The sequence below is a fragment of the Amblyomma mixtum genome, chromosome 8 (genome assembly GCF_055824585.1).
Source record: "Amblyomma mixtum isolate Tamu chromosome 8, ASM5582458v1, whole genome shotgun sequence".
Classification (NCBI taxonomy): domain Eukaryota; kingdom Metazoa; phylum Arthropoda; class Arachnida; order Ixodida; family Ixodidae; genus Amblyomma; species Amblyomma mixtum.
In genome coordinates, this window is record NC_143019.1 from 92,799,494 (window position 1) to 92,871,173 (window position 71,680).

Consider the following 71,680-nt stretch of genomic DNA (forward strand, 5'->3'; position numbering starts at 1 on the left):
CTGGAGCAGTTTGCTGGACTCAACTCACTAAAGCCCGCAATTTAAGGAAGAGTTATACAAATTGTGACGCTGCTGGTATCAAGCTGTTAAGAAGCACGAACTGGAGAGTTTCTAGCCTTAGCACACGTGTGCACCACATCTGCCTGGGCTTTTGGTCGTTTCACCTCGAGCGGGCCTTTATGTGTGTGCGAACAAACATGGCGACGACCGGCAGTCACTGAGGTGGGTGTGTGGTAATGACGCATAGACTTAACAGTATCCTATCGATAGTTGTCACTATCAATGGTAAAACAAACCTGCCTAGTAGTTTCGATAATAAGATCACGCAACACACAGGTTTTAATCACTGCAGCACAAACGCGTTTTCGTTTGTGGCCGGAGCACACGATATGCAGGTGGCGATACTACACGGTTCTCTGTTCACGTAGTGAACGCGTCACTGTAAAAAGGCAGCGCGCATGTCACCAGCCAGGTAGGGAAATTAGATCGCTGCTGCCACGCACGGAAGTACGTCGTAACCACGTGACAACATTTTTAAACAAAATGGCGCATAAAATCGGCGTAAACCTCAATGATATTCAGCTACAGCTTAAATACTCACCTATAATAATACAGTTGTTAGGTTTTGTTTTTATATTTAGTTGAAATGTTTTTAAAGCGCATGAGTTGAGGCGAGGCGGCGCCCATGGCTTGAGTGGAGTAAAGTCACTGGAACTCTTTAGAGCGGAGTTTGCACCCTTGAACAGTAGAAAATGAATTTTGTGCAGACCGTTGGCTCGAAGGCACTTAGTTCGCCCGTACGGAGATACTCGATGCCTAGCCAGCGTACGACAGCGTACCCTTTGTCGTGCTTCATGTTTTTACCTCCTTGTCGGACATGGGGCCTCCGGAGCTTCTGCTGGCCAAAATTCTACGTCTCTGTGAGGAAAGCACGGTCGTCGCGCACTTCGGGTCCTCGATCGGCCCCATCGCAGTGAAGAAAGGTCGGCGCCAAGGGTGTCTGTTGTTGCCACTCGTATATTCTATACGGCGACCTTCGAGCTAGAGCTGCTTTGGTCGCAGATTGGTTTCCGCCTCAGCTGGCATGGACGACGACCGCCGCGGACGATCTAGTACTGCCTTTGGAATACCCCCCAAGGATTAAGGATTTGCGATTTCTCCTAAACAACTGCCCGAATGTGGTTACTCGTCCGAACCCACGGCTCAGTTCCAAGAAGACTGTGGTTTTCTGTTTGGCAGGAACCAACACGGTGGATTAAGAATTAACCTTCGAAAATAAGACCTTCGCCCAGGGTTTATAGTTCCCATGACCGGGAGTCGAGATTATCGATGAAAATCCGTTACGGCCTTCACAAGCCAACCGACAGCCTGTCATTACCTTCCATGGCGCCGATTTGATCAGCCAGTGGAGAGTATGCTATGCTGAATGTGTGGGCAAGTAGACAAAACTGCGTAACACTTGGCTCTCTGCTGCCAAGGCCTTTCTAGTCCACCACGGAAGACAGATTCTACAGGCGTTTGGGTCTCCATTTCCCACCCAGCTAGAGGATCTGGGTCGTGATCACAGCAGCAAACCTAATGCAGGTGTCGGTACTGATTACCCGGTTCTCTGTTCACATAGCCAACGTGTCACTGAACACGGCAGACGAGCAAGGTCACTGAGTGGCTCGGTGGCTCAGCGGTTATGGCGCTCAGTTGCTGACCCGAAAGACGCGGGTTCGGTCCCGGCCACGGCGGTCACATTTCGATGGAGGCGAAATTCTAGAGGCCTGTGCACTGTGCGGTGTCAGTGCACGTTAAAGGGGCCCTGCGACGTGTATAAAGCAGGTCTTTATTCTTTGTATGCAGAGTAAGGGGTATTGTGTCTCCTGAACGCCAAAAGAGATCGCCGAAATCGTAGTATTTAATCTTTTAATCTTCTCCAGAAATGCTCGTTTCGAGCCGATGGTGTCGCAGCGCAGCGGCCATTTTCGGCAGCGGAAATGAGGTGCAATCAAGATTGGGCGCTGCCTCTCTGATTGGTTCTGCGTCCAGCTTGAATACTGTTCCTTTATACTCACGATATGGATCCACAATATTATGTCTCTGAGGACTGAAAGCTTTTTGCATGCCACAAAAACTAGAAAAAAGCTGTGACAGCGAACGAAAACTAATGTGAAGAACGCAAGGAAAGGAACTTTACGTTCCGCTTCAAACCTTCGTGGGGGCGATCGCTGTTCAAACTACACCCAGGAGGCCACGAAAAAAAAGCCAGTCGACAAACCTTGCCCAAAAATATGAAGAGAAAGGCCGGACCGGAGGCGAGTTTAGTGGGGAGGGAGACAGCCGTCAGCCTTGCAATCCTACCAGCAAAGAAACATCGGGGAGCTTCCCTTGCCCCGTCTACGGCGCCGCGTACTTGCGTGTACACGGAGGGGCGGGGGGGGGGGGGGGGCGCCGACAGAATGCGCGGCCGTGGACAATTGCATGCAAGCTTCCTCTGCGTGTGGGCTAGGCGCGGTTCTCGTTGGTGGCGCCCAATCTATGTACCGGGTGAGTGAAATGGGCGAGTGAAACGCGTTTCCATCTTATATTTTCATTTCGAGTTTTCAGAGTGCAATAATTTTCGTTTGCAAGCTCCGATTTCAATAATGCTTTTTGCACTGGCCTCAGGAACGCATGATAAATCGATTTAATGATATCAACTGGTGCGGAGGAAAACATGGGTTGAAATTTCTGGAGGCCTTCACTACGGCGTCCCTCAGCCTGAGTCACTAAAGCCCCATAAATCACAACTCATCTCATAAGTTCCTTGCTGCACTATGGAATGTGGAAACCTCAACAAATCTAGATCCTCACCTTCGGCAAGGAAACTCAGATTTGAACTTTTTGTGTTCATAGAAGGCAGCACTTTCGCACCATCAAGAGATAAATTCTACTACACCCAAAAGGGTATATCCACGAAACTGTTCGCTTTGGAAACCGGCTCGCTTCTCTGGGACAATATACCTCGCGGCAAATAGACGGAATGCTAAAATTAGCGTTCTGATGGAATGGAAAAAGGAACCTTTCACTATCTTAGAAGACGAATGGAGTCTAGCCTCGAAATGACACGGCGGATGTTGGCGAACGACAACCAGAGCATAGGAATGGCGAGAATACATGTACGCCTGGCTTTACGGTTTTATTTTTCCTACCGCTCTGTCCTTCCTGTGAGCATCGGCAGTGAGACATTCACATTGCAACCCTACAACTCCCGCACCACCTTTCGCACAGAGGCGCACCCTCGACGCGGGGAACAATGCTGTGTGGTTGGCTTTTTCACGAGACCACGTATTCGATGTGTCGTAAACAGCTTCTGCTTCCTTCCTGGCCGAGAGATATCCGCGCCACATAATCATACAGATATGGAAGTTCTTGTCGCCTGTACAGAAGTACATTTGTCAAGACGCAGGCACAATAGGTCACCTTCCATTTTATTACTCGTTTAGTGAACACCTGTTGTCTCCTAAGCTCCGTAATTTGACCAGGTTTTGTCTATTTTCAGCTGCGGCCGGCGGCCCTGACTAATCCTGCGGCCAGCGTTGCCTGGTTCCTGCGACCAGCGCTGCTGGTTCCTGCGGCAGGTCGGCGGTTTTTCGGCCGTTTCTGCAGCTTGTGATTGTCCACCCATTGCCCTGCTGTAGTTGTCCGCGGCGCCTGCCCTCACCGAGAAAACACCCGGTTTGTCCGGCCTGCGGCGCTGGGAAACTCAGGTGGCCCGTTTCAGCGACCTCCCGCGCGGGGTCGCGATCCTCGCCGGCTTCCTTTTCTGGGGCGCTGGCCTTTTTTGGCCGCGTTTTTCGCGAAGATCGATCTCTGGGCCTCGCGCTGAGGCTTAGCCCTAGCAAGGCGTGAGGCCTGCCCCCTTCTGGGGGTCTCCGCTGTTCGCAATTCTCTACCGGGTTTTTTTTTTTTAGAAAGAGGACGCTCCATGTATCCATGGAACTGTAGGAACAGGCCTGGGGTGCGGCCTGATCTCGGTGACTAGAACCGACAGCGCACTTGCTCACCAGAGCAGGATTTGGCCACCCTGGCGTAGTAAGCTTGGCCGCAACCTTGCATGAACAACCCAATTAAACCTCGGCCCTCAGTTCTCAGCGGCTGTGGAGCAACTGACCAGGGCGGCAATCAGACCTGCGACGCAGCGGAGGGTGCTAAGAATCATTGGCTCCAGACAGGCCGCCATTGGAAACTGAACCTAGCAACGTTTAAAGCAAGAACCTTATGCAGTGAGGCCAGTTTAGCAGTGCTGTTGGAGGAATCAGCGGTTATTAAATGGGATGTCATGGGGCTTGGTGAGGTTAGGAGGACGGATGAGGTGTATACAATACTAAAGGGCGGGCACGTACTGTGTTATTGTGGATTAGCACGCAGACGAGAACTAGGCGTGGGATTCCTCATCAATCAGGTTATGGCTGGCAACATAGAGGACTTTTAAAGCATTTCGATAGAATTTCGATAATAAATGAAGAATTTCGATAAAGAATTTCGAGAATAAAGAATTTCGATAGAGGCGAAACTCTATAGAGGCCCGTGTACTGTGCGATGTCAGTGCACCAGGTGGTCAAAATATTTAAAGCCCTTCACTACGGCGTCCCTCATAGCCTGAGTCGCTGTGACGTCAACGCCCCCCATAGACTATAAACCATTTTCTCCAGACACCTTATAGGAAGGCTGCGCACGTTTTGAACAAGTGTGCTGTCGATACATTGTACTATCAGCTGGAACACACGCCGTCAGCTAAAAGAACGAAGAGGAACGATGTATAACAATAGGTAAACAGGAGAAACCAGCATGTGTGGAAAGTTCAAGGTCCATCAATCGCTCACAAGGTAAAAAAGCTGCATTAGAGTACGCCACTCTGCAAAATAAGAATTTTGCTCACTTCCTTGTTGTGAATTGCAGCAGCCAAAGCAGACCCTTTCATATTTTACACCCACCGGTAAATTTTTTTGAGGAAAGGAAATGGTATAGTATCTGATATCTCCTCGGTAGACACCTGAACTGCACCTAAGAGAAGGTGGGAGTGAAAGAAGAGGTGAAGGGAGCAAGGTGGAAGTGAAGTCTCCCGAATAATATCAACTACCAGGGGATCTTGAACATACACTGACGACAACGCACAGCATACAGGCGCCTTTTGCGTTGTTCCGCCTCCATCAAAACGTGGCTGCTGCGGTTGAGCCCCAATGCCCTATTTTGACATCACACCTAAAGATCCACACTTGTACCATGAAGTTCAAATTTTTACTATGTGGTTAAGGGGCCTTAGACGTTGTACGAACACTAGTGAAAAAATCTGACCAAAATGTTAAAAATTCAGGATCGAAAGGATTAAGAACTTACAGTAAGACTAATGAATTTTCTGGTTCCTTCAAGTTCGGTCTTAAAGGCAGCCTACTGTATATGGGCTGGAAACGTTGGAGGCAGTCGTTTCCGAGCAGATTAAGCGAAATCTGTAGATTTCAGCACTGTAGTTTATGTAGTACCGTATTTACTCGCATAATGATCGCACCCCGAATTTTGTTGGGAAAATTAAATTTTTTTTATGTCCCGCGTAATGATCGCACCCCGAACTTGCCGCTGCAATTTGTCGACGATGATCGTACTTGCTGTCTGACAGATGGCACGTGCAGACGACTATCTTGCTCTGTCAGCATGGCAGCGGTAGCCGCCTGTTGGCTGACCTGCGGTCACACTGGCAGTCTAAATGCGGTTATGCTCAATCGCGGATACCAAACTTATCTGCGGTAATCTCGAATCACGGTTGGCCGTTGTCGCGAGGCTCCCACTATTCCATGGGTTGCGGTGCAAGAAGTGACGCAGTGATCCGGCTGAACTTTATTGTTCTCGTAAATAATAAGCCCTGGGATACGGGAACGTCAGAAATGAATCCTCCTTGAGGATCGCTGGCCTGTACCGAGTTGCTGGTAGGAGTAATAACTGCGATACAAGCTAGTTTTACGTTTGCAGTAGCGTAGCAACTGCCGCCGTTGCACCGTGAGTGACTCGATCTGCTTGCGATCGTTTATACTTCTTTTGATACGAAACAATTAGGTTGTCAGTAAGGCAGCACTATAAGCAGAACATTCATTATAGCGTTGGACAGTTCAAAAGCGCCGTCCACTGTGGCTTCGATACGAAACAAGTTAGGCCTAGCGACGACTAGGGAGTACAGAGCGCCGTCGTCCGCCGCGCTCGCGGGCGGCATCACTGCGGTAAGCTCGCGGAATCTGGTGCTGCGATCGTTTCGAATTTGTCGCCTACTTTAACGATGCGGTAGGGACCGGACATTTTTCGGCGTAACGGTGGTAAAATGCGTAGCTTGGGCGCTGCGGAACGTTGCTGTTATACAAAGGCTGCACAAAAGTGCCGTCGCGCAGCACACACTGCCTATTTTGATGCGTCAATTGCTCTTGGAACATGATTTAGTGCGAAGAAAGTACGTTCTTGAAGCGGGCCAGATCGCAGAGCTCGGTTGGCGATAACCGCGTTTAGCAGCGTAACCGCGGGTAGCGCGCCCGAGTGATAAGGGTAGTCTGACCTGCAACTTGTTTGCTTTTTCGGGGCTCAAAAATTTTTTGTTAAAAATTTAACCCCGCGTAATGATCGCACCCCTAAATTTGCGGCAACTTTTTAAAAAAAAAGTGCGATCATTATGAGAGTAAATACGGTAATAACCCAGTGGTCTAGGCTAGACAGTCTTTTCTGCACTAATGAATATTTCTACTGACATAAGTACAGCTTGTAGGATATATAATGCAGTGCACTGCAGAAGCACCTTTCTTGCTGGCGAACTCGTGCAGCACACGTGTGCCACCTGCAGGCATCGAAGCCCCTGGTGAAAGAGCAACGGAGCAGAGCCATATATAGCTTGTTCTGAAAGCACATTTATTGGGGCCCACCGGTGGAGCGGGGCGTGTCTTTTTTGCTGCAGTGAAAGGAGTGGAGAGAGAGAGAAAGAGAAGGCACAGCCCAGCTGCTGCCTCCTGGTGGCAGAGTTCAGCGCACAGTCTGGACTATGTCGTCGATCTTGAGGATGCTGCGCACAGTCTCGGCTGCCAGCGTGATGGCACTCGTCGAGACCAGCAGCGGCTGCACCACGTTCTCCTCCAGGATGTTGGTCACCGAGCCCTGCATTGACACACACTCCCCCTGTCAGTCCCGACTCGGCTGGTTCAACACCGAAGCAAACCTCTGCTGTTATTACTCTTAGTCCTGAGTGCGGAAGAGTCATTGTGACAATTTAGTATCTAAAGTAGGCTACTTAAAGGGACCATGAAACGATTTAGAAGGGTATACTCTAGAGCAACGGTTCTGTAGAGGTGGTCTTTGCGGGGATTCGAGTCAAATGTAAAAGCTCGGCGTGCACCCTATAATTTATTAATATTTTTAGAAATATCTAGCAATAGCTCGCTACCTAAAGTTACATATCGCCGCGTCCCCCACCCCGACAATGTTAGTGGGCAATCTGGGCAAGCCCAAGAATATGCCGATTGAAACCATCTCAGGATCCTTTTAAGTCCGCTGATAGTTCTAATACTACACGTATAGTAGGACACAACTTAAAAAAAAATAACAGTTGGTAGCAATACACCAGTACACGAAACCGGTTTTTTATGTTTGAAGAGTCAGAAGGGTCCAAAGGCAAAATTGCAATACGACTAGCAACACACTCATGTACAGGTATCCAAAATGAAGTTGTCTTCAGGGTAGCCCCGGCTAAAGTTGATGACAGTGACAATCCCATGTGAGATTAACCTGTACACTGAATTGCACCATTGTGGCACGCTAGTTTTATGCACACATGGTTGCAGCACAAGATATAGTTCCTGCTGCAAGTGCGACCTTGAACCAACCCCAGCACACAAGCGTCAGAAAGCTTGCAGAGCAGATCACCGTGGAGACTCAGAAGTGTCCTAAGGCAAAATGGCAAGGGGTCATCACGTGCATGTGGCGGGCATGGCAGTCACGTGCACGAGCAGCAGGCTATTAACTACCTCAAGGCCACCGTTTCAAAAAATAAAACCGTATTTCTGGCGCTTCGGGAGCAGTTTCTGGCTCCTCAAAGAAGGCCGTCACCCCACACAACTACTTCACCACCCGGCAAGTGCTCAACAGCCCTCGTTTACCTTGCGCACGTTGATGCCGGCGTCGCGTTCGCCCTGAGCGTGCCGGTTGCGAAGCTCAGTGACGGTGGCGATGGGGTGCAGGCCTGCATTCTCGGCCAGCGTGTAGGGCACCACCTCGAAGGCCTCAGCGAATGCCCGCACACAGTGGGCCTCCAGACCCCGCAGGGTACGTGCCCGCTCTCCGAGCCGCAGCGACACCTCCATCTCGGGCGCCCCACCACCTGCGATCAGCGCCCTGCAGAGAGCAGACACTAATTAGCTGTGGCCACTGCCCAAGGATGTGACCACCTCTGATGGTTTGGTTTGGTTTATGGGGTTTAACGTCCCAAAGCAACTCAGGCTATGAGAGACGCCGTAGTTGAGGGCTCCGGAAATTTAGACCACCTGGGGTTGTTTGACGTGCACTGACATCGCACAGTACACGGGCCTCTAGAACTTCTCCTCCATCGAAAATTCAACCGCCGCGGCCGGGATTGAACCTGTTGTCTTTCGGGTAAGCAGACGAGCACCATAACCACTGAGCCACCGTGGCAGTGTGACCACCACCGCTGAGCGATGCTCATTACTCTGTAATACTGCAAGTGATGCATTTGTTACAAAAGTTAATTTTGTGCCACTTTAAAGCCTGGCTGGGTGTTTACTGATGTTAGCTGCAGAAGATGCTTGCCTCAAACTATGTCCAGAACAATCACTTCGCTCGGGCATCGCACACACCATGCTGTCCATGACCACAGCCTCAATAGCTTCGAGGATTAAAATAAATAGGCCTGAAAACATGCCTGCTGGTTTGTAGGAAAAGCAGTTTCATTACTGAATTTTACTGCTTAAGTTAGTTTTACAGCAACAGCTAGCTTTAGGCTTACAGGGCTTCAGCGATCCAAAGCGACTGAGGCTGAGGGACGCCGTAGTGAAGGGCTCAGGTGTACATGTTTTCATTTGGCGGAATATTGTCATTCGTGTACACCGCGACTTCACCCACGACTGTTTACAGTGCATGGCTATTACAAAGCTGCCAACCAAGGACCATAAGAAATGGGAAAGAATCAACGAGGTTTTCCTGCATTTAGCTACTCTGCCACACACCCTAGGGTGCCAGATGTCCTTCAAACTGTCTTCCACTTGTGCAGCCCTCACCAAACAAGAAAAAAAGCTGTTGCCACCACACTTGCCTGCGCTTGATGAGGCAGCGCACGACGCAGAGGGCGTCGTGCAGGGACCGCTCGGCCTCCTCCAGCACCAGCTTGTTGGAGCCGCGCACCAGGATGGAGACGGTGCGGCCGGGGTTGGCCACCCCCGTCACCCGCACAAACTTGGTGCTGCCCGTGGTGACCTCCTCGACCAGCTCGGCCGACCCGAGGGCGTCCGCCGTGAAGTGGTCCAGGGAGGCGATGGGCCGGCAGCCCAGGCTGCGGCATACAAACTCAATGTCCTCCCGCTCGATGTCCTTGACCACCAGCACCTTCATCTTGGCCAGGAAGTGCAGGGCCAGGTCGCTCAGGGCGTCCCGCAGGATCGACTTCTGCACCAGCAGCACGTTGCAGCCGGTCTTCTTGATCTGCTTGATGATGTTGAGGATGTAGGCCCGCTCCTCCCGCAGCACCCGGTCCATGGCCGCATAGTCACTCACTATCACCTGGTGGTCCATCTGCAGGGGCAGGCAAGGACAAAAGGCCTCTCCCATATCCATCCAATCAGCCCCGTCAGCTGCCGCCCCCTTACCCCTGCAAACCTCCGAATCTCATGCGCCCCCACCTGACCCTGTGCCACCCAGTGACACACTTAAAAAAGGGTACTGCTCTAAAAAAGACACGGACGGGAAAGGACATGGACAGGAGCACTTTCTCGTTAGTGTCTTTTTTAGCGCAATTCCCTTCTTTAAGTATGTACGACCAACTCACCCAACAACGTGCTCTCTTAGAGTGATACACTTATACCCCTGTCAAGCGCACATGTTAAGTGCACTTACGGGGAGTGCGCTTCGGCATCCCGAGTGACACTTTGGGCTACGCGGTGCTAAACGGGAAAGCAAAGTGCACTCGTAGCAAAAAAAAAAATGGCGTCAGAAAATGAGCGGAATTCCTGAAGAGGTCAACGGAAAAGAAAAAGGACTCATAATAACTGTCTGCTTAACGTGACAGCGCAAATAAAACGAGGTTCAACAGTTTATAACGATGGAAAAAAATATAAATAGCAGAATAGCCAAGACCAGCCAAGGCTATCCATAATTGCGGCAACAAACAAGATGGCGGCAGGCGGTGATGTTGCATCTGATCTCGTTCCTTTGTTTTGTTGCTTCGGTTGTAGCTATAATGAACTAATTTTTTAATAAAACAGTGTTATAGGATGTAAAATAAAGTTGTAAGTACTATTTATGCACTACACATATTGTCGCATCGAAGTCGCTGCTACGCACTCAGCCCTCAAAGTGCGTTCTGTGAACGCACTCCGACGTGAGTGCGCACTTTGGCGAGTGCACTAATGTTGCGCAGTTTAGCTGTGCCAGAGTGCACTTTTAGAAAGTGACACTCTTCGTAAGTGCACATTATTTTGCGCGCTTGACAGGGGTATTACTCTCTCTTAAAATCCATCTTACCCATCATCATCACCCACCGTACCCATCATGCCCACCATCGTCACCCACTATACCCATCATCATCCATCTTACCCATCATCATTAGACATCAACGATATGCGGGCCACGCATCGCCGCTTATTGCCCGCGGTGCACATAGCACGATTAGTGATCACAGCGTCGGCGATGTACGGGCAGCACTTTGTCCTCAAAGGTGCTGCCGTGGCTCTATAATGTTCTATAGTGTTCTATAGTGTTCATATCATCCGTAGTGGCACAGGAGAAAGCTGTGGACAATGTACTGCGGCCAGAAAATTTCACAAATTCGTGTCACAGCAAAATTCGTATCAACCATGTTCATATCACCAAGGTATACCTATATGCCTTGCCCATGCCCATTTCATTTGATTTCTACTAGTATGTCATTAACTCGTGTCTGTTCCCTAAACCACTTCTTGCTCTCTTGCAGTCTCTTGACGTTATAACTATGATTTCCTTCACACAGCTCACTGTGCTGATCTCAATTGATGCTCAAGCCTTTTCATTAGCCTCAAAGTTTCCCGCCACATTGGTGAGTCAATTAGTACGTAACTGCAACTCATCTGGAACACCGAAAAGCACAGTCAAGCGAAGCTAAGACACCAGTTTATCAGTGTTCATAATACCGATCTATGCCACCTTTCCTTGAAGCACTTTAGTTTGTCACTAATCATACTGTAGTTGCTCATAGCAGGCTGTTTCCCTGGACAGCCAGTCATAAATGATCAATTTGGACATCTATTTGTGACACTCTTTACAAGATATCCGTATTTCCTCAGCAGCTTTTGAAAACCTTTGGTGATCCCTAAGGGTAAGAAGATTTGGAACCACTAATCCAAAAGCTTGGCGGCCTTCTTAACTACATTTTTACAGAAGAAAATGCGACGGTATTTAGGTTGCCTAATGCGGTGTCTACAGTGAGTGTCTAATGTTCTTTTGATTTTCCAATCGAAACTCCGGTTGCAACAGATTCCGTTGCCCTCATGTGGCATGCACGAGTCGTCGCCTTCTAGAATGTTCCAACACCTTCCATTGGGTTGCCATATTTGATTATACAAACCGAACCCATTTATCTACCTTAATCTACCCACACTAATCTTCTTTAATACATTTCCAGAGGTAGGCCTACACCCAAAATCATGGGGTTCTCAGATTTTCTGCTAGGTTCCCACCTGCCACGGTGAGCAGGTTGTGATGACGTCACTAGGTCATGTGACCTCTCCCAACCAATCAGGGACTTTCGTGACAGAGAAGACGGAAATTTTTGGCAAGACTGCAACCTACATGCTATCAGATTAATAATGCACCGACTAGAAAAAGCTACTTCAACACTGCAGGTGCACCATTCAGCAAACCACAGTTGCAGGTGGGAAGGCACGGGCTGCATTCACCAACGTGCTGTGCTTCAACGGTCCGCAATGCTATTTGGACAGTCCCGGCACCAGGAGAGGAGGAGCCCCACTCACGTCCGTCTTTGGTGGGGAGATGCAGAACTGGATGAGCCCAATCTTGGCCTTCTCCACCCGGTGGGGGCCCCCGCTGCCGGCCACCTTCTGGGTGAACACCAGGCCATTCACCAGCTCCGTGTCCTCCACCGTGCCCCTGAAGAACCCAACACACACACACATATGTGTATACACATCATCACCAGCCTGACTATGCCCACTGCAGGGCAAAGGCCTCTCCAATAAACCCTGCCCTTTGCCAGTTGCGGCCACCGTATCCCCCCAAACTTCCTAATCTCATCCACCCACCTGACTTTCTGCCGTCCCCTGCTACGCTTGCCTTTTCTTGGAATCCACTCCGTTACCCTTAAAGGACTGGCAGTTATCTTGCCCTCACATTACATGCTCTGCCAAAGCCCACTTCTTCCTCTTGATTTCAACTAGGATGTCATTAACCCGCGTGTGTTCCCTCACCCACTCCACCTGCTTGGGACATGTATACACGTCCTAAGCGGGTCCCAGTTGGGAGAAAGGCAGAGGGGCAGGCAAACTACACCTTAGGACACATCTGAGTCTCCACGGTGATCTCTTCTGCAAGTGTTCTGATGTGTGGATGGATTGGCAGGGAGATGGCATGTATCAGCCCCCTCTCTTCGAAAACATCACTCTTTGACTCAGGGCAACGCTGTTTGGCACTAGCACATCTTGTAGCTGGAATAAATATGCGTGTAGTTTAAACTTGTTAGGGCAGTGGGGCATCGGTGACCCACTTCTGACGTTGAATTCTAATGTTACTTGCTGGTTTCATCCCTGAAACTGTCAAACACCCAGTCGTATGTTTCGCTGTACATCTGTGTGTTGCATGAGCCCAGCCTCATGCAACACACAGATGTACAGCGAAACATACGACTGGGTGTTTGACAGTTTCAGGGATGAAACCAGCAAGTAACATTAGAATTCAACGTCAGAAGTGGGTCACCGATGCCCCACTGCCCTAACAAGTTTAAACTACACGCATATTTATTCCAGCTACAAGATGTGCTAGTGCCAAACAGCGTTGCCCTGAGTCAAAGAGTGATGTTTTCGAAGAGAGGGGGCTGATACATGCCATCTCCCTGCCAATCCATCCACACATCAGAACACTTGCAGAAGAGATCACCGTGGAGACTCAGATGTGTCCTAAGGTGTAGTTTGCAAGAATTCATCATGCGTGAGGAAAAGGGTAGCAAAGAGCACACAAGTGCAGAGAGCAGCGGTGCTCCTCTACACACAAAACTTGCAAGTTACAGCGTTAAAATTTGCTGCAAGAACCTCTACATGGTGTCGAGCGGCTGCATTGAAACCGGGACCTCTGTATACTGCCACTAACAGCGGAGGTATGCTGAACCAAACCTGTGCCTAAAAAGCTTAGTTGGATTTAAATCAACAGTGAAGCTCTGCCCACCTTTGTGACCACCACTAGCTGCTCTTACACAATAATAAAATACTGCCGCCGGAGCTTTTCTTGCGAGCAAAGCAAAAAGCTAATCACGATACAAAAGTAATTACAAGCAAAAAATTTTGACACCTCTATCTTGCCAGATGTATCAAAATTCTTGCGCATATAATTTTGAACTCTAACGCTTACAATGTTGACTTTGTTTACTGCAGTGATGACCGGTGAGTGCAGCGATTCAACGCACCGCAGGGGGCAATGGACCCCGCTGTTGGGAAAGTTTTACCGAATTACAGAGCTTTTCAAGCTGCTTCAAGAGATGGAGAGGCCTTCACGTTTCCTAAACTCCGTTTCTGGCCCACTTGGCAGCAAACAATTTGTCCCACACTACTGCTTTTCCGTCAAACATGGGGAGCCCAAAGGACCCCCCAGCATTCATGCACAGGCGAGGCTCCCCCGACTGACCCCAGCATGCGGATGACCTTGATGTCGCGCAGGTCCACGTTGGTGTCCTTGGCCGGATCGACCACCCGCAGCACGGCGTCCACCGCGATGGGTGCCAGCTGGGACGAGTGCTGGGACACCACCTTGGAGTTGAGGGCGGTGGTGGCACTCTTGAGGAGTGACTCCCGGTCAGCCAGGTCCAGCGGGTGGGACATGTCCGTCAGTACCTCCACCGCCATGCACGCCGCCAACTGGAACGACTCCGAGATGGTCGTCGGGTGGATGCCTGCAGGAACGAGGCAGGCTCACACAATGCGCCCAGCAATGATTGCATCCACGGTGTCCTCAAAGGTTGAAAAGCTTCTCGGACACTGGGCTTGCCACACATCATAACGCTTGCAATGCAGATCAGCAAAGGTCAGATGTGTCCTAAGGCTAGTTGCCAAGCTTCATCACGCATGTGGCAAGCACCATCACTGTCTCCCAGATAAAGTGCACAGTTCTGGATGCAGGAATGGGTAAACTTGGTTGGTTGGTTTATGGGGTTTAACGTCCCAAAGCGACTCAAGCTATGAGAGACGCCGTAGTGGAGGGCTCCGGAAATTTCGACCACCTGGGGTTCCTTAACGTGCACTGACATCGCGCAGTACACGGGCCTCTAGAATTTCTCCTCCAAAGAAATTCAACCGCCGCGACCGGGATCAAACCCGCGGCTGTCGGGTCAGCAGCCGAGCACCATAACCAGTGATCCACCGCGGCGGCGAATGGGTACACTTCCTACAAGATCACTTGAGGGCACTGACCATGAAAAAGAACTGCCAAAAGTTTTCAAAAAGAGTCTGTAAACACGTAAGGAGTGTTCAAATACCTGCGACAGGAAAACGGCACATTTTTGTGAACGAAAAGACGAGTGAATGAAACTGCCCCACTCAATGAATTACCTAACTCAACAGCAGACTCCCCTTCTCCTAGACTGCAGGCCTGGCTGGCATGAACAATTTGCTCAGCTCAAAACTACTCGTGAATCCCGAAACTAGACATTCAAAACAGAAGCTTCCAATACACCCTGGGCACAGCAGAACGCAGCTACGTTCCCCATGATTATGTTGTGGTAGTCTAAGCTCAGCACAATTCCCGCAGCCTGCCAAACAATGCACACTCCCTTTAGGTTCACGAGCGAGCTCACACTCAAGTTCCTCCTGCAAGTTGTGCGAACATTATCATCAGCCTGACTATGCCCGCTGCAGGGCAAAGGCCTCTCCCATGTCTCTCCAATTAACCCTGCCCTTTGCCAGTTGCGGCCACCGTATTCCCGCAAATTTCTTAATCTCATCCGCCCCCTGCTACACTTGCCTTCTCTTGGAATCCACTCCGTTACCCTTAAGGACCAGCGGTTATCTCTCCTTCGCATTACATGCCCTGCCCAAGCCCACTTCTTCCTCTTGATTTCAACTAGAATATCATTAACGCGCGTTTGTTCCCTCACCCACTCCGCCCGATTCCGATCTCTTAATGTTACACCTATAATTTTTCTTTCCATAGCTCACTGCGTTGTTCTTAACTTAAGCTGAACCCTTTTCGTTAGCCTCCACGTTTCTGCCCCATAGGTTACTGCCGGTAAGATACAGCTGCTGCATACTTTTCTCTTGAGGGATATTGGTAAACTGCCATTCATGATCAGAGATAACCTGCCACATGCACTCCACCCCATTCTTATTCTTCTAGTTATTTCCATCTTATGATCCGGATCAGCGGTCACTACCTGCCCTAAGTAGACATATTCCCTTACCACTTCCAGCCCCTCCCCATCAATTGTCAACTGCTGTTCCCTTGACTGTTGAACATCACTTTGGTTTTCTGCATGTTAATTTTTAGCCCCACCGTATCCATAAATACTGCAAGGAGCGGTGGTTCTGATGCAGAAGCGGAGGAAAAAAAAAAACACGTGGCCGCGTGTGAGGCAGCCAGTGCGACTGACCCTTGAGGAGCAGCTTGGAAGCGGCGTCCAGCAGGCTGCCAGCGATCACCACCACCGTGGTGGTGCCATCACCGGCCTCCACATCCTGTGCCTTGGAGAGCTCCACCAGCTGCACGTGACAAGACGGGGAACCACTCGCGCAAACGGGTCGGATACATGACACATGTGCACCCTCTTACTACTCAGGAAAACAAGCAAGAAGCAAGAGCTGCCCGTCAAAGGGGCCCTGTAGTAGACTTGGACAAGGCAGCCTCATTTCTGGCTGACGACAAGTTCAGCCTGTAGTGCTTTTTTTTCTGGCACTCAAAGACCCAGTTTCAGTCGAGTAGGGCTCACCCAGAGCATTGTTTTGCTTAGCCAACAGGTGGCAGCACAGGTACTAAATGACCAATTTGGTGCCATTAAACAACAACAAAAAAAAATGTGCTCAGCCAGTAGTTAAAGGGGGAGTACCAAGCCCAGCTAGATTGAGAAACTGATGTCCTAAATTTGCGGAAGCACGTCACCCTTGCTCCGAACAGATCTGGGAACGGCCAAAAAATTACACAAGTGCTGGCAGGAATTTGGTCAGGTTTAGGGCAGAGCTCATTCTGCTGGTTAACATCCACTCAGAAAGGTCCCGATTCGATGTTCAACCTCACACTCGCTGCTGTTTCAAGACGACGCTCGCCTGAATTTATTGAGAATAATAATACTGCTAGGCTTGTGGGCCCGCTGGCCGCATGGCGCCAAGCGGCGCCCGCAAGAGGGCCGGCTGGCCGTCAGTTGTGTTGCACCTCAGCCTACCCAGCGGACCAGGGAGAGGCCTCGCAGGGAAATAAGAAGTGCCTGCACATCTCACCTCTTTTTACGCCACTCTCTTCTTTGCATTATGCAGCATATGTAAGAAAAACACTGGCAGCATTTGGATTCCCGCAGGACAACACAATGGAGGCCCCCCATAAGAAATAGCGGTCGTACAGTGAAGCATGAGAAGAAAGGAAACTAGACCCGACACAAGGCAACCCGTCATGACCAAGCACCGTATTTACTTCAATGTAAATATGGTGCCTGGCACATATCTTGCTTCAAATGGTGGTTATGCCAAGGCTAGCAGACAACCAGGCCTGCACTACACCACTTGTTTCGGACTCTGCCACTGCCAAGCTGCACTGCTGGAACTGGCAATGCACACTCATGGCACACCTCAGCGGAACTGTACAGAATTGCCGCAGCATGTGCAGACAAATTAAACAGACCTACGGCACACATAAATGAATAAGCGATCTCAATACCTGCACCCACATTACTAGTAAGCAGGTGGCTGTTATTGGTTGATTGCGAGAGTTTGATCACCGAATGAACACTGCGGCCTATTGCTCCAGTGCCGCGTGTCTGCTACAACGTTGTCAGCGCTAACGCATGCCGCCTACATCTCTCTCTCACCACCCCAGAGAGAGAGAGAGAGAAACAACTTTATTGCCATAGAAGGGTGGGATTTAAGGCAGGTGGGGTTGGTGTGGCTCCAGGTGGGGGCGACTTCCTGGGCCCGCGAAATGAGTGGCAGTTGGATGCTCTTGTCTGGCCTTCTGAGGAGTTGGTGGCAGTGGTGGAAAGATTTATTTGGAAGTCACAGGAGGTATGTTTGGATCAGCCCGTAAGGGACCGATCCTTATCAATACTAGATGGAGGTACCTATAGTTTGGGACTCCAGTGGCGGTGGCCGCTGCCCGGGCGCGCCCGACTAAGGCCCAAACTCTGAGAGCTTTCTTTCCTTCGAAGTCTTCCTAACCTTACGTGTGGCCGCCTTTCCGCGAATGTTCAATGGAGGAAGCCAGCTTACTCTGAAAGCTATCCTCGCCTCTCCTCAAGTAAGGAACGCATGCCGCGTGTCTGGGTTTGAAGGTTCCTTCACATCGGCCAATAGGACGCCGAGTAGGAAATTGCATTCTCGCGGCGACAAACATGGCGGCGCTCTTCGAAGCTGGGCCCCTCAATTCGGTGTGTCTATTCCTCGCTGGCCATAAATAGGGCATTGGTCTTTCGCTTCGTCTCATCTTGCCTCTAAGGAAAGTGTGAGTGATAAATTTGCCTTATTTTTTATTTACATTGGCGATTCCGCCCCTTTTAGGCTTGATACGACCATCGGTTTGCTGACAGAAATGGTTTCCGTCCTAACAAACAGATGGCGCCTCTAGGCTGAGCTAGCCGGAAGGAGGAGGAGGAAGGATATTTATTTCCGCCGAATATGGCGCGGCAACCACCTCCGGGTCCGCACGAAGTCGTCCGGGGAGGCAGTCTGTCACACCGCGGCCGGAGGACATCCGATCCCGTCTAGGAGAAGAGGTCTTAAGCCTCGGCCGCCAGGCGGACGGCGAATCGGAGCTTCTCAGCGTGGTCTCCCATTCAGCGCTAGTTTTAATCGGGTTGCGCCCTGGGGCACGAACGCATCTCCAAATTATGTGATCTAATATTGCCACGTGGCCGCAAAATTTACAAATTTCGGTTTCTGCACCGTCCCTCTTCCGCCCTCTGGCACCCGTCCAACTCCTCCACAGGGGCGAGAAGAAATTTCGAGCTTGGAGTCTTCTCCAGTCGTACGACTCTTTTTTACTCAGAGATCTATCCGGTGGCGTATATATCCTATGGTCTTTCTTCAGATTTTCGGTTACATCCCTAACCGTACCAATACTTCCTTTGCCTTTAGATGATGTTGTGGAGGCGTCTGCAGCACCCCGAGGTAGCGAGGAGCGGGCGAGCATGTGGGCAGCCTCGTTGCCGGCGAGACCGGCGTGTGCTGGGCTCCAGATTATAGTCACGCTTTCGGCGAGAGACGACTCGTTCAGAATTTTGGCAGCACGATTGCTGACTCTAACCTTGCTAAAATTCCTAACCGCCGCTTTGCTATCGCTGACGACGTAAAACTCGCCGCCAGATCACGGCTGGTCTCGACGTGCGCGCTCTCTCTCTCAGAGCGAGCGAGAGCGTCGAGACCAAGGAGGATATATATATCCTCCTTGGTCGAGACCGGCCTGTACCCAGATGCAAAGGGAATAGCCACGTCAAACATTAATCGTCATGTCATTGCGTCGCTGTTTGCATCAGCTGAATTAAGAGTGGAAATTTGAGAAATGTTGTAACGTCCCGAAAAATACCTGCGTTTAACGTACGGAAGCATGAACACGCTTATGGTACATAGAGAGCGCAGATTTATGCTATTTTATAGCCATATCTCTTACGCCACGAGCGGCGACGCGGTGGCCGGGGGGTGTGAATGAGGCAACATTTCGGCGGCGGCGGATTTAGCTCACTCTCGCCGCCGAATGCCCAAGTGTGGCCGAGCCGCACTGGTGCGGAATCTGAACGCAAATTCTTCCTCTGAGTGCACTTCCACTGGGTTCACCGCGTGGCGAAGCGACCTAGCTGTTGGAGGATACGGGTACACTTCATAGAATGCGTATTCCCAAGCACGGTTGAAAAATTGCGTGTAGTAGCCCTGTAGCGGTCAGTCCACGCTGCCATTTTTTTCGCGCCTGCTCAACTGCGCTCACGCCGGGCTCGCGCCCTTGCGCCGCCTCCCGCCGCCCGCTTGAGTGTGCGGAGTCACTTGTGGCAGCAGTGAGGTGAAGCGCTCCTCCAGGGCCAAGATCGACGTAAGGACGCATGAAGGCAGCTGGCAGCTGCCTTAACTCTGAGGAGGCACCAAGGACGACTTACTAAGGGCTCCTCTGTAAGGAAGCTTTCAGATTGACATGAGGGCACCTCACTGCAGGGAAGGCTTCCTTACTGAGGTAAGGAAGCTTTCAGAGTTTGGGGGTAAGGCTCGTTGGTCCTGTAAGTCGTGGCAGCCGAGCAGGGTCGCCTGCCAGTCCTCCCGGGTTGGGTTGGGGATGGGGGAACGGCCAGGTTGGAGGGGCAGGCCCGTGCCATGTGATAGGTGTCCGAAGACACCGCACTACAGTGCGGGCAACTGCCGCTCAAGGAGGGGTCAAAATGTTTTAGTGCTGCTGGGCACAGCAATGTATTGGTGAGAAGGCGGAGAAGGAGCCGCTACTTATGGTCTGGAGTGTAGCCGCGAAGGATGCGTGCAGCGCGGTGGCAGATAAAACCTGCCGAATAATTTTGGATCGCTCTTTTGGAGTCGCTTAGGACTGTGCACGTAAGTGGGTCAGCGATGGCCAGCGCGATGGCGGTTTCTTCTGCCGCTGTGGGAGTGTGTGCTCCTACTGTGGCGGTGGTGACAAGAGTGGATTGTGGCGTGGTTGCATAAGCCACGTACGTGTTTGCACTTAGCCGTGCAGCGTCCACGTATATTGCGAATTCGTCAGCAAGGTATGTGGCATCTAGTGATAGAGCTTTCAGCTGACGTCGCGTATCATGGCTGCCAACCAGCATGTTTTGGGAGATTGGTTTTATGACTAGGCGGCTATGGACCCCTATCGGAATGGGTGTCGTGGGGTGGACGTCGCCTATGGAGTTGACGTTGAGACGGTCAAGTATGAGCCGCCCGTGTTTAGTGCGGGAGAGGCGGTGGATTTAGGCGGTCTTGTCTGCCTCTATGAGTTCTCTGAGCGTGTTGTTGGTGCCGAGTTGGAGGAGATGCTGTGTGCTGGCGTACTGGGGTAGTCCAGTGTCGCTTTGTACTCTGAACGTGTAATGCTATTCACAGCTTCCTCGTCCTTCCGGTGGAGGTGATAGTAGGGCTAGGAGTAGACTCTCCTGCTAATAAGGAAAGCTTGTGTGAGCCGACAGAGGTCATCATCCTTCATAACTCTTCGGCGGGTGCCGATGCGGCAGATGAGGCCGTTGATCTGAATGTCTATGGTGCGGAGGCGCTGAATGGCCTCCGAGTTTTGCGTGTTGTTCTGTATTACCATACCCAGAACGCGGATGTTGCGGATCGGAGGTATGGGATGTGTGTCGACTGAAGCACTATAGGTTCTTGCGAGTCGGGGACCGGCAGATGAACTTGTCTGTCCCTGATAACTAGTAGTTCAGACTTCGTAGACGAGCACGTGAGCCCGTTCGCCTGTACAAAGGAGCGTACTTTGTCGATTGCTGCTTGGAGGGAGTTTTCGATTTCCCCGTCAGAGCCGGAGTTAGTCCAGAGGGTAATGTCATCGGAATATAGTAGTGTTTAATGTGAGGTATGTCTTCCAGGAGTGGAGGGAGGCCTGAAAACACGATTCAGGCGTCCACTGACCGAGGCAGTCAGTTATGCGCGCTTCCTTTCCTTCAAATCGTCGTAGTTTAGTCTAAAACGTTCTAAATGCCAACGCCAATGAACGCAATGAACGCCGACGACATATATGGCTTCAGTGCCGCGTTTCTGCCGCAACGTTGTCAATGCCAGCGCAGGCAGCGCACATCTGCCACTACCACCACGTAGCTTATTAAAGCAGGACTGAGGTGTCCGTTTTCCCAGGGGGCCAGTTATGCGCCTTTCCTGTGTTTTCAGGCAACGCAAATTTGTCAGGGAGGCTCTGGGGTGTCTGCTACAGCCTGCGTCTTCGCTTCGGCGGATGCGGTTGTTGCGACGCGCGTCTGGTTTGTAGCGAGAGCTACATTACCCGTAGTCTCGATGTTTTGCTGTGAGCCTTCGGCGTCACTTGTGCGCATGCACAAGGAGCCGAGTGACGTTATAGTCGCGCAGCCGGTGCGCCTCGCGCCGCTCGCCTCCGACCGAGAGGAGCCTCTGCGTGACAGCACAGCTGCCGGCGCTGTGCGCCGACGCCGCTCGCCTCTGACCGAGAGAGACCGCGCATGCGCGACACGCAGCTGATGCGCCGTGCTCTACTGCTCATGCGCGGCAAGGGGAGGAGGAGGCTCGCTTTTCTTACCACCGGGCGGTCTTTCAGGCAATTAATAAAGTTGAATAACGCGTGCCGTCTTCACCACTTGTCTCGTCTTTAATGTCTAACACATAGCCATGACGATAAGCAGAACAACTAGACGTAACCAGGGATATACCGTACCTCTCGCTACGTACATCCTGGCGTGGCTGAGCTAAGCCCCTGCCTATTTTTTTCCTCTATCCTCCCATATCTTTCAACTCTCCTCTATCTGCGCGCGGCAGTGGTTGTGGCTCAGCTCAAGCCAGTAGGCAGGCGCATTCAATTTCCTTTTCATTCATTTCAGTCGCAACCACCTCTGTTTTCAAACGCGATCGCAGCTTTAGACGTGACGTAGGTGTCCACTATTCGAGGGGGCTAGTTATGCGCTTTTCTTTTGCTTTCGAAGCGAGGTAGTTGTTCGCTGCATCTCCTGTACTGCATGCTGGTAAGGCAAATAAGCTTAATGTTATTCTATGTACACTGTCGGCAGCACAATACTTGAACAGAGTCCAGCGGAAGTTCACAAATCAAGTGAAACAGTGGTTTTGCAGTATCCGGTCTTTTTGACAAGGAAATGATTCGAATTGCCCTCTTCTGTAAGCGGCTAATAAATTTTATGTTTTATATGTACAGCCCCATGGTACTATGCAGCAGCTTAGATAACTATGCACAAATAAGAAAGAAAATACGTAGAACCGTTCCATCAAAACATTCACGGGCTTTTATTAACATGTGGCGACCGCAAGCGCGCTTGGAACATGTCTTACTAAGATGCGATTGCCAGTACATATCAGAATCAAACACGACCACTAAGTATTTCACGAGGCTACACGCTGTAAGTGTGCAGTCTTGTGACGCTACTCGCTGTAAAAGTACAGACGGTTGAATGGTCGTGTAACACACTTGGTTTCGTCTGGACGTGGCTTACGTAATAACATTAAGAGAACAAAGACCCTAAATATAGCTCCGCCCAACAAGCACATACACATAGGAACCTGAAGGGTTTGGTAACTTTCGCAGAAAGCTGTGATGCTGGGCTAAAATACTTGCAATAGCACAAATGTAGTGAAGAAATTTTCAGTGCTTGCTATTATTGATGGTGATCATAGTTTGTAAAGAAAGAACGTGCTCAGCGATTTGGTACTGTGTGACCTGAAAATGTTCGTGAACGAAAATAGGTAATGTGCGCGAAAGTTCAGCATATCGTATCGGTCACTCTTCTTTAAGAAGCAGAGTGAGTCATGCGAAGGACGCCCTTCTACGCATCGTTTCGCGTCATGATGCTACAATTGACAAATGGGTTCATTGGGCTGCCGGGCGCGCAGCCGAAGGCGGCGGAGAACTCTTCGACGTGTCGAAAGGTGTCGTCGCACTCGTCGCCGTCGGCCGCAGGGAACACGCTCTCGCTGCCCAGGCAGGTTGAGTAGCAGGCCGCGATGAAGAACAGGGAGGCGCTGCCGTAGCCCTCTTGCCCTCCGAGAAGTTCGTCGTAGCCCTCCGAGGCGGCGCTGCGTTGTCTGTACGCTTGCAGCGACACCTCGAGGGCTAGCGTGTGCTCGAGCTGACGGAGAATGTCGAAGAGATTGCCGTAACCACTGCTCACGTTCGCGGCGCACTCCAGCGCCCTCCTGAAGGAGCCCATGGCTCCCGGCGAACTGATGTAGCTGCGATTTAAGCGTAGTAGACCATCAGCCAGCTTTTCTTTTTTTGCGTGTGTGCGAGTGCACTGCACACGTTTGCTCATCTTTTGGAATCTGGGCTTGACTCGCCAGCCTTGATCTGTTTTACTGGCTGTTGAACAATTCGAAAAGGTTGGCGCTGAGGGAAAAAAAATGGCTGAGGCTTAACTTGGTTAAGCCTGGAGAATGCGAAGCAGTATCCTGTCGCGTAATTTGGAGGCGCACAACCACAGCGACGGCGCGAGGTGGGCCCCCGTTTCTCTACTGTCGTGACGTCATCGTGTCACGTGGTATGACGTCATGTATCACGTGATTTGGAGGCGCATAACCACGATGAAGGGCTGAAGTGGTAGCTAAAGTAGTATGCTTCGCATAAAAAAAGTACGATTGGCGTTCTTACACCTTTTGTTCATGGAAGAATTAAAATCTTTCCTAGTGGATCGCTGATATACTTATTTGCCGTTACTCCAACAGCTGCGCAGCAATCCAACACCTGAAAATAAGCATATTATTGATCCCTTCAAATACTTTTTAACGATCAAATGGAATCCTTCGCAGTTGCTCTACTGCAGTTTTAATTTTTTTTTCTCAGGCCCATAAGCTAACAAGCACCACTCAGTGAAAGAGAACGAAGTCCAGCTGATTTTTTACTCACTCCCGGTGCGATATATTAGATGATGATGATAAAGCCTGAGGACACCATTTTCATTGTCATCAAATAATGGTGAGCAGAAATTGTCGGGAGCCATCTGGCCTTAAACGTGAGAGGGCTGTCTTCGCGGGACAGTGGGCCCTTGGGGTTGTCAAACTATTTCCATTTAGAGAAGGAACGGATGGAAGAGAGGGAGAGAGAGGGGGGAGAAACATCGCGCGGAAAGAGAGCCTGTTTTTTACGCGTGACATTTCTAAACGAGCCGATTTATATAAGCTTGCATTTCTCAGCCTCTTAAGACGGTATGCTTCGCTAGTATCAGGAATCCTCTTATATACTGTTCTTATCTTAGGAAAGAGGTGGGAAGCGTTACAACCATACGTGATTCTTGCGCTGCGAACACACGCCAGGGGGTCGACAAATCGAAATGTTACGCAGCTGTTCTGCGTCAAAAGCCAAAGGAACATTCACTAAAATGATCAGTGGTGGTAGAAAGGAATATAGGCTTTCACTTCTCGATTCATGGTGAGCGCGCGTTTCAGCAGAGTTGCTAATTCACAGCAGCCTACCTGTCGCTGAACAGTCGGCTGAGTGCCAAGGCAACGCTGTATCCGAGGCCTCCGTGGTTCATGGCCGGTGCGGCGCTCTCGTCCAACCAGGGAAAGGAGAATGCATAAGGGAGCAGCGCCACGTCACGGCCGGGAAGAAGCGTGAACCACTCGGCGAACTCGATTCGCGCCGAGGCCGTGCGTTCGCTGGCGTCCACGTGGTCCAGGTTGACCGCCTGCCAGTTGTCCACCAACGAAGCGTTCATGTCAGGGAAAGTGGGCTCTTCTTGCTGGGTCTGCATAACGAGAAAGAAAAGGTCGCAAAGTTGGAATTAGTTCAATTCTAAAATAGGAGTAGTTGTAGTACTAGGAAGAGAGGAAAATACTTTCGGCAGTGTTTGTTCGGGCTATAAAGGGGAATATCAAAGCAACCAATCATCACAAAACAACTACACTGCCGGGGAAAAGCATTTGCCATCGACCTACAATTCACGCTTAACTGCACTAGCTGGAGGCAATTTATCCCAGAAAACTTCTTTGCTTCACCTTAATACATACGCCTTGTCTTGAAGTAGACTTTATTACCACTTGCGGCCGTCCGCTGTCATCCCTTTTCATTGCAAAGCTTCTGTTTTCGTCCTTTAGTGTAGAGGGAAGTGCAATGGAGTACGATCTCATTATTGGAAAACATCGCGACAGTCAGACTTCTGTGTTGAAAGAGCTTGGCATCGTCGCGGACAATGAAGCATCTCTAATATCCTAGCATCAGTTGCAGCGTCACGAAGATTCGAAAGACGACTTTTGAACCTTGACGTTACGGCGGCGTTGTTAGAGGCATCAACGCAGCTCTTCATTCCCAAGGCGACGCCGCAGTTGCCCAGTGGTTATGGTGCTCGTGTGCTGATCCGGAAGACACGGGTTCGATCTCGGCCGCGGCGGTCGCATCTCCTTGGAGGTGAAATGCTAGAGGCGCGCCTGTACTGTATGATGTCAGGGCACGTTAAAAAACCCCGGGTGGCCGCAATTTCCGGAGCCCTTCACTACGGCGTCCCTCATAGCCTGAGTTGCTTTGGGACATTAAACCCCAATAAACCAATCCCCTTCCCGTCGAACCTTGAGCGACTGCTGGTCGAAGCGCGGGTCGAAGTACCCAATGACGACGTCAGAGCTGTTCCAGTCCTGGACGAGTACGCAGTGAGGGTCCCAATATAGCCACTTCTGGAGGCGGGCAGCGAAGGTCCTGCGGGTGTCCACGACCAGAAGCTGCGCGGTGTGCTTGGCTCTGCCGGATAGGACTTCGTCGTAGTATGCGCCGAAGACCTCGGCGTCGCTCAGCATGTAAACCTTGCTAAGGCAGAGGGCGCCGTGGTACATTTCGGCTCTCATTTCGCTGCGTGAAAACCATGAGCGCGTCGAAATCTTACGATAGAATACGAATGCGAAAAATGAGAAATGAACGGGAGGGAAGCGGCATGCCGTTGTACCCCGGAAGCTATCGTTCCGCTACCTGTGCTGAGAACGCATTGCTGTTCGGTTCTGACGATTATCAGCTGGACGCTCCACTACAGCTGTAGTGTACATTGTGTCGTTCGCGCGTGCTCTTATTCGGCTTAGGTTATGGATATCACACACGCCACTGCTGTATAATCTTACGGTGTAAATAGATTAGTTATACATTGTACCTGTCCCCCCTTACCTTTCTTACTGCCCCCTCAACTCTTTCAGTTCATGTCTGCAGTCTGCCTGCTGTCCCTTTAATTGCGCTGCCTCAGATTAGGTGCTTCTCATAGCGATTGCATAAGCCAGGGCTAGCAAATATCTTTTCATTATTAACTTATTTTAAAATAAACAACAACTACAACGTTCGGTGCGTCAAGATCACGCGCACGCACAAATTTACCTACTCTACGAAGCTAATAAAACATGAAAAAGCAGGTGAAAAGAAGCTCCAACCCGCTGGCCCCCAGGCAGGCCCTCAGAGAGGCGTGGTACATTTCGGATCTCAGCTCGCTGCTTCAAGACAACGCGGATGCCGAAATTTAGCAATAGTTTACGAAGCTGAACAGAAATTGAGAGAGATGCGGGGGGGGGGGGGGGGGGGCTCAGCCCGCTGACCCGTAGCCTTCTGTTCCGCTCCTTGCTAGGGAAAGAGAGGCGTCCTACATTTCGGCTCTTATTTCGCTGCCGCTTATTTCGCTGCCGCTTATTTCGCTGCCTTATTTCGCTGCCTCAACAGCGTGTTTCATTCAGTGCAGCCCAACTTCAGGTTCAAGTTTGTAATGATCGTACATCCAAACGGATGCCGATACAGCGCAGTAGGGTCTAACGCAATAGAAGGTTAAAATTCCTAGCTATCCTACAACGATTAATCTGCTGCCCTAACCGTGTACTTCTTCGCAATGACGCTGAAACGAATACTTGATATTAGCTAGCCCAGGAACAGCTGTATTTCGCAGCACCGCGTCTGTTTCGCAATAAATGAACGTCATGCGTCAGTTTTAGCTGGAACGAACATTAATCTCCAGTTCACGCTAGGCATGCACAGCGCGGCCCCTCACCGGGTGTAGAAGTTGAGCAGTAGCTTGTGGTTGGCGAAGAGTGCCGCCATCTGCACGACACACCAGGAGAAGAAGAGGTGCATTTGGTCCTCCCCATGTGAACTCCACAGAAAGAGGAATGTGCGCACGAAACCTGGCTTCTCCGACACGAAGACGATGTCTTGCTCCGAGTGCTCCACATTGTGCTCCAGTTCCTGAAGCCAGCGTTGCTTTGTGAGCCCCGGAACCTTTCGGAACATGTAGCCAGTGTCCAGACCACTGTGAAAATGATGTGTGCTCTCGAAGGCATATCGCAGCTACGTCAGGTGGGTTTGGCCGAGCCTTTTCGTGATTGCGAAGGTCACGGTGGTGTTGTCTTTCTCGTCGTGCTCGTATTCACGGTAAGCAAGGAACTCCCGCCTGCGGAGAATACGCTCCCGTCAGACGCACCACAATGCTTCCTTCTACTGTTTCTCCAAACAATCGCTCACCTGAGCTCCTCAAAGTAGATCTTCGCTTCGTGGTCACTGCCCTCCAAGACCTTGTGATTTCGGAGGATGCGCTCAAAATCACTCAGGGGCTCCAGTACGACCGTGGTGATGTTCGGGTCCTGTTGCAACACAACATGTAGCAAGGGGCTCCAGTGCAGCCTTATGGACGCGTGAAACCATGTGCGAAGCAGGTCCGGCCTGTTGGAGTGCTTGGGTAGGCGGGGCCACACAATGCCCGCGTCCAACAGCGCTCTTTTGGCCTGTGATCACCGTGAGAACGGGAAGGATCTCTCTCGAAAGTGTGCTTTGGAAAGCTCGAATTATGTTTGGATTGTGAGTGATCTCACTCGCAATCTCAAGGGGTTGTCGGAAGTGCGAAATATCCAAAGATATGTAGCGGCTAAACCTTCACATAGAAATATCAGTGCCCCAGCAGAAAGGTAAAATATAGCCATCAGCAGACTGCATCAAGTTATAGCCAGGAGATTTTTTGTGTAATGAAGGAGCAATGGACAAGGAAAGGTACTATCTACGGGAAACTTCACGGCACCTCACGATTTCGGTATGAAAATGCTAATGGACAAACATAAGAGAAAGAAAGACATCGCATCTCTACTGCATTGTATCTCCACAAGGGAGCAAGCATCTAATTGTGCATTGGTGTCGTGCCTCATCATTATTATCAAAATCACCCTGACTGTGCCCACTGCAGAGTAAAAGGCCTCTCTAGTGTCCCTCCACTTAACCCTGTCCTTTGCGAGCTACGGCCTTCTGACCCCCGGAAGCTTCTTAATCTCATCCGCCAACCTATCTTTCTGCCGCCTTCTGCTACGCCTGCCTTCCCTAGGAATCCACTCCGTTAACCTTAAGAACCAGTGGTTTTCTTTCCTTCACATTACATGCCCTGCATAAGCCCAGTTATTCCTCTTTATTTCTTTTCGGATGTCATTAACTCGCATTTCTTCCCTCACTCACTCTGCCCGGGCAGAGTGGGTGAATATTTCACTGAAACAAGAAGACAACATATGACCTGCGTTCCTTCGCCCCTCCTGGATCGCTCTACGCCTAGATTCGATTTGCCAGTGCATTTCAGCACAAATATGGGGGCGCTCCCCTCCCCAGAAATCCTTGTCCACGCACGCAGCTCACCTTCTCCAGCTCGTCAGCCCTTCCCCGAAGCACGTCGTCGCAGCTGCGGTAGAAGGCGGCCGCCCTCTGCAGCGATGTCTGTCCCGTGGTGGGCACGGGCACTGATCGCAGCAGGGACGACAGCTCTCGCTGAACGTCCAGGAAGGCCACCTCGCGCACGGTGAGCTGGTTGCGACGCCGCCAGCCATCGCACACGAATCGCGTGAAGCTCTCGCACGGGTTAAGCGAGGTGTTCAGCGTGTACCGAAGACGGCGTGCGTAGTCGAGGCACCGCTCGGAACGACACACGCGGATGCTGGCGTGCCACTTGGAGACTTCAGGGTGTACGAAGAACAGCAGCAGGAAGAGGGATGCGACGAGCACCCCTACCAGGAGAACCACGCCGAAGATGGGCAGTATCGGTGGCTGGCTCTTGAAGAGCGCCTGGCGTTGGCGTTGTGAGAGGGTGTTCTGGACACAGGAGTCGTGCAGATGAGGCGTGATTCGAAACGAGTGTGTGAGTCCAAAGGAGTACTAAATGAGCCTCGATGATTTGTGAATCTGAGTGATACATGATGGTTTGGGATTTGGTTTATTGGGTTTAACGTCCCGAAGCGACCCAAGCTGTGAGGGACGCTATAGTTAAGGGCTGCGGAACTTTCGACCACGTGGGGCTCTGTAACGTGTACAGAAATCGCAAAGTACATGGGCCTCTAGAATTTTGCCCTCATCAAAATTAGGCCGCCGCGGCCGGAATCGAACCCGCTTCGAGTGAGATATGAGTCGCTATGAGTGGTTGACCAGAGAGGACTGCTGAGTGAGTGAACCTAATTGATTTGCGAGCCTAAACGAGTTTGAATTCATGAGTTATAGTGAGCCCGGACCTCTTGAGTGTGAGTTCTAGTCGGCCAAACTTTTGTGAGTGAACAGACAAAACCATCAAAATTTCTTTCTGCCCGTCAGAGTGGAATTTAAACCGTATATAGCGCTTGAACATGGTTCCAGAAAATTTTATCTAAGCACCTTTATGTAACTGCCTCCAACACAGTGCGCAAGGTTGCCCCAGTGACACTGCTCCTAAATGATGGTCATAAATCAATGTACGGTGTGAAAGTAAACGAGGAACTTTTGCAAATATGAATATGAAATTTGCATTGTGCTTTGACTGTACATTCTGTGAGTCATGCAACGTAGACAGCGCAATGAACAGTGCGCTGCGCTCCCAAGCAGCACAGCTAATCGGCCCAGTATTGGAAATGTATTGGCCAATCCCGGTCCTACAAATGACCAAAGTGAAATCATTAATTTCCAATATATGGCCGATTACTTGGGTTCCTTGGGGCAGTAATCGCTAACCGTCCGTCAGCGGCTTAGCCTAAGAAGAGGTCACCTTTACGCCTTTGTTGGCGGAGGAGCCCTGCGTTGTGCTGGATACGAACTGCGGTGTCCTTGTCACGCTGCGCGTTGTCTCCACGTACGCCGGCTGGATGCTTTCCCGACGGTTAGCTTGATGAAGCGGCGAGTCCGACCTGGTCGACTTTGAGGAGGCCTGCGAGTCTGCCGACTGGGCCTCGCTGCCACCGAACAGGGACCGTGTGTATATCGGCGGGCTTCTCATCCGAATGTCCTCGAACTTGTGCGGCAGGGGCTGGCGTCGACCACATCTCCGCTCAGGTGATTCCCCCGTTAAGGTCGTTGACATGCGTCGAGGTGAGTGTCTTCCGTAACTCGGCACGGACGTTCCACTGTGTTCGGGAGTCCCGCGGCGAGTGGATAAGGAGGAGGACAACGACTTCCCGGATAGGGATATTCCTCTTTGGGGTTTCTCATCTTCGCACACTGCGCGCCTGTCCCGAAGATGCTTTCGCAGGCAAATTTTTTCTGACGAATGCCTCGAGCAAGAGAGGCTGCTGGCAGGTCGAACGATCATCTTTTTTTCATTGCGTTCATGCGCAGTGTCTTTAGGGCAGAAACGCCCAGACATTGCTGGAGAAAATGAGCTCGGAGACGTGTGGCAACGTTGTACATCTCTGCTAATGGCGTCTCTTCCAGGGCTTGAGCTCGGACTTTCGGAACGTTCGCGTCGCCGTTGAAATTCTTGCTGTTGCTGGTCGCGCTCTGATAAGGACGGCGTCCGACTCCCACTTACCACCATTGACGTCAAACTTGAAGACGCTGAGCTAGTCCCGGGTGAAGCTCGACCCTTACAATGGGGTCCACCTCTGATTCGTCGTTCTGATTCAGCCGTAACCTCAACAGCAGTCGCTGGCGGGGTGCCTGACCCTGGGCGGCAGTAGTTTGACATCTGCGTTCCGGTTGACTGGAAGTCTTTCCCTGCAAGGTATTTCCCCTCTCCGGCAAAGCGTGGTATCGTTATTCTTAAAACCTGCAAATATGTAAAAAGTGGAAAATGCTTTCAGAAAGCGCGTCATGCTTGGTGGATTTTGCTACAATTCGGCAATGTAGACATTAAAAATCTGAAATGCTTTTTTAGACAGGGTGAACAATTATAGAGCCGCTTCTTCAGTGCAAATGTAGCACACAGACTGGCGAGACATACTCGTAGGTGAGCACAATACACACACAAAGCACAAGTGTTAATTTGATAAAGAGAATTAGGAACACACAGGGAGGGGCCCGATTGAGAAGTTATGGCCCCTGAACTTGCTGTCGAGTAGGTGGTAGGTTATAGCAAAGGAGACATATCAGCTCTACTTGACAACCAATAACAAGGGAACATCAAATAAAAACACACAGCACAGGTTTCTGTGTAACTTCGAGGTCTATATTTTACACACATGAAACAATTTACCAACCAGTAAGCTCTATTAATATAACTTTCCTTTACAAAGGGCATTTAAGTTCGTGTTCTTAAAGCCTCTCCTATAGGGTATCGTGTAGCTCTTTTCTGCGTTTAAATTTTCTGGCTTCCAACCGTGAACTCGTCGAAGAAGATGTGTAAAAACAGCTCCCCAATGGACATTAAAACTCTCATTGTCATCCTGCGAGCTTCAAGGACATCACCTGGACGTCCAAGGGAGTTCCAGTACTCATTTGAAGAGAGCACAAACCTTCAAATCAGGGGTGCGCTGTCCCGAAGGCGGCGTCGCAGTGTGGTCTGGTTCGAGCTGCTTCACGGCTTGTTGTGCCCGCGTACCCCGGACTTCATCTTTCTTCACTTCGCGCGCATGAGTTACAGAAGGAAGTGGGGATAGCCCAAGACGCGGAGTTCCCGGATTTCCCGGAGGTGTGCGATGAGCATTATTTTTGAGGATGCTGCCGACGCTGCCCTGGTCCTTCGCTCGTCGTCCTGGAACATCGTGCTGAGAATAGTCGGGTTGTTGTTCGGCCGATGAGTTTGGAGGCTTGATGGCTGTCTTCGGGAGGTCGGGATCGGTCCTCGGTTGAGTTGACTTCCGTTCAGCTCCCATGGAGCCTGCGTTTGCATGCATCGTACATTTCTTCACGTCTACCGTAGTGAAAGCATGAAAACACAATACAAACTGACCAAGATTTGAAGGGCAGTCGCCCTATGCTGGCTGTAGCGGACTGAGGCTGAGGAGGCATTAAATTTCTGATCAATCAGTTTTCGTTCTTATTACTCACGGGTAAGTACACGTCGCAGTGGGGCGCTTGAACATGCTTTATCATTAATAAATATTAAGTGAACAAATAGGGATCAAATATCCAAATGCAAGGAGGGCGTGTTTGCACAACTGCTACATTTGAGGGGACCCCTGCACTATGCACACTTCCAGTAAGCGGCTACCATACGATTTCAACCAAACACGACTGACTCATTTCCAGACATGTGCCCTTATCTGCAGTAGTTTCTACCTCCGCAGATTCTGTAAATGTCCCATTATTTTTCCGGCACTTTCACGGAACTCTATCAAAAGGGGTCAGTTACCGTCCAGGCCCTTTTAGCAAAATTTCCTTTTGGTTCTACGAAAGAGTTATGCACCGAAAGAAAACAATACTAACATCGGCATTGAAGTAGGGCCATCGCGGCCCATATTCTGTGCAGTCGTGCTCATTGGAAAGCACAATAGCCAATGACAGCGCCGAAGGGTCGTGTACGGCCAAAGGCACAACAAAGTACATGGACCGTGACGAGCGACGCGAATTCTGTAAATAGAATAACGGAAATTTTCAAGGAAAGAGCACTGCAGCTAGTGTTTGTTTACATTTCGATACACCTGATAAATGCTGACTACTGAACATTTTAAGTCAATCTCCTTCAAGTAGTTCGATGCTGTTTCTAAATCTGCATTTTAGGATGTACGAGGTCTGTTAGAAAAGTATCCGACTTTTTTTTTTTGCGAACACCTGATGGATATGAGACAAGCGCGCTTGCATCAGGCGACCTTGAACCTTCATGCGCATGCATGAATTTTTCCCGCCTGCCGATAGCGTCAGTCGCTGGGAAGCAGCGTTTGAGTGAGGCAGTGTGCAGTGCTCTCGTCGGTTTTTTATTGCAAGGAAAATGGCGGAGTGAAAGGAGCAGCGCTACTGCAACAAATTTTGCCATAAACTTGGCGACAGCCGAGTGGAAACCATTCGAAATATTCAGACGGCTTTCGGTGAAGATGCTATGAGCAGCACACAGTTTAAGCAGTGTTACAATTGTTTTAAAGATGGCCGCACATCGGTGGAGAACGAGCCACGCTCCAATCGGCCATCAACATGCCAAAATGACTAGGTCATTGCCGAACTGAACGCTATGGTGATGCGGGACTGTCGCGTGACTATCCGAGAAATTGAGGAAGAGGTGGACATGAGCAATTTCTCCGCACATTCCATTATCACCGAAGATTTGTCCATGGAGAGAGTTGCGGCGAAATTCGTGCCGAAGCTGCTCACGGTGGAGCAAAAGCAGCTTCGTGTTGAAGTCTGACAGGACATGCTGGATTCCGCAAACAGTGACCCCGACTTCATCAACATCATAATCACTAGTGACGAGTCTTGGGTGTACAGGTACGACCCGGAAACCAGATCCCAGTCGTCAGAGTGGAAGCATTCCACGTCACCAAGACTTAAGAAGGCCCACCAATTGCGCAGCAATGTGATAGTGATGCTGACTGCTTCCTTTGACACCCTCTGTGTGGCAGACCACGAGTACGCACTCTACAGGGTCAAACAATGACCAAAGAGTACTACAGGGATGTCCTCCGTTGCCTACGTGATGCTGTGCGGCGCATGAACCCGGAGCTGAGGTCAACAGGAAATTGGCGCACCCATCGCGCCAATGCTCCTGCACATTCCTCGCACTCGAATCAGATTTTTTGGTGAAAAACCAGACTCCTGTAGTTCAACAGACTCCTTACTGTCCTGATATGGCCCCTGCGATTTCTGGCTGGTTCCCAAAATCAAAAGGTCATTGAAAGGAGCGCGATTTCAGACAAGGAAGAACATTATGGCTGCAACGACAGCTGAGCTAAACTCCATTCCGAAAAGGGCCTTTTCGGAATACTTCCCACAATGGCAGCACCGCTGGGAGAAGTGTGTGGAGTCCCAAATAGACTACTTTAAAGATGACTAGGTTTGCAACGCTCCAGTTATGCAAGTTTTTTTTCAACGGCCAAAGGTCGGATACTTTTCTAACAGACCTCGTATATGCCCCGAGATCAGCCATGGACGACAACCGTAAGGCAAATGTCTAGAAATTTCATGGCTGTACTGTATCTGTATGCATATCTTGTGAAAGAAGGATTCGTCTCCAAACGGAATATATTACTTGTTGAGCAGTTTGCCGGCTTCTTTCTGCTGAATGGAAAGTCAATATTGTAGAAACGTAAGCTGATAGGAACTACTCACAGCGCTTTCAAATCGACAAGCACATACCCTGATCGTCAGTCGGCGACTCCTGCTGAGGGCTCTCCTCGGTGCTCTCACTTTCATAGGTTGCGTGCCCCTCGGAGTCTTCGACTGCCTCGACGGGGCCTGTGACAGCAATGTGCCCAGGACCTTCTCGCACGGTGGCGCTTACTGGTGTGTCGCCAGGATTCAGATCTGCCGCATCCGTCGGTCCTGCCCTGGATGCCGGCTGGTTGTCGACCTCCCCAGCAGGAGACGCCGTCACTGCGGGGATGTCGATGAGATGCCCCGCGACGGAGGCCTCGCGGGTGTCGCTGGGTGAGGGGGATGCCTTCATCGAAGCCATCACACGTCCGATAACCACGGTGCCTTTCTTCTTCTGCTAGCAATGGCGCTTGCGGAAGAACGAGCTCCACGTGGACTTCTTTTTCTTCACTGCTTGAACACTTAGCAGCCGCCCGTCTGAGCACGCAGAGACCGTTCCAGTGCTCCGCCTCATCAAATATGGATCACAGGGGCCAGCAATCCCGCTGGTGGCTCTGAAATAACTGGAACCATCATCACAAGCCTGAGATTGTTTGTAATCCGAATAACCGTTATTACAGGGCAATTGTTAACCTGTGTCATGCTCCACCGCCAGAAGGTACCAACAGATGGCTTTTTTGTGTTGAACAGTGCGTTGCCTTAAAAGTGCTGCCTTAACAGTTGTAGCCTTAACAATGTTGCCGTAACAGTTGAATAATGCGCTGTAATTTAACTACTGCTGAAGCTAGATGTAAATTATGACGAATGTAGCCAAGAGTTTTACAATTGTTTATTATCCGCATTATGTGGGCAGACTAATTAAGTGCAGCGGAGATGTCAACTGGAATCGTTCACAAAATAATTTTGGTGGGGTAATTTTGTCATCTGTCCAAGGAAACACGCGCAGCTTGGTTAGTAAGACCATCATCCATCTGCGACAACAGTCATGCAACCCTTGTAGATCGCATTGAACAACATTATTATCTGCAGCGCTGTTAATAGAAGAGTAAATGACACAATCGTCGGCGAATGAGAGGATGTTTGATAAAATATCATTAGGTAAGATATTGATGTAAATTAAGAAAAGGAGAAGGTTGTGCCTTGCGGCCCACCAGAGGGTATGTTAGAGTGCGAAGAAGACTTGGCTTCTACTAATTGCTGACGGTTGGTGAGGAAATCCTGTAACCATTTAAAAACGAGCGGGTTAAGATTTAGCTGGGAAAGTTTAGTAGTCGGCTTTTGTGAGGGACATTGTCAAAAACCTTCCCGAAGTCGATAAAGAGAGCGCCAGCAGGTATGTGAAGGTCTAGTTTAGTACTTATGTAGTGAAGAAATAGAGCAAGTTGGCTATCGCATTAAAGACCTTTTTGAAATCTGTGCTTGTTAGGGTGAAAGAAATTACGCACTCCCTAACAACCTCACCTACTTTCCAATCATGATGGACGATGCCGGATGACAATGAGTGCTGAACAATGTGGGACAAAACTCTCGTGATTTCCTTGGTGTTTTTGAGCACTTTCGCATCGATGCCGTCGACGCCAGCTGTTGAAGTAAATTTTAAAGATTCGATTATTTTCGAGATTCCTTTAGGTTGAAAATATGATATCTGGCATGATGGGCTGGATATACGCGGAAACATGCGGGAGGTTATCTTCTGGTTCTCTGGCCTATTCCGCATATATGGGTATCAGCCCATTAAGCTGTGGCGTCATACCCTCAAGGCGGAGCTTAAGTGTCCCCTATAATATTTTTGCCCGTGCTGTTTGTTAATTTGCTGCCATTCTTGGCTTCTTGTGATTGTGTTCTTTTTTTATGGTTTTCAGCTGCTACCTCCCGGACGTCGTCTTCCACCTGCCCACCTTGCCTGGGGTCTCGGTCCTCACTTCTGTCTCTTCGTGCTTTGTATGCTTGTGTTTTATATTTGTTAGTGCGACGATGATTAGGCTTCGTGGACTTGGAGCTCGTCCCTTGCTTCGTTTTTTAGCCGTTTTTGATACCTTTTACTTTAGAATGTGTTTTTTTTTGTGGTTTATTTTCTATCGGCTATAAGCCCGGCAAAGCACTGTTGGTGTGGGCTTCCTCAGTTTTTCATTTTTATTACCTTTTTCTTTGTTTTTAGAGAACCACTCAACTAGACAAGTTATGCATCAACTGGAGATGCGATGGGCTAATTTATATCTTGTACTATGTAAAGTGAGATTTTGAAATAAGTGACTTTTGTTCATTCATTTGCTGTCCGAAAGATATACAGGGTGTTTCACCTAAGAGTTTGCACAATTTTTAAAATAGGCTTTTCGAGTTAGAAGGTCGTTTTTTGGCATATTATTATGAGTGCGGTAGTACATCAGAATACAGCTAAAACATGCTGAGTAGCATGCTGGTTAAGAAATATTGAATAGTTAGCTTTTAACTATTATAGGTAGGCACCTTAATTAGTGTGAGGCGTGTAGCCCGCCGTAAGTAGTATCCATATCAGGTTTTAGAATTTCGAAAACACGGTTACCGTCGGCGTTGTGGCCCAAGAAATTGCGGCCATTTCGACGAGTGACGTGCACTGGAGAGGTTGCTTTGCCTGGAAGCTTCTCGAAAGCGCATGTATTTTGGCGCGTTTTAGCAAAAATTTGTTAGGCCACAGCGCCGAATGTAACCGCTCATTCGAAATTCTAAAAAAAACTGATATGGATATTACATACGGCGGGTAGTTGTGGCGTCGTCGCTGTACGTGCAGCTTGTCGTTGTGAAACAAGAGCTAATAGAAGCTGGCAGGAATTTCTAATTGCACATCTTTATTCGGAAAAATGGGCGTAACTTTAAAGGGCGAGTATTAAAGGAAAGGCACAACAGAGTTTCAAGCCAGCCACCGGTCCACCTAAATCGCAGAAAGATGAAGAAGTTGTGCAGAACTTTAATTCCACCAGTACATCCTACAGGTGAATACAAACTTTTACCTCCCGATTCTTGGCCGATCCCCCAGTGTGGGTATGTGCCATCCTGTCAAAGACTACAACTACAACAACAACAACAACAGCCAGTACATCCAGAGCCTATCCCTGTGAGGAAAAAGGATTAAGAATGACAATAAAACGAATCCGCACCAGCAGTGCGTAGGCACTTTATGTTGTTCTCATTTTACCTCAACCTGCATAAAAATTCTTTACAGTGATTCAACATAACCGTTGTCATACCGAGGTGCCAAAAAAGCCAAACATGTTGTAAGGAGCCACTTGAGAGGCATATACTTTAGTTCTAGTTTAGTTTAATTATAGTTGCGGCGCGTAGATTTGTGGTATTGGGTTGTGACAACGCAGGCCGGCTATTATGGACTTGAAGTATGAAGTAATCGTGCGACACTGTTCACCATACAATACAATAGCCCATTTTTAGCGCTTCCTAAAAAAGTTACCTGCTCTTACAACACACGCAACTTGGAGTAGATCACAGGGCTTGTACGGTCTAGTATGTGAGATCCATGTGCTTTTACACCTTAGGACGACCACGTATAAAAACAACTACAAATGAGTTTTTGCCGCATAAGGTTGATCACGCCCTTCGTGGATCGACAACCTATCAATGCGTGGGGTTGTCCAAAGACCCTCTTGCGATCGATCTCAACCCTGAGAAAGCTGAGTACCAGGCCGAGAGAATGCTCGTGCACAATGGAAACCAGTGGGTACGCGACCGCTTGGTTTCTTGCTCTCCTATATTCACAGTGGCAGACACAACCTGATTCTCGAGACTTTTTGCTTAGTGCTAGACTTCGTGTGCGCTATTAAGCTAAACTATTAAGCTGCAGCCTCTGCCGGGGTTAAGGTTAAACTAGTGAGACAGAAGAACGATTCTGCGCTGTTTTGTGCATAAGGCCGGTACATTTCTCCAAAGTATAGAGTTTTGTCAGGATGTGTACAGGTTTAAACTGATTTTTGGAATGGTGCAAAGATTTAAAGGTGATCCTTCCATGATCACCCACGTTGATGCAAGTGCCATTTTACAAGTCACGGCTCAAAGTACAAGGTAGTAGCAAAAGGGCACTACTACTCTCCGTGGTACCTTTCCGTCAATTACTTTTTGTTCCAGCTTTATGATAATGCTTCTCCGGGAACCCAAATACTTTGGCATCTGGGAAGCTTCCCGCCGAGTCATCTAGAAACTTACGTGGATCGCAGTTGGCATCGTTTATTGTCCGAACTTGGGCGCTATCTGATCGCCTTCGAACCTTTGACCTCTTCGAACGAGCCTCCACGTTCTTGACCAAAGAAAACAATCCTGGCAAATGCTTTCGTAGTAGTTCCTCTTACGACGGTCCAACAATTTCACGTGTATCTCCGCAATGCGAACGTTTCCCTTTGTCCCTCTTAATCCTTACTTCGCATTCCGAAAGCCTATATGCAAGTTTTTCCAGACGACTCGCTTGGGTCCAGCAATCTAATTTATTAAAATTAAAAGCACAGGTCACCACGAGACGTACCGCTGAAATGCACCAAGAGAGGACCGTCATGATGTTCAGTCTGAGCCGTTGCATCCGTAAGATGCACTACTTGTCTGGAACTGAGATCCAACTGCGAGCTTTTAACCCCAGCAGCTTTGGTATACACTTTTTGAGCGTCAAGTACCGGGGCGGCTGGCCGCAGAATTGCCTTCCATTGCATGCCAGTTAATGGATTTAAGGCTTACTTATTGCACTTGCGGGCCTCGAAAGGATCCCGCATTGTTATTTTTTGTAACTATCTCCCCATGCCGGGAGTGGGCAATTTGCGCGGTTGCTGCATTTCCTTGGATGTTGTCAGGCTCCGATTCCAGAATTGAACCCTCTGTCGGTGCCGACAAGGCTTTCGTGCAGGTGAGACAGAAAGGGAGTTTAGTTCGCCACAGCGTATGAAAGCCTGCGTCTTTTCTTTATTTTTTTTTAATATACTTTGATCGATGACGTAGCTCTTCCGTGTAACATTGCGATAGACCTTGTGGGGCTCCGCGGCATCTTTTTAGCCCTTTAAACTGCAAGCGCTGTCTCCCAGTAATCTAGGTGCTTACGGGTACAACACAACTACGCATGACCCAAATTTTTCTCTTGAGATGGCAAGTGATCGCTGCGGGGATCACTTAATAAGGATGGCGAAAGTGGTGAGCTAGTTGATTCTGAGGCGGCGCTGCTGGGGCGCGGTCAAGCTTTCGGCGGCCACCCCGAGCCGTCGCCACGAGCATGAACGACGAGGCTGCACCTTAGCAGGATGAAGACCGAAGATGGAATCGCTGCTTGGCGTGAGTGGCTGCTACAATTCGTCCCACTCGCGCTTCAGTGTGTTTTTGTTCAGCTGCGTTCAGGTGGTGGTGGTGGTGAAAAACTTTAATCAAGAGAGCTTGAGGGTTAAAAAAAAATAAATAACCCTGCTGCATGGTCGGTATCCTTAGTCCGGGACACCGCATGACGAGGCCCCGTCTCGCGCCCGCTTGACCAGAGCCCTTTGGGACTCCAGTGTGGAGCAGTTGAGGAGGGCAGTCTCCCATGCCTCTCGGGTGGGGGTGGGGGAGGGGGGAAGGTGAGGATTCTGAGTACATGCCCACACCATGTGAAAGATATCGCAGATCTCTCCACAGTGCTGGCAGCGCCCATCTGTGTTCGGATCGAAGTGTTTTGCTATTGCAGGACAGAGAAGGGTTCCTGTCTGCAGGCGCCGCAGAGTTCGCTCCTCCGCCTTACTCAGCCCCTTGGCAGGTGCCGGGTAGAGACGGTGGCTGTCGCAATAATAAATTAGGATTTCGCGGAACCGCAGAAGCGGTTTATGAGCTTCTGAGCCATGAGAGCTAGGATGAGGAGCCCGGTGTGTGAGCGCTCGGGCGACCGCATCAGCGGCCTCATTGCCTCGTAGACCCTGGTGGCCAGGAGCCCAGATCACTTTTGTGCGAGTTGGATCGGCGAGAGCGCGTCTTAGAATTTGCGAGGCCAGAGGTGATATTTCGCCTGCAAGATAATGTTCACAGGCCCGGCGAGAGTCTGTAATAACCGTTTTCGATTTTGGATCGGCGGCAGCGAGAGCTATTGCGACTTCCTCCGCTCGTGTTGAATTTGGGGCCCGAAAAGATAGCCCATCGACATTCATTCCCCTGTGGACTACGTCTGCCGTGAAGAATCCTGCGGGCGACGGCCCTGTGATGTCCACGTAATAGACGCCCTCTTTATACCCATATTGCCTCTCAAGCGTGCGAACCCGCCCTTGTCGTCTGCCTTCATGTGAAGCCATGTCCATGTTACGCGGGAGCGGAGCGACCAAGAGCATGTGGCGCCACAGCACCGGGATGTTCTCCGTCCCCTCTGGTATGCATGTGTGTTGGATGTGTAAGCGGTTTAGCAGGCGGCGCCCAGGCACCGTCTGCGATAGCCGCGTATATTGGTTCACGAGGTGGGCCTCCCGCAACTCCTGATAGGAGTTTACCACTCCCAACGCCTTCAGTTTGGCGTTGGAGGTAGCCACCGGAAGGTCCAGTGCTCGCTTTGTTGCCTTCCTGATGATGGCGTCAATGCGCTCGTCTTGTTGTTTGGTGGTGCGTAGGTACGGCACGGCGTAGAGGATCCGGCTGGTCACGAAGGCATAGGCGAGCCGTAGCGCGTCCCTGCCCCGCAGACCACCCCGCTTGTTGGAAACACGGCGGATCATGCGCCCTACCTGTTCACCTATGCTCTTGAGTTTCGCTATAGTAGAGTCCGGCCTAAGTTTGTTATTGATGAACAGACCCAGGATCCGGAGCTCCGCCACTTCTCTGATGGGACCGCCTGACAGAGATATGTGTAGAGACGTGTTGTCCTTGTGGTTTGTCCTGACGTGTAGAAGCTCTGATTTGGCGGGAGCACATTGGAGACCACAGTCGGCAGCATATGCTTCGACTATGGTGGCGGCCTGCTGAAGGCGGTCCTCTATCTCCCCAAGGCTCCCCTCGGTGGTCCAGATTGTAATGTCGTCTGCGTAGAGTGCGTGTTTTATGCCATCTACCTGAGCCAGTCGGCCGGGCAGGTGCATCATGGCGATGTTGAAAAGGAGCGGTGATAACACCGCCCCCTGTGGTGTACCTCGTGTACCCATAGAGTAAGGGCCGTACTCCTCGTCCTCGAGCGCAAGCCCAATCAAGCCGAATTCATTGGGCTTCTTGCTGTACTCCTGTCATCTGTACATATATAGATGCCCATAAACTTGTTTGTTACAAGTACTGCAGGATTTTATGCAGGAACCCGGTGCTCTGTTTCGTGCCTGTTTCACTAACGAATTGTCCGCATTAGGCAATTTGTCCAGTGTAACAATTCGTAGTGTGGTAATTCACAGCATTTCTTCTAGGTTGTTAAAGTGCCTCCAATTGTTCGATCATTTGCCATCGCTAAGGGCTTTGCCATTGCCGTAATCGCTTCTAATTTCCGCGTTCATGTCGAAAGTGTGTGCCAACTATGAAGCAATAACGCAGAGTTCATGGAACGGCATGTTGTGAGCTATTCTGACAAATTTTCCACTTGCTGTGCAGGAAGCTAGGCCTTTTCCCAAAGCTACAACCCAGAGGCAAATCCAATTTAAATTTTATGATTATAATTTCCATTTAATTGAGAAGTAAACGCCAGCCAAATAAGTTCCTGTAGGATAACACGACGTTTCAAAACTCGCTCTGTTTCTTCTTTAAGGCGGCAGCTGGCCGCTTCATCCGGGCCACTTGCGCAATGCGCCGCTCGCGCTGTCCAGAACGCGGCCTTGAATATGCAGTGAATTTACGCGTGTTTTAAATGTGTACAACAATGATTAGGCACTAGCTTGTGAGCGGCGCGAACTTGATACTTTTTGTATTTTGTGAATTGTGTACAAAGCTTTCCCGTCTTTTCTGTCGGTCGCTTTCCTCCGTACTTTTCCTCGCTATCCTCTCCCTGTGACTTCCGCCGGCTGTGAATTCCGTGAATTCCACCGGCTGCAGCTCTCGTGCTTCCTTTTTGTATTTTTTTGTGAGTAAACCATTACTACTACTTCTTGAAAGTGCCACTGCGGGCGCGTTGCGGAGGCTTTTTTCAGCCCACATAAGGTCGACCGCAGGGTCGCGGAGCTTAAACCGTGGATGTAGGAAAAGGGAGTGGTTCCCAGACAACATTCAACATTCTCTTCCGTCATGACTCAAGCAGACGGCTTCTCCGCAGTTTGGTTCTGTTTCCACCACGATAGTGCCGTGAAAGTCATCCCTGCGGTGGCATGGCTAGGAAGTACGACCACAGCTCTTCTGTTCATTTTAAGCATGAAATGCTTTTAGCTCCCGTTGTCGGCAGTGTGGTGACGTCACGCCGAGACCGAGATCCACTCATCCGGGCACTGAAATCCACTCATCCGGGCACTGAATTCCAGTTATCCGGGCACTGAATTCCAGTTATCCGGGCACTGAAATCCACTCATCCGGGCACTGAATTCCAGTTATCCGGGCACTGAATTCCAGTCATCCGGGCTCTGAAACGAGAACATCCGGGCACCGTACGAGACTTAACGAGATTTAACGAGACTCTCTAAGCCCTCCTACGCGACCGGCATGCAAGCGCCGGTTGGTCTCCAAACGACACAAAAAATAACTGCTGCCAGTGTCTTCTCAATGTTTATCAAGATATCAGTGGAGCTGTGGGTTTGATAATGCACGGAATTATAATTTCCGATTTCTAATAACGCGTGCAAAAAGCACATAAATGTCACGTTACACATCGTTGTCATACGTGATCCGGGGGAGAAGCGCTGTGTTCAAAGGGCAAGGCATCGCGCCGAACGGGTGGTGGCGTTCCTCCCTTCCATTACGGCGCGGTTCGGGTGTCCACCGAGATGGCAGAGAATTACTGCGCCATTTCCTTTCCTCAAAAAACCTTGCGTTCAAATGGCAAGGCATCGCGCTGAACGGGTGGTGGCGTTCCTCCCTTCCTGTACGGTGCGGTTCGGGTGTCCACCGAGATGACATTAGGCCCGTAAACATTTCATGCTTACTCTACTCTCGGTTACGGGAGACGCAGAGAATTTTTTTTTACTTAAGCTTTGTGCTGCTTCACCCTTTCCGTCATATTGTTGGTGTCCCCAGCCTAAGCCTCCTTTACATGAACCTGACTTCGGTAGATTTAATCGGGTGGTCGAGTTGTGTAAAGTCAGCCCGACTCGACGATTGCGTGTTTGCATGCACCAGATTTTAGCGAGTCGAGACCGGTTGAACTGCAGCGACACCAAGCGTCGAGCAGCGCAGCGGTAAAGGCAGTGGTAGCCTCCAAGATTGCGGCATGGCACCGCTGTCTCGCAGGCGCGATGGCGCAAGCGTAAAAACAGGATCGCAATTTATCCTCTTCACTCCCACTAATTACGTGCTATCTTCCGTTGGGGTTGAGCGAGTCAACCCCCCCCCCCCCCCCAACCCTTCGGCAGCGGAGTCGACTGGACTCACTTCCTCGACCCCCGGAACCGTCTGTGTGGTGTTTACATGAAACCAGTAACCAGTTTTCAACCCAACTCCTCAACTCAATCCCGTCAAGTAACGCCGCTCTAGACGCCAAGCACTCGAGCAGGGTTTTTGCGTACCACGCCTTGCATCTTTTCTGCAGGACGACGAGTCTTTGGGACAGTGGAGGAGGCGCCTGATAATGATATCCGGCTGGTACCCAGTTTCCACCGCTTCCTTTCCGAGAATGCTGGCCAAGGTTTTGCAGACGCCTTTTACGTACGGATTGCATACGCGTTTTTGCTCCTGGCGTGTACTTAGCCTACGCGTAGAATTGTTTTCGTTCCGTATTAAGCATGAAATGCTTTTAGCCCCCGTTGTCGGCAGTGTGGTGACGTCACGCCGAGACCGAGAGCCATCATCCGGGCACTGAAGTCCACTCATCCGGGCACTGAAATCCAGTCATCCGGGCACTGAAATCCAGTCATCCGGGCACTGAAATCCAGTCATCCGGGCACTGAATTCCAGTCATCCGGGCACTGAATTCCAGTCATCCGGGCACTGAAATCCACTCATCCGGGCACTGAATTCCAGTCATCCGGGCTCTGAAACGAGAACATCCGGGCACCGTACGAGACTTAACGAGATTTAACGAGACTCTGTAAGCCCTCCTACGCGACCGGCATGCAAGCGCCGGTTGGTCTTCAAACGAGACAAAAAATAACTGCTGCCAGTGCCTTCTCAATGTTTATCAAGATATCAGTGGAGCTGTGGGTTTGATAATGCACGGAATTATAATTTCCGATTTCTAATAACGCGTGCACAAAGCACATAAGTGCCACGTTACACTTCGTTCTCATACGTGATCTCTTAGGGGCTTCGCGCATCGAAGCAAAGCCGCGCAGGCGCACAGGGGCCCGGGGAAAAAGCGCTGCGTTCAAAGGGCAAGGCATCGCGCCGAACGGGTGGTGGCGTTCCTCCCTTCTTTTACGGTGCGGTTCGGGTGTCCACCGAGATGGCAGAGAATTACTGCGCCATTTCCTTTCCTCAAAAAACCTTGCGTTCAAATGGCAAGGCATCGCGCTGAATGGGTGGTGGCGTTCCTCCCTTCCTGTACGGTGCGGTTCGGGTGTCCACCGAGATGACATTAGGCCCGTAAACATTTCATGCTTACTCTACTCTCGTTTACGGGAGACGCAGAGATTTTTTTCTATAAGGATGTCTTCTTTTGTTGTAGAGTTTTAATGGTGCAAGGGCAGCCTTTCACCAAAGAGCGCCATGGAACAGTGTTTTCTTCTACATAAGGTTAGATGAACGACTTTTTTCGAATCAATTCACCTAACAGAAGCCACGAGAAAATTTGTATGCATTGGAAACCGATAGGTATCCGGCGGCACTGGCAATCGAACAACCGAACCGCCCGGGAACCGCATGCACGAAGCACTGCTGTCGCTGATTTTAAAATAAATAAGGAATAATTGGGAATCGCTTTCAACCTAAACTTGCTTGAATTTCATCGTACCCTTCCGACACAACTCTTTGACAAAGTTCCTCTCAAAAAGGCTATGACAACGCGACACCAGATTCGCAGATTAAATGGATGACGAATAGGGAGGGGCCATGGTGCTAAGCCCGAAGAAGGATGTGAGCGGGGGCACAGGGAGAAAGGGGCGTCATTTTCAAGACGTACGTGAGTGACCGGTTCCGGGGGCAAGGGGGAGGAGAGAGCAAAGGGCAGTAGGGAGAGGGTGCTGTCTCCTGCTGTACCTTTGCGTGCGCCTTTCTCTTTATCCCCTTTCACTTTTCCTCGAGCCGTAGACCGCAGGCCGAGGTTCCTTCTAAAGTGCGCTGTTGTTTTTACTTCCGACGCTGAAGAACGACAAAGCTGGCGCGTCTGCCAAACCGGTCCTGAAAGGTCTCATGAATGAACGCATCCTTGCCGGCTCACGTAAAAAAAAAAAAAACTTACAGCATCTAATGTGTCACTCCTGGCGAAGGGTCAGTCCTGAAGCGGTCAAGCATTTCTGAAAAAACACATCAGAGTTCTTGGAGAGAATCAGTAGCATTCTTTGACGTCCTGGTTACGCAGGACTGCCACCAGCTTTGTGAAGAGCGCAGTGCAAAGCACAAAGAGTGGCACAAAAACAAATTTTGGTCGATTTGGCGTGGCTACGCCAAATGCGAATTAGGTGTGTTAGCACTGCGGTTTCGATATTCGGATCCGCTGCGCACGGCTGGAAGTTGATGCAGAAGATACCCAAAGCACAGCGCGAGAGACTGGTAGTTCAGATCACGGTATGTTCGGCTGCAGCGATGTAAGAGCGAGTGCTGTGCTCCTGAGGTTTGTCGTATTACGTGTCATGTCGATCTGTTGCTGTTTTCCTCATGGTATGTACATAGAACAAAAGGCGATGATGTAGTGGTCTGATGCAGTGGCCAGCAAAACTAATCTAATCACGCCGTCCGGATTGGAAGCCCACTCGCTGCCGTAAGGTATTTGCTTTTAGTTAACTTTATTTAAGGTCAAGAAAACTCCAGGCATACAGACGGACCTCGGTGAACACTAAGATTGAAAGCCTCACCACGGGATAAAAAAAAAATTTGATCGCATCAGGTCGCTGTTGTTCCACCGCCATGCGGAGGCAACGGCAAGGTGTTCTCCGGCCGCCCGATGGAAACGCATCATCGTGCGGCATTTCTTCTCGTCTGTTGACTTAATGAAGAAGACGCTGCAAGAAAAGGCTCTACCTTAGAGCCTTTACTTCGTAAACAATCCATTACACAACCATTATGAACAGGCGAGACTTTTGTGCGGCCACGAAATTAGTGAAAGCTTCGGGAACCACGTGTCCTCAGCCTGTGTGTCAAGAAACCAGTCGTATGGAGCAAGCTATCCATTTCTATACAGATCACTTGTAGATGACGAAAGCGACACAGCCGCAGGATCTGGTTGCGTGTTGCGTTCTCGAATTTCATATTTACACTTTCACAAGACAGACGCCTGCACTCGAAAAGCATCACACCCTGTGCCGATCCAACCCCTTCTAACCGCTGGTAAGGCTCCATCAGTGCTGGTGGAGGCTTATCGGTGGTCTAGCTCTTAGGCCTATATCAGATGTTAGGTGTGTGTGTGCGCGCGCGCGCGTATGTGTGTGTGTGTGTGCGTGCGTGCGTGCGTGTGTGTGTGTGTGTGTGTGTGTGTGTGTGTGTGTGTGTGTGTGTGTGTGTGTGTGTGCGCGTGTGTGCGGGCGGGCGGGCGGGTAGGAGTGCGTGCGTGCGTGTGTGTGTGTGTGTGTGTGTGTCTGTGTGTGTGCGCGCACACATACAAAAGGAAGCGAAGAGTGTCAACAAAACGTTGCGTGAATGCAAGCACTATTCCTATGTAAGCGCAACAAACTATATCATATATGCGACGGCAAATCTTATGAAAATGGATATACGTTTCAGTAGAGCTATCTCCATAATACTGCACGGATGCAGGAAACGGGCGCGACGCGTATTGTGTTTCTCCGTTTCGGAAAAATGAAAAGAACAAGGTGACTAAGGTTATGCGTAGATGTGAAATACCGTAAATTAGCCGCATGTCCTGCTGCATCTATCCGGTCACCACCGAATCACAAGCTAACAAAACAAAGCGCCATTTTTATTCTGAAATTCTTCCGAACATGATAAAAACTAATCCTAAAAAATTCTGGAATACGATTAACCCAAAGCGCTCTCAGCCATTAAAACTGTACGACAGCCAGAATTGTCCGATTCCAGACAGTCAAGCAGCTGAAGAACTTAACACCGCATTTTGCTCTGTTTTCACAAAAGAAGCTGATCATAATTTACCAGATTTTCCCCAGTGCCACCATTCATTCATGTCCGACATCACTTTTAATGCCTCCGGTATAGCCAAAATAATTGAATCACTAAAGCTAACATCCTCATCCGGAATTGATGGTATCAACACTAAAGTACTAAAGAGCACAAAAACTGTTGTAAGTGTGATCCTATGCAATATTTTTCAGCAGTCATTGTCATCAGGAGTGGTGCCGGAAGACTGGAAAGTGGGCAAAATAGTTCCAGTCCCGAAAAAAGGTCCTTCACATTTATGTTCCAGTTATCGTCCCATTTCACTAACAAGTGTTTGTTCCAAGGTAATGGAACACGTCCTCTACTCTCACATAGTAAAATTTTTAATATCTGTTAATTTTTTCAATCCTAGACAACATGGCTTTCGCAAGGGCCTCTCATGTGATACACAATTAGCTTCATTCATAAATGACATAAGCTCTAACCTAGACCTGAACATACCTGTAGACGCGCTGTTCTTAGATTTCGAAAAGGCCTTCGATAAAGTTCCCCATCAGAGACTACTACTTAAACTCTCAAGATTGTGCATTAACCCCCTTGTATTAGATTGGATTTCTAATTTCCTTACGAACCGAAAGCAATTTGTGTACGCTAACAACTGCTCCTCGTCTTTTTCTCCAGTCCTCTCCGGAGTCCCCCAAGGTACAGTACTCGGACCATTGCTGTTTCTAATTTATATTAATGACCTGCCTAGTAACATATCCTCTAACATCCGCCTTTTCGCAGACGACTGCGTACTTTACCGCCCCATCCACACCACCTCTGACTCTAGAATTTTACAGGATGACCTTAAACGAATTGAAACTTGGTGCGACAAATGGTTAATGTGCCTAAACACTAAGAAAACGTCTTTGCTTTCCTTTCACCGTCGGAAAAACTATCAGGCATCAAGTTACACCATTTGTGGCTCGGTAATCTTATCTGTCCACTCTTACAAATACCTTGGCGTCACCCTTTCAGATACACTAACCTGGTCAGAGCATATAATGAAAGTTACTAACGAAGCCAATCGCACTCGTGGTTGCCTCCGTCGAAACTTGCGCCTAGCCTCTGCATCCGTGAAAACACTTACTTATCTTACATTTATCAGACCTAAAATAGAATACGCATGCTCAGTCTGGGATCCCCATCAAGCTAATCTTTCTAGCACCCTCGAAGCTCTACAAAATCGCGCTGCAAGGTTTATTTTCTCAGACTACTCCTATCATTCCAGTGTCACTGCACTCAAATCACGGGCTAATCTTACTAATCTTGAAAAGCGACGCCGCATCTTCAGGCTGTGCCTTTTTCACAAATTCTACCATACGCCACTCAATGTTTCAGCAATCTTACCACTTCATCGACAGTCAAGCCGCACCAGCCATCCTAAAGCCGTCTATCCGCCCCCAGCACAGACCACAGCACATCTTCGTTCGTTTTTTGTTCAGACCGCTCGGGACTGGAACAAACTGCCTGTCGACGCTGTGCGCCACTCCGACCCACATTCCTTCAAGAGTGCCATCGAACCACTCTTCACTTGAACATTATGCCCATCCCTCATGTAATACCCCACACCAAGGGGCATTTGAGGTACTGATAATAAATAATAAATAAATAAATACGAGATCAGCCTACACTTACGGACCCATATGACTGCCGCCTCTTCCAGCAAAAAGAAAAAAAAAGTGAAAGCAAATCCGCAATGCCGTGTTTTCGCTAGTTTGTTCAACAACAGTTTTGCGTGGCGGGTATAGCATGTGGTAACAAATAAAAAAAACAACTGTCCTGCTTTAGGTAATCAGTCCTTCCTCTGCGTCTTTAGGCAAGCTAGTTGTACTTTAGGCGGTGCGGCAGGGCAGTATTATATTTTTAACTGCCCGCAAGGCACCTATCGAAGCCTACCCCCATTAGCTCGAAATTTACCCGGGGCCTCCCTCGAAAAAAATTCCTGCCTACGTGCCTCCTGTCCGCACTACTTCATGTAAGTACAATGAGGAGTTCACGCTGCAACTGGTCTTTAAGCTTACGACACGTGTTTCTGATTAGTCGGTATAACAGTGATCTGCAGGAATTATTTCCTCACAGAAAAATCTATAATACTGGTATGGAAATAATTTCGTAAACATGAAAATCATTTCATACTACGTAGAACATGTGCTGAACGCAATTAGGGACAAAACTGGGCGTTTAGACTATCTCAATTTCCCATGACTCAAAGCAATCTGTTTGCGTGGTTCTTAAGTTTCTCAGGTTTCATTTTTTGTTTGATTCACTGTTCACCTCACGGCTGTCCAGGCTCTTAATTTTTAGTGATACACTTTCTCTCAGCATCTGTATGCGCATTTACCTTGCTCTTCATACTTTAGAGAAGTTGTCGATGGTGTTAATGAGAGCAACTGCGCAACTGCCGGGCTTTTAGGGCGTCACTGTCTGGTTATCGCAGCAACAAGCTTGTCTTTATCAGCCGCTTTGGCATTCTCCTAGTCTCGAAGTTCTGAACGACTTTTGTAACTTTTGGGTATTTCTTGTCCCGTATACAGACTTCATTATTAGTACGAAAGCACTGTTCCGGTGTCTAAATCACGAGCAAGATCTTGCTGTAAATGTAAATTTGGGCCAACAACATAGCAACTGCCACATAGCATCCAGAGCGACATAGCAGCGCTGTAACGTAGTTATGTAAATAAATGAACAAACAAACAAAAGCAATATTGCCACGACTGAGTTTGCAACCCGCGGCGGTGCAAACAGATCAGTCTCGCTGGCCTGTACACGAGTGCACTATGCTCTCGCTGAAGCCGATCACGCCTGATGCTAAACTGCAACACGCTCTCACGCTGTGCTTTCCGGCTCATCGTCTTCAACAGCTTCCTTCTGTGCCCAAGTCACGAAAAGAAAGGAAACAGGTACGCAGCGTTGGTGTCCAGATGCAAAAACTTGCTTTCGAAAAATATTTCGTAGTTACCAGTGCTAAACCGCACCCAATTTTTCGACGAAGATAGCGTGTGTGCACCGCACTAGCCATGGTCCGGCTTCTTTTCTTTCACCCCAGCAAAGAAGGGAGCGAGTAGGGGAGCCACACAATCAGCGCGCCTTGAACACGCTGGGGGACAAAAGAATAAAGAGAATCTCAGCCGGGGCCCCGAAAAGCTGGGTTCACGCGAGTGGAGTACACACTAAGTAGACAATGGGGGAAGGTGAAGGCATCTCTCTCCCAAACCAGCAAAGAGGAATGTAAGACCAGAAGAACGAGCTTAGAGTTACTGTATATGCTACGAAAGGTAGCAGAGTTGAGCGTCTGTTTGATAAACGCCGCTCGCGACTCCATTGGTAGAGCGCCATCACGTGGTGTCCAAGCAACCGTGTACTGAGGAGAAGACGACGCTCGATGGGCAAAATCCTGCACTTTCGGTTCTGAATCGGTTTTACCGGTGTCGAGGGCTCCCCCGCCGCCTCTGTTCCCCGATTCGAGACACCCTGCAGCCTTTCTTCTCCCTGTGAGAGCCTCCTCGGTACGGTGCACGTTTTGCCCATCGGACCAGAAACACGTGCGCTGATGACGTAGGCCGGCAGCGAACTGGATTGACAGCCGGCCAAGTTCGAAGCGGATCCACTATCCAACGGCTGTTTACGTTCGCTGCTGTGGGTTTTTTTTTTTTTGAGCGTGCGTAGCTCACGCCTTTTTGTTTTGTTTTTTTTTTTGCTAAAAGTTGCATTGAGGTTTCTTTACTGAAAACAGGCTTTACTTGCGGCTTTGCGCTTTTTCGTGTACACTGTTGAAATGCTAAAATAGAGCTATGTTGGCTTATCCTGAATGGCAAACAATTTTTAATCGAGGGAAACATGTTTAGGCATCTGATTGTTTACTTCAGATGGTAACGTTCATCCAGTTTCGAGTAAACTGTATTTTGGATTTTTATACTGTCCTTTTTATATTTCCGGCTCATAACTTTTTGCAGGGTTTCGTATCTAGTAAAGAAGACTGTAAACAAATTTTTTAACGCAGGTCCGGTGAATAAATGTTGCCGCAAAGATGAATGAATGCTGCATTTGCACGGCGTATTTAGAATACTGAGTCTGCCCTTGGTTATCAGGTAAATAGTTCGGGGAAGGTGACTGTGGGAATCGCATGCTGCCGCAGCTCACGGCGCGCGCTAGAAACAGCACCGTTTTTTCTTGGCTATATTTTTTGACTAGGTTACGCCGTCAGCTTTTTAGATGCTTTTTGTTTGCGATCAATCGAACAAGTGGTTTAAGAACCTCGGAAAAGCGCCCACGGTCGATCGGTGATGCGCCAGGCATGTCACCTGCAGAAACGGAGTGCGGCTTCGCCGCATAACTTCGGTTGCTTGACAGGCAAGATGGCGGACCTACGCGCAACTCTGCTACCTTTGGTAGCATATACAGTAACTCTAAACGAGCTCAACTTCATGCGGCGCGTGCTGGAGGATTTGTGAACTAGGGGCGCATGAACCAGAATCCTGGCCATCGGGCCCGCTTCATTTTTCCCGTGTCTCCCTATTATTTCTTTTATTTGTAATCGTCGAAAGCGTCATTTATTATTTTTCTTTTTTCCCTTCCCCATTCATTGCCGACTGGATGACGGCGAAAAAAGAGCTTCACGGCATGACAAGGGTGCTTGTTCCCCATTTGCGGAACATGCTGAGTGTGCCGCACCCAATTTCACAGGTCTGATTTCGGCAAAGCATATATGTTGGTAGCGATAGTCAGGAATCACTCAGTACGCACTGGAGGACTTCACCGCGCGTGTCACGTCAGTATAACGTAGCCCTGCGACCAGACGTTGAGATGCAAGCTTTGCTTATGGCTTTATCGAAAATTTTGTTATAGTTGAACAGTTACTATACGTTATCGCGGAGGTCTCCGTCTTATCCGAACCGTTTTCTTGGCAATACATGTAGTGAGGCTAAGGGCAGGCGAACACTAAATGTTTTTTCTATATTCCTATGGTAAATTGGCAATTATGCGAAATGCGTGCCATTATGAAGAGAGGACTGCGAAGCATGAACTTGAAATTTGTTCAAGCAATTGCAGGCAGAGGGAGCCGGGAGTCTTTTCTCTTCACCGCCCCTCTTTCCAAGCGTCTATGCGGTAAAGCTGCAGTGTTTAAATGCATGACTTCAGTTCTGCGCCACTTTCTGCGCCTGGTCAGTACACATTTGTTTCATTTTGCGCTTCTCAAACCCAAGTTCATTTTATTTTTATCTATACAGCTGCTGACTTAAGGAAGGAACGTGTCAGCTATTTCCTCCAGCCTGGCATTGACTGCGAGTCGAGGCCTACCTAATGCGCCGCTCAAAAAAGTAGTGTGGCAGCCGGAACAGCACTAGTCATTGCAGCGCCTCTCTAGGAGAAAAAGAAAGGCAATAGTTGATCAGGACCTTCTCTTTTTTTGCTTCCAAAAGTGAACACATAGCGGAAGTTCGCACGTGGAGGAAAAAAGAAACGCTGGCAATGTACGATGGGTGACATCGTGTTAAGGGTGCCATTCTGGCGATGATATATACAAAATGTTTGGAAAATAAATAGCGCATTTTTGCGGCAAAAAAACCGCGCTTACACGAGACAAAGACGTGTGGGCACACGACGCTTTTTCCACCGTCTCTCTGCTTTAAGCGCTCTTTTTCGCTACAGGATCAGGCACTAACCAGCAACACTTTTTACCTTGTTAATCCACGTTCTTGCCCAATTCCCACGCGTCGTGAAATCGATTTTCCGCCTGTTGCTTTCGACTACGTACGGAAGTGTAAAAGTATGCAAGCAGGGCATTGATTCGTCGATCTTTCGCCTTCCCGCTTAAAATGTCGACTCCGGCCTCGACCACCCCGAGGCGCTTCAAACCAGAGTGGATAGAAGCCCAAATTCAATCTTGCTCCGTGCCGAACAGAAAATGCCTCTACGATTACGCTTTCTCATAACTGCGTTTGAACGTCACAAAACATAGCAGCCTCCACTAAGTCGGGCGTGGGGTATGCTCGGACGCCTCCACGTTGGGGCTGAAGGCCAGGTCACGTTAACCGCGAGTTTCCCCAGCGCTATACGCAGACGCTCGCACCAGGAACTAGCCATTTATAGTTCTGCTCTAAAACCTGTAAGGGGTTTCGGCTTACCATGTTTATTTTCCCAGGACCACGAGTTACGACCACGTGAAGGCCGCCTACAACATGAAAAGCGTCGTCACGCATAGAAGAAGCGTCAAAGCCGGTTTAGGCGGTCACAGGGGGCATGCGCTAGCCTGTCTGACGTCTCGCCTGGAAAGGAGGAAATCTTTTATCACCTAGCAAAATGCTTTTATATGTCACGGATTGATCACCGCAGTCAGGCGTAGGGTTTTCTGACCCGGGTAGCATGGCCTGACCGGTGATGGGCCAAGGAGGATGGCAGACTTGGTTAAGAGGAAGGCAACGAAAACTTTATACAGTATTTACATTGTTTATAAAGAGCGACTGAGAATGACTCTCAGTGGAAGGGAACTTATTCGCCAACCGGAGTCGACGGAAGCCAGCAGGCTACTCTCTCGCCGACACTCACAACCGAGTTAAAGATGGTTCGGATTCCCCAGATCTCTGACTGGGAAATAAAGTTCGAAGAGCACTGTCCGGTCGGATGGACCGAAGTGGACGCTGGGGCTACCACCCGCGGCAGGGGCGGTGCGGACTGTTCCTCTCTCTCGCAGCTCGGTCGATGGGAAGGGGTAGATGCTGACTAATCCAACACGGCTGGAAATGAATATCCCGCAGTCTACCAGCAGGTGAACGAACGTGCTTCCCCGCCGGATGTCCAGAACAGGAGACATCTGTCGAGGACACAGCCGTCTTCAATTAACAGCCAGCTTGACTGTGCGTAGCACTTCTCCGTCCTTCGGCGACCCGAGAGTATACATTAGACCTGACTGGCGCCGCTACGTCGCCGCCGCTTCCGCTGCTATTTGCCACTGTCAATGACCCCGTAAACCCACTTTACATATCCGGCCTTCGCCGCTGCTGCCGTGGTCACCTCCGCTCAAGGAAGTCCGCTGCACTAATCCACTTAGGCTAGGAGGGGGGCATCACAAGCACTACACCGCACCGCCGCCGTTGCGATATTGTCGGCCTTGTCGACTGTTGACGGTTTCTGCTCGATCGGGCCCACGTGGCCAGAAGTACACTCACAACACGGGGAATTCTGCTTCCGGCCACGCTAGTGCACGGACGCAGGATGCAGGGCTCCGTTGGAGCAGCTTCAGCGGCCATGTCTGACCGCGGTAACGGGGCTTCTGAACAAGAAAGTACGTATCAGGTTTTTTTACCACGGCTGCCTACAGGGCATTACGCTTTGAATGCAGTTTTTTGCACGCGGATATTACGGCCCGCCCGCAGCGAGTGGAAGGTTTCCGGGACGCGTTGGCTCAGCGTTCGTTGCACCCGGATTTTATCGCCCTGGGGGCGTATCGTATGAGCCATGTCTTGGCCGTCACATTCAAGGAGGCCGAAACAGTGGAGAAGATTGCCAGCATCGGTGAACTTCGTGTGAAAGAACGGCGCTGCCTGGTGACTGACCCTGCGAACCAGGACGTGCGTTTGACGCTGCACTGGCTGCTGCACAACCTGCATGACGAGGACGTGCGTCTCGCCTTCACGCCGTACAGAAAAGTCTCTTAAGTGGCCCGAGAGCGCTGACGAGTACACGGGGTGTAGGAGAAGCGCTCAACCACCAGACTCATCACACTGAAGTTGAAAGCTGGCTTGAAGCTTGACGACTTGCCGCATCAGCTGAACGTCGGTGGGGAGTTAGCGCTGGTTGTCGTACCGAGCCGGCCTCCGTTGTGCCTCCGCCGTCGAGGTACAGGCTATATCCGCAAAGAGTGTCGGCTCCCTCGATGCGGTGCCTGCCGATAGATCGGGCATGAAGACGGCCAGTGTGCTCGCAGTTGCGCGAGCATTACCGGTCCCGGGAACAGTGAAGACTCATCTGACTTGCTGATGGACGAGGCGGAGGCGGAGGAGGCAGCCATTGCAACTGACCAAGTGAAAGCTTAAAAAGCAACTTCACTGACGCCTCTATCAAAAAAGAGTTCGACAACGAGCGGTGCTGTAAAGCCTATTGAAGATGTGGGCCCTGAACCGAAGCAAGGAAGTGATGATGAGGCGGAAGACGCGACGAAAGCGGCGGCCGAATCTCCGGAGAGTGTGGAGGCTATCAGCACCGATGCCATGGACGTCAGCCAGGAAGCTACCAGTCTTCCAGCTGGGAAACGCTCCCATGAGGAGAGCATCGGCGAGAAACTGCAGCCTTGTGTCGGTGGTGATCAGCCGCCGCCTATAACATCGGGGATTCGACGCTTGACGTGTAAGCCGCGGCCGAACATCTCGGCCGTATCCAGGCAGGCGCGAAAACCGCCTCCGTATCTCCGTTTTGTTCTTGTTTTTTTTTTTTCATTTGTTGTTGTGGGAAGTACCCAGCAAACAGTCTGCCTTCCTCCAGAAAGGCTGGCGCACATCTCTTAGCTTATCAACGTTCGAGAGATAAGTACAGATGACTAAAACTGCCTGCTTCTGAGGTTTCCTCCACAGGAAACTGAACATGTCCTGTGCTCACCCACATGGGTCTTGGCGACCTACGCCACTCTGACTCTATATCAAGCATCGCTACCAGTTAAACAAGAACACTAACTTTTAGGCATTGTTTTCGACAAAAAGCTCACATTCTTATCAAACTTAAAGGACTTAAAGAAGAAAGCTTCTCGAACCTACAATATCCTCCAAGTGCATTCAAGAAAACGTCGGGGTTCCGATAGAACTTCTCTTTTGCATATCGATCGCTCTGCAGTACGCTCTTATTTAGATTACGTCCGCATAGCCTATGTTTCTGCCAGGCCATCTTACTTTAAGGGACTAGAGTAAACACACAACTCAAGTCTGCGTCTTTCAGCCGGCGCATGTAGGACATCACTCGTGGAGAGTTTAAGTGGAAACAAACGAACCACCGCTTTCTTCCAAAAGAACCAAATGCATATGCACGTGCATGATCAAAATCCGTTCATTACCTTAACATCTATGTCAATAACCTTATCTCTGCAAAAACAGCACCGAGAACGCTATTTAACAATATACCCAGAGTGTTCACGCCACTGCTTCTGCGGTTTGAGAAAAAATCGCAAGAATGAAGTAAAACGGAAGCACTTTCAGATATTGCCGGGAGTCCCGCTCCACTTCAACCTTGGTAGAGTTTCTATGCTGTATGCAACATTAATTTAACACACTTCAACCGCAAGCAAACTAGACTAGAATGTGTCCTTCAAGAACTCTTTGCCCTAAATGAAACATACGAGAACAACAGAGCTACTCACACAGATGGATCTAACGCAGATCTTGGCACTTGAAGTGCTGTTATACAAGATGAAGTGGATAAAATAGTCAAGTTTCCTAAGTGCGTATCACTTTTCACTGCCAAATGTTAAGCAGTTTTCATCGCTGCAGAAAAAATATTAATTATGAACATAAAAAAATCTATACCGACTCGCTCGGCGTATTTGCAGTTCTACATTCCCGAAATGAAGTAGACCCATTTATTAAGAGATATCATATATAATGTCATAACAGCCGAAACGCAAGGACATGTAATTAAGGTCTGCTGGGTACGTAAGTATGTTTTTGATCACCGGTAACAACAGAGATGATTCGTGCTCGCGAAAACGTCCTATAATGCTCAGTTACAGCATGTAAATACAGCAAATAGAATGCATAAAGGTCGCATTAATTTTTGCAGCGAAAACTGAGAAATGACAGTCTTCGTGGCACCACGAATCGAAGAAGTAACTGAATACAGCGAATCTGACCGTCAAGAAATGAAAATAACGAGTAATTCTATGCTGCCTCCGTATCATATACTAATTTAAAGCACAACGTGATTCTAGAAAAACAAGGCAAACCTGCAAGTGAGCGAGGCGGAGAGATTGGGATCCCAAACTACATCTTATTTTGATGCAAAAAACCCGACAAACTAAGAAAAAAATACTTGTCATATATTCATGATGAATATATTGTTGGGGATTTGCGGGGTCGCAGCGGAGCACCAGAGAGAGACGACCAGCGTGGCAGGCTTCTAGTTCCGAACTGCTTGTGCCGGGCGTGCGCGCCCAGCACGCGCTGTCCATCTTTATTTTCCTCTAGCGCGGGAACGCCGATCTCAGCGCCAGCGCGTTATAGCGTCGCCGGGCGCTACAATATCTTGTTCCGCCCTGTAGCTTCGTCTCAGGAAAAAAATTACGCTTAAGAAATTGCTTGTGCAGTTTCGATCTTAAAAGAAAAGTTCTAAACGGGTTGTAATGTATTTGAAAACTTCTTCCCACCAAGCAGGTGTATATTGAAATGTATTGGTGACGGCTGTCCAGAAGCAACGAAGGCAGCGAAAAGGCTTCCGAAAGAAAATGTTCATCGAGTTAACTAGCGCACAAGGAGAACTGAACGATACGGAGGTGGCTAAAAGAACGAGCGTGCATAACGGTCGTCGAACGGAATGTTCGTCGCTGTTGGCCATGGTTCATTTTAAGGTGACAACAAACTTCAAAACCTTAAATTGTGCAAATTAGGCACAACCTCCCCTAATAACGTAAAAACAAATTGCTAAATCTTTGCGTCCGCGACATTAAACAAATGAACATTAGTAAACAATCGCGCCTGTTTCGAACCTTGAGTGTGGCGCACCATGGCCCCAGTTACTTATGTGCAATTAAATACAGTGCAGAACAACAGGCTCATCTACTTGAACGGAAATGAGCTGTCAGGTTAAGGTTTATTTTGCCAGCTTGGTTTAAACAGAAACTCTATTACGCAATGATTTTTTCCCGCCTATACTATTGCATACTAGTTTGGGGCAGCACTGGTAAGGGCAACTTACAAAAACTGTACGGCCTTCAAAAGAAGTGTATTAGATTTATAGCAAATAAATCGCGATATGAACATGCATTCCCTTTGTTTTTCAAATATAAAGTATTACCCATTACTTATGTGTTCCAATAGAGTCTGGCAAACTACCTGTATTTAAAAATAAAATCACACGGACAAAATTTCGTTACAAGATATAGAAGACCGGACTGTGGTCATATGTTAAGAGATAAAAAATAGGTGAAACAACGCGCTAGAAACACCTACGGTGAGGAGTCAATAGGTTATCAGCTACCGTTATTACTAAACACGTTTCCAGAACTGCATTCCATCGCAAATGATTCTAAAACACGCTATTCTTTTAAAAAAAACAAGTGAAAGAAGCACTACTGCTAAAGGTTGCAGATTATTATCAAATGTCGCGATAATATTTTCATTTTATCGTGACCTCAGAAGAAAAACAATCACGTCGCATCATATCAGGCCTATGCCTCCTTCATTCCTTTTTCTACCGCCCTATTAACAGGCATCCTTTGCTACAGCCGCCATCAAGGATATCTCTCGCCTAAACCACAGTCATTCCATAGCTCCCATGAAAGGCCGCACGTCAGCGATAAATGATTCATTCTTTCCAGATGCAATAGCCCGATGGAAGACCCTGCCTGATAATATTGCTTCTTGCACAGATCTAGCAATTTCCCGCACAAAACTAGCGAGTCATCTGTGTCTTATGTGATGTATTCGGCTTTACCAAATAATCTGATCCTGTGTTACTGTCTCTTTTCAGGATTTTTTTTATTTGTTGCGTTCCATTGCTTTTTTTGTTGTTGAGCTGGTATCATATGTTATTACACACTGTTCTTTCCCCGCCTTATGCAATGCCCACGGGCCCTTAAGGCTTCAATAAATGAAATGAAATGGATTGCACCATACTGCACCATAAGTTAATCCACAGTCCGCCACTACGGCTTGACTTTGTGGCGCATGATATTTTTTTATTTTTTTTATCTTGAAAAACCATGAAAAATGTTGTGTTATTCCACTTACGGAGGCAAACGGAAACAGTTTGCAAGGAATTTCATGGGAGAAAAACCAGTAGGTTATTAAAAAAAAAAGGTGCCGCAGATTTGTCCCGCTGAATCTTTGTGGAACTTAAGAAGTTGGGCGCTTGTGTCCCAATGTTTCTCAAGGGCTCCCACTTGAGTTTCGGCCAGCATGGAAAAACCCAGAGCAAGTTCAACAGCGAGGCTCATTGTGCAAAGAGAGCACAAAAGGTGGGCACACGTGTGACTCTTCGCAGTCGGTCGACCAACGGCACAGCCTCCCTTTCACGAGTTACTGACGGCGGACGTCGACTGCAACTCCTACCATTTTCTGGCCATTTTTGGCACCATTTTTGTTGACTTAATATGACCGATTGCTAGATCCTTTGAATGATCGGCTGCTTACTGGCGACCGCAGAAGAGCCGGAACCACAGGTAGGCATTGACTTCTTTCACTTCAAGGAAAACAGTTCACTACTGTTGCGTTCACCGATCCAAGTGTTGAAGGCAGAGACTGTATTTGGGATCTGTACAGATACGGGTGAGCCATTGGCATGCTTTCTAGTAACGTCATCAGTGTCGTTGGGGTTATGAAGTGTCGACTTGCCACTCTGCCATCGGCGGAGTGATAAGTAGAGATCGGCGAAATCAAGGAGTCTAAGTGTATTCTTATTTGCGTAGGCCTAATTTGCAGCTGTGTTGCCTGCGACTGGGTCTATTCACGGAAACCTAAAAAAAAAACAAAATAAAAGTGAAAGGTAAGATGCCACGCGACTGCCAGAAAGGCACTCCATGCATTAGTTGACACCTTCTACCTTCAGCGGTGAGTTCGAAAAAAAGCGGGAGCCGGGATATTTAATCCGATTTAAATTAGGTCGAAATGGGCCACACAGGTCAATAATTCTGCAATAATAATAACAGGTTAATAAGTTTCTAAGAATGCTCGGAACCTTCAGATCGAGCTGCCGTGGTAAAAAGACGAGTTCAGATTGTCCTCTAGTGCACATTTAAGGACCATCCGGTTATCTTGCCCAGCCCAAGCCAATTTCGTCCTCTTAATTTCCACTAGTATATCATTAACTCGCATTTGTTCCACCTAAAAGATAGCTTTTGTTGGGATCTGTTGTCTGTTCAATTTCATTTACCGGACCACCTTCCATCCTTGTTTTCATTCTCACCGATTTCTCCGGTTTTTTGCGTTTATCACATTCAACGCTTATAAAACCGTCATCTTTTGGTCGTGCCGTTTTCTTTGTTTCTTTTTAACTTATTTAAAAGGCTGTACCTGCACCTTTTCTTTTTCAGTATGTTCGGGATTTAGCGCCTTTATCCATGTCACCTTTCATCGTCAATCGTTTAGCCGTGTTGGTTGTTTGTGTCTTCGGGATCTTTTTTAGAAATGTTTGTTTACGTTGTCTGCCTTTGTTTCTCCCCGCTTTTGTTTTCTTCCTCCCTCCTTTTCTTTTTTTTCTCGCTTGTTTGGGCTGCGTTATTGGTTATGGGTGACGATAAGAATAGTTAGAGTATCTGTTGGCTCTTTCGGTGCTTCCACTTCGCTGACATTTGTGCCTGCGCATCACTCCCTCCAGTTCTGGTTTGGTTTATGGGGTTTAACGTCCCAAAGCGACTAAGGCTATGAGAGACGCCGTAGTGGAGGGCTCCGGAAATTTCGACCACCTGGGGTTCTTTAACGTGGACTGACATCGCACAGTACACGGGCCTCTAGAATTTCTCCTCCAAAGAAGTTCTAGCCGCCGCGGCCGCGATCGAACCCGCGTCTTTTGGGTCAGCAGCCGAGCACCATAACCGCTGAATCACCGCGTGCGGGTCGGCTGACTTCCGAAATAAAGTTGTTAGTCAGAGCAGTTGTGTGTCCTTCTTGTTCTCGTCCGTTGTGCGCAAGCGCTGTTTTGCCTCAAGATGTACCTCAACCAACTCGCCCAGCAACACACACGGATTAGAGACGCCTCGTTAGGCGTCCCAGCCATTCTTCTCCCCCCCCCCCCCCCCCCCCCCCCCCGTCATGGTATGCGGCACCTTCTTCGCATCGAAACAGAAACACGTGCTATAAGCCGGGAGAGTTCTTTTAACATACGGCGTGGTGAGCGAGCGCACAGACGACTCCGCCTGTCTTCTTTGAGCAGCTGCATCTATTACAAAAAAAAAAGCTATTACCGGAGTGCAAGCCTGCCCTCCGATGCCGAGGGATTTTTACAGAAAAAGAAATAAAACTAGGCAGCCGACCTGGCACCGTAGGCCGCTTATGGGGTGAGCTACTTCAAAAAGAGCAAAACCTTTAAGGAAAGGTACAAAGGGTCCATTTATACTAACCGCCCTAAATAAACTTGCATCCTCATATTTTTGCCCGACATTTCTTTCGTAAAACGTACCGAATGATGTCTCAAGTAGAACTCGCAGAAAGAGATTTATAATTAATTCTTCCAAATTTACTGTAGAATGCGAACCAGATCACTTCGATGACCCGCACGCGAAGTGAAGGTTAAAAAAAAAATTTCGCTATCGCATTGGAACTAGGGTGAAAACGAGGGGGTGAGTGCCACAAAAGACGATGGTTCGCGTACCGGAGCCGCCTGGGGAAGCACGATGTGTACGCCGCGGACGGGAAGTGACCAGGCATTTCTCCGAATCGCGTTAAGCGCCTTCCTTTCTTTTCCCCTACTGTGTCTGTGTAGGCACGGCTGTAGGCACACAATGCCCCTTTCGAAATCCAGTGAGCTGGCTGACTACATTACCAGTTTGATAAGAAGGAAGCAGCTAGCCAGTAAACTTGGGACCTGCTCAACCATCCTGAGGCTTTTGGAAATACTACGCGCTGTTCTTGGAAGGTGGTCACACTGGCGAGGGAATGGAGTTGACTCAGTACGCATATAATGCCTCGATGCAGCTTGCTATTCCTGGAACGCTTTTTAAAAGCCCCCTATAGTCGGGTACAACTTAAGAACATATAGGCTTTTTCCCATCAAAGGACACCCTGTCAGCCAATGGTGTCGGCCGATTCTCATCAACCTGCTAGTGTTACAAAGCAGGGAGTGGTAGATGAAAGGGGTTTGCCTCTTCCTTCTATAGTGGGGGTTAACCGTCCCTCTATTGTGTCGCCGCTCTCGGCATTGTCACGCTAGTAGGGTCAGGAGAATCGCCCCCTGCCACTAGAGGGAAGGGCATCCTTTGATGGGGCAATTCCTCGAAGTTCCTAAGTTGAACCCGAATATAGGCACGCAGCTTCGGAAAGTTCCGGACATTCTTTTGTTGTTTGTTTGTATGTCCTTTGACCAAATTCGGTCACGTGTACTAATGGTACAGGGGTAGATGAAAGTGGGATTTCTCGCGACGAGGGATCATTTCGTGCCAGCACTACAGACGTTCGCTTCATGCCTCCTGATCTACGCCCGTCTTCAAGCATTCGCCGGGGAAGAATCGCTCTTCGCCTCAGCAACGTCTTCAACCAACCTGAAGCTGCTTCACTTTTTGCAGTGTTGGCATTTCTTGTGTTTATGCGGTGTTATCTGTGAAGAATTTCGGTCACCTGTTTGCCTAGTGAAGTTCCTCAACATGATCCTGTCGCCCTCCGCCTCGGCAAGTATAGGCCCATTTCCGCCCACGCTATGGGAGAATATTTTCCGGTATCTGGACGGAGGCTCCCTGGTCGCCGTCGCCATGGCCTCCCGGAGCCTGAAGCAGATTTTCCTTCAAGCAGTCCTTGTCCGCAATCTGCCGTTCACTCCGGACACTGACGAACTCACCCTCCAAAGGTTTCTTCGGGCAAAACGCTCCCACCGCGTTCGCCAGCTGCGCTTTACCAACTGCCTGGTCCAGAATCTTGCTCGGCTTCGCGGCGACGTGTGAGTACCTTCAGGAATTGTACTGCGTGAACTGCGTCGTTGAGCCTTCCGGATTGTTTGAGCTCGTGGCAATGAAGCTGAAAAGACTGCGGCAGCTAGAGTGGTCCATAAACGAGGCCCACTTCTATGCCTCGTCGATTGGGGAAACCATTGAGGAGATCTCCACCTGCCAGCGGTCACTTCAGCTGAAGATAGAGACCATGTATGTCGAGCTGGTCGCCAAGACAGAGCACGCCTACCTATTAGAGCTCATCCTGGAACGCTGTCCCAAGCTTCAACACCTGCACTTGCACGCAGTCCGGAATCAAGACATGCAGAGCAACGGAGTATGCAGGGAGCTCAGGCGACCCCAGACAGGCCTGACCACCTTCACCTACACCTCCGAGTGGGTTCTGGCGCCCGGTTGGTGGAAGCCGCGTCCCATCTTCCGAGCAGCGGGTGTAACATGGGGCAACGTCTGCTACAACCTCAAGCAGCAGTCTTGCAGTTTTGTCTCCTTCAACGACGTGTTGGAGCAGAAGGTCTCGCTCCGTGGTGTTCAGCAAGCGATTGTAGCAGTGGAAGCGGACACGCAGGCGCCGTCTCGACTCGAAGGAGCCACTTCGAGGCCCGAGTGCTGGAAAGACGTCAGATCTCTCTCGCTAATCCTGATTCCACCGAGAGGGCTGCAGTTCCCCCGAGATGCGGTCGCCCTTCGGTGCTACAGATACCCGATGCACCTGTTCTTTAAGATCTGTGTCTGTAACATCACCGAACTCAACCTGACGTCGTTTCACTTCAACTGCGACTTCAACGGATCGTTCATCGTGGGCTCGGCGCTGCTTAAGCTGAGAGCGCTGGCACTCGCCCCGTGCGGCTTGACCAACATCGAGGCGCTCAAGCACCTGGCTCGAGGATGCGAGAACCTAGAGGAGCTGAACATCCGGTCGGAGCGCGACTCTAATGGCGAGTCTCCGTGCGAAGCCTGCAAGACTCCGCTTCATTTTATTCCTGCCGACTTCTTGAGGTTGCACAGAAGAACCAAGCTCCGACGGCTCACCATCGACGAGACGACAACGCTATCGTCGCTCACCCTTCTCCAAGAGTGTCGAGTCGTCGAACTTCGGCTGAGCCTGGACAGCTTCGCCGCGGAGATCTCAGAAGCACCCGGCTTCTACGCCACTCTGCGCCACCTCCTGCGCAGCAACACCAGGCTCTGCTCGCTTACGCTGGAGGCCTGCACTGTGCCGCTCGATCACGCGTTACTAGCTTCGGCTCTCGCGGTACTCACCACGCTGCGTAAGGTCTGCGTTTTCTCGGGCGCGACGGCCACAGTGGGCGTGGCCGTGTGCTTCGTGAAGTTGATGGAGGCGAAGCTTCCGCTCCTGGAGATCCTTCACATCCACTACATGACTGTCCGGCCGGCTATGCGGGCGGTCACCTGGATCCGGCAACGGGACTTCGTCTGGGGGTGGCTCGGAGACGGGGAACCGCAGCCGTCCGCAGGCATCTTTCTGAACCGTCACCCCTGCATTGGCTGCTCACGGAATTCGTTCATCGGCCTGGCGAGGCCGCACAACCGCGACTGATGCCCTGTGAAGACCGGCGTGGCACTCGCTCGATTGTTTTTCGCTAACATTGCCTGCTTTATAGTCGTACCTTGTTGCATCCCATGCGTACCTGATCACTGAAATAAATGAGATTCAAACTTCAAAGTTATGTCTCCTTTAGCGTTTGTGTTTATCTAGAGCGCAATCTCAGTTTTGTGAGATAAGCTCTATGGCGAGTGTTTCTTTCCATAATTAGTGTAAGCATTCATGCGTACGATGCGCGTGAAGAATTAAGCGTTTTGGCCATTAGGCCTGTTAACCGAATTGTTTGGTTGAAACATTGTTTGAATACTCCACCCTTTTCAGCGCTATTCTGGAGCAGTTTTCTGTATTACAACTCACTGAAAAGCGCGCAACTTAAGGAATAGTTATACAATTTGTGACGCTGCTGGTATCAAGCTGTTAAGAATTACGAACTGGGGAGTTTTTCGCCTTAGCACGCATGTGCACCACATCTGCCTTGGCTTTTGGTCGTTCCACCTCGAGCGGGCCTTTTCGTGTGTGCGAACAAGCATGGCGACGACCGGGCCGGCAGACACTGAGGTGTGTGTGGGGTAAGGACGCATCGACTTAGTAGTATCCTATCAGTAGTTCTCACTATCAATGGTACAAAAAAAACATTTCTAGTACTTTCGATAATATAAGATCACGCAACACATAGGTTTTAATCACTGCAGCATAAACTTGCGTTTTCGTTTGTGGCAGGAGCAGACGGTATGCAGGTGGCGGTACTGATTACCCGGTTCTCTGTTCACGCAGTCAACGCGTCACTGAACACGGCAGACGCGTAAGGTCACTGAGTGGCTCAGTAGTTATGGCACTCGGCTGCTGACACGAATTTGGATCCCGGCCGCGGTGTCACATTTCGATGGAGGCGTAACTCTGGAGGCCTGTGTACTGTGCGACGTCAGTGCACGTTAAAGAGGGCCTGCAACGTAAATAAAGCATGAGGTATTTATTCTTTCTATGTAGAGTAAATGGCATTGTGGCTCCTGAACGCCCAAAGAGGTCGCCAAAATCGTAACATTTGTAACGGCCTTTATTGGCAAGAGATGACTGTTTGTGAAGGCCGGTTAGAGCGGGCAAGGACGGGTCCTGCTGCTTCAGCTGCCGATCGTCGTCTTCTCGCCTCGCGCCGCGCATCGGTTCTGTTGCTGCGACTGCTAAGCATCTTCCTCTTTACATTTGGCCCCGGGGGAAAAAGAGCCACCCTGGCGATTTAGGGGGTCAACAGGACGCAGGGGTCGTAGTATGGCTTCAAACGCAAAATGTGGACGGTCTCACGCCCACGTCGTCGGAGATCGGATGATGGCGTCACGGGCTCAACGACGTAATTGACGGGAGAAGTGCGCTCAAGGACACGGTAGGGTCCGTGGTAGTTTGGCAGCAATTTGGTAGAGAGACCTGGTGCAACAGAAGGCACACGGAGCCGAACAAGGGATTGCGGCTGAAAAGTGTCTGTGCCATGGGAGTGGTCGAAGCGGTATTTGTGGCGCCCTTGGTCGTCGGACGTGAATGACCGGGCGAGCTGGCGGCACTCTTCAGCGTGGCGGGAGGCTTCTGATACGGTTGTGGTTTCCGGCGAATCAGGATGGTACGGAAGAATAGTGTCGAGCGGCGAGGATGGTTCACGGCCGTATAGAAGGAAGAATGGTGAGAAACCAGTAGTGCTCTGCGTAGCGGTGTTGTAGGCATATGTGACGAAGGGGAGGATGACGTCCCAGTTAGAATGGTCTGCCGCCACGTACAATGACAATATGTCACCTAGCGTTCGATTGAAACGTTCTGTCAAGCCGTTCGTCTGGGGATGATAGGCAGTAGTGGTGCGGCGAGTAATGTTGCATTGCTGCAGAAGAGATGAAACGACGTCTGACAGGAACACCCGCCCACGGTCGCTCAACAGTTCACGCGGGGCTCCGTGCCGAAGTATGAAATGGTGCAAAAGGAAGGCTGCAACATCCCGCGCCGTAGCAGCTGGGAGGGCAGCTGTTTCGGCGTACCGGGTTAGGTGGTCAACAGCGACGATGACCCAGCGGTTGCCTGCGGCAGTGTAGGGAAGTGGTCCATACAGGTCAATGCCAACTCGTTCAAATGGCCTGGATGAGCAAGGCAAAGGCTGCATAGGGCCGGTCGAATGGTGATGACCCGGCTTGCGGCGCTGGCAATCGGGGCAGGAACGGACGAATTTTCGAACGTAGTTATACATGCCGCGCCAGTAATAGCGGAGGCGAAGCCGGTTGTAGGTCTTGAAAGCACCGCCGTGACCAGCTTGCGGGTCGCTATGAAAGGCTGCGCATATTTGTGAGCGTAAATATCCAGGGATCATGAGGAGCCACTTGCGGCCATCAGAGAGATAATTTCGGCGGTACAAAATCCCATCATGAATAGTGAAGTGGGCAGCCTGACGGCGGAGTGCGCGCGGTACCGACACGGCAGAACGGTCTGAAAGATAGCGTACAAGAGAAGTGATCCAAGGGTCCTTAGACTGCTCGTTGAGCATATCGTCCAATGACAAGGAGGCGCAGTCGATGGCGGGAGGAGAGGCACTTTCATTGGCTAGAGGTGAACGAGACATAGCGTCGGCGTCGTTATGCTTCCTTCCAGAGCGATAGATGACACGAATATCGTACTCTTGAAGGCGTAAGGCCCATCGGGCGAGGCGGCCATTTGGGTCTTTTAGGGAGGACAGCCAACATAGGGCATGGTGGTCCGTGACTACCTCGAAAGGCCGGCCGTATACGTAAGGCCGAAATTTCCCGATCGCCCCAACGATCGCCAAGCACTCTTTTTCGGTGACTGAGTAGTTTTGCTCTGCCTTCGTCAGGGTGCGGCTCGCGTATGCAACAACATACTCCGCATACCCCGGTTTGCGTTGAGCAAGAACAGCACCGATACCAACGCCACTGGCATCTGTGTGGATTTCAGTTAGAGAAGCAGGGTCAAAGTGGCGCAGTATGGGCGGAGAGGTAAGTAGACGGCGCAACGTGATGAACGCTTCGTCACAGGCAGGACTCCAGCTTGATAGGTCGCTACTGCCACGAAGAAGGGCAGGCAGAGGCGCGATGATAGAAGCGAAATTTCGGATAAAGCGTCGGAAGTAAGAACATAAGCTGATAAAACTGCGAAGTTCCTTCATTGTAGAGGGCTTTGGGAACTCAGAGACAGCACGAAGCTTTGCTGGGTCAGGAAGGACACCCTGTTTCGGCACGACATGGCCCAAAATAGTGAGCTGGCGAGCGGCGAAGCGACATTTCTTTAAATTGAGTTGAAGCCCGGCTGTCGCGAGGCATCTCAAAACTTGCTCCAGGCGAACGAGGTGCGTCTGGAAATCTGGGGAGAAAACAACGATATCGTCCAAGTAACATAAGCATGTTTTCCATTTCAGGCCGCGCAGTATTGTGTCCATCATCCGCTCAAAAGTGGCAGGGGCATTGCATAGTCCGAAGGGCATCACGTTGAATTCATACAGCCCGTCAGGCGTCACAAAGGCTGTCTTGGAGCGGTCAGCGTCGGCCATCGGGACTTGCCAATAGCCCGAACGTAGATGTAAAGAAGAAAAGAATTCAGCTCCCTGCAAGCAGTCAAGTGCGTCATCAATGCGAGGCAGCGGATAGACGTCTTTGCGGGTGATTTTGTTCAGGCGCCGGTAGTCAACGTAAAAGCGTATAGAGCCATCTTTCTTGGTGACAAGGACGACGGGGGAAGCCCAAGGACTGTGCGATGGCTGTATGACGCCACGTTGCAGCATGTCATTTACCTGGGCGTCGATAACCTGGCGTTCGGTGGCCGAGACGCGATATGGGCGTTGGCGCAACGGCGAGTGGGCACCAGTGTCGATCCGATGGGTAACAGCTGAGGTGCAGCCCAAACGGTGGTGAGAGAAGTCAAACGATGACCGAAACTTATCTAGCAGGGCCGCAAGCTGGGTCTTCTCCGGTGGCGAAAGATTCGCGTCGATTGAGCGCGCAAAGACGGCTTCGGGAGCGGAATCAGGAGACGGTGGGGAAGAAGTAAGTGAAGACACTTGCATGCGGCAGGAGTCATCCTCATAAGGGTCCCAGGCGACGACGGAGGCGAAAGGCTGGACACGTCCCAGGCATTCACCGCGAAGAAGAGTAGAGGGGCACATGAATGGATTCGTCAGGGGCATGGCGCTGCAGCCGGCTGAGACGGTAAGCACGGCGAATGGCAGGGGTAGACAGTGACGAGAAGCGAAGGAGTCGGACGGGATGAAGATGACAGGGCCGTTGGATGCAGAGTCGCAATGAACAGAGACGAGGACAGCAGACCACGGCGGGATCACGACGCCATCAGCCACAGTCAACTTGGAGCACGGATTAATGGAAGCGTTTACAGAGGCGTCGCCGAAGGGAAGAAGGGTGACTTCGGAACGAGTGCAGTCGATGACAGCTTCATGTTGGGAGAGAAAGTCCCAGCCTAAGATGACGTCGTGAGACGGCGATGCGAAAACGATGAATTCAACAATGTACACAACGTCCTGAATAGCAACTCGGGCTGTACAGGCCCCCAAAGGCGCGATAATTTGCGAATTAGCGGCGCGAAGCATAAAACCAGATAGCGGAGTCATCACTTTTCGTAACTGGCGGCATAATTTTGCACTGAGTACAGATACAGCAGCACCGGTGTCAACAAGCGCAAAAGCATCGGTGCCCTCCACAGAAACGGTGATCAAATTGGCCGGAGAAAGTCGAGGTCTTGAGCTTGGCGACGAGCACGCAGTTCTTGCCTCCGGAACTGCGGGCACTAGTTTTCCGAAGGGGAAGAGGGACGACGGCGCATCGGGGAAACCGAGCGGCGACGCGGAGATGGAGAGCGGCGGCGAATAGAGGGGCTGTGACCGGAGGAACCAGTGGTCTCAGAAGGCGAAGTGCGATCAAAATGCTGGGGAGGGTCGTAGGCGTAACCGCGAGGGTCGGTATCGGCAGCAGGGGACAAAACATGGCGGCGGCAGTGACGCATCACGTGGCCAGGAATGCCGCAGGCATAACAGATGGGTAGGTTGTCCGGTGTCCGCCATGGACGGAAACGTTGCGGTGGTGGCCGGGCAGGACGAAATGGTGTCGACTGCGGTGGACGCTGGTATGAAACTAACGTGTCTGGGCGGGGACGCCTGACTGCTTCGGAGTAGGTATGTGGCGCAGCGACGGGAGGCTGGGAGGAAACCGGTGGCAGGGCTTCGGACACTTGCTCCCGGATCACGTGCTGAAGTGTCGGAGTCAGGGTAGATGGACCCGAAACAGTCGGAAGAAGCGACAGCTGCCGCGCAACCTCCTCACGGACAAACTGCTTGATCTGGAGCAGTAGAGAGCTGTCCTCTGTCGTCATGCTGAGGCTAGTTACTGTGTCTGTCTGTGCAGAGGGCTGCCGAGTGAAAACGCGCTGTCGGCGGAGCTCATCGTAGCTTTGGCAGTGGTCGAAGATTTCGGTGACAGATGTGACGTTTTTGCCCACAAGCATATTGAAAGCGTCATCTTCAATTCCTTTCAGAATGTGTTTAACTTTATCGGCCTCCGCCATGGACGCATTGACGCGCTTGCAGAGATTGACGACATCTTCTATGTAGCTGGTGTATGATTCACCACTCTGCTGTGCGCGAACGCGAAGACGCTGCTCGGCGCGAACTTTGCGTACTGCAGGACGGCCGAAGATGTCGGAGAAGCTGGTTTTAAATGCGGTCCAGGTGGTAAAGTCCGATTCGTGGTTCTGGTACCAAAGGTGGGCAACGCCGGTTAGGTAGAAGATTACATTGGTAAGTTTCATAGTGTCGTCCCAACGGTTATGTGCGCTCACCCTGTCGTAAGAGGACAACCAGTCTTCCACATCGTGATCGTCCGTGCCGCTGAAGACGGCAGGGTCGCGCTGGCGGAGCGCCCCAGGGCAAGCGACGGGTGCCGGTGAAGAGCTGGCTGGCTGGTTGGCGTTGGCAGGCATGGGGGTAGTGATAGTCCGGTTACGTAGCTCCAGGACGGGATCCCGCAACCTCCACCAAGATGTAACGGCCTTTTTTGGCAAGAGATGACTGTTTGTGAAGGCCGGTTAGAGCGGGCAAGGACGGGTCCTGCTGTTGTTGTTGTTGTTGTTGCCTTGGTGGCATGGCACATACCCACGACGGGGGATTGGCCAGGGTTCAGTGAGGAGAGCCCAAAGAAGGCAAATTGGTACCAAGCTAATGGATAACCTTTTGGGGCCAAGCTAATGATTAACTTTGGTCCTGCTGCTTCAGCTGCCGATAGTCTTCTTCTCGCCTCGCGCCGCGCATCGGTTCTGTTGCTGCG

The 71,680-nt window shown here is 50.0% G+C and overlaps 1 protein-coding gene across 1 annotated transcript; it reads right to left on the bottom strand.

Moving 5' to 3' along the window:
* Positions 1 to 6,888: 6,888 nt before the first annotated feature.
* On the bottom strand, positions 6,889 to 28,034 carry LOC149333512 (T-complex protein 1 subunit delta-like). The gene is made up of 11 exons (XM_089557743.1): positions 27,784 to 28,034; positions 27,314 to 27,712; positions 25,869 to 26,145; positions 24,936 to 25,051; positions 24,777 to 24,891; positions 16,064 to 16,172; positions 14,107 to 14,371; positions 12,228 to 12,363; positions 9,320 to 9,795; positions 8,151 to 8,385; positions 6,889 to 7,152 (listed from the first exon to the last, which is right to left on the bottom strand). Exons 2-11 carry the CDS (start codon positions 27,550 to 27,552, stop codon positions 7,021 to 7,023), a joined length of 2,100 nt encoding a protein of 699 aa, XP_089413869.1. The 5' UTR covers positions 27,553 to 27,712; positions 27,784 to 28,034; the 3' UTR covers positions 6,889 to 7,020.
* Positions 28,035 to 71,680: the final 43,646 nt, after the last annotated feature.

Bases quoted from the DNA above. Each gene is read 5' to 3' on its own strand.
- LOC149333512 (XM_089557743.1), bottom strand. From the start codon at position 27,552: ATGTTCCGAAAGGTTCCGGGGCTCACAAAGCAACGCTGGCTTCAGGAA. The intron at 16,173-24,776 runs GTAGGCTGCTGT...TGTCACGTGCAG, and splicing joins AGCCGACTGTTCAGCGACAG to CTGGTGGAGCTCTCCAAGGC. The intron at 12,364-14,106 runs GTCAGTCGGGGG...TGGGTTCTTCAG, and splicing joins AAGGTCATCCGCATGCTGGG to GGGCACGGTGGAGGACACGG.